This window comes from Mauremys mutica, chromosome 5, assembly GCF_020497125.1.
Source record: "Mauremys mutica isolate MM-2020 ecotype Southern chromosome 5, ASM2049712v1, whole genome shotgun sequence".
NCBI lineage: Eukaryota > Metazoa > Chordata > Testudines > Geoemydidae > Mauremys > Mauremys mutica.
The window spans coordinates 35,317,306-35,389,394 of record NC_059076.1 but is presented as its reverse complement, the minus strand read 5'-3'; positions in this window follow the sequence as shown (position 1 = coordinate 35,389,394).

Genomic DNA, 72,089 nt, shown 5'->3' with positions numbered 1-72,089 from the left:
TTATCCTTACAGTTCCTACATTTGTTTACCAATAAAATAGACAAGAAAAGTCACCTTAACAGCCTTAACTCTTACTGAGTGACTAAAATATATCAAGGCAATTTAAAATCTTATAAAGACATTTACCAAGCATTTCACATCCATCCTTTAACATATACATCACTAAGATACTCTACATATTAAAGGTATGTTACCAAACACCTTAGTGTTTGTTTATTTATTCTCCTTATACAACTACATTTTATATGAATTGCTGAACAACTATATTACATAAATTAGCATTTGGGACTACCTCATCTTTCAGATCAGATCAAGATAGTTTATTCTTGTGTGTGAATTCCACTTGCTTAAAATAAAACAAAACATATTCCATTACAAATATCAGTTCTGGCAAAGGATTAGAAGTGAAGGTGTTACATGAATGTGTAATGTGAATTTTCGTATCTCTATATTATTGGAAAGGATGTATGTGCTGTAATAGTAATAAAATATATCTGTAAATTACTGTCTCTGGTCAGTTCCATACTTTTTCAACTTTTAGTAACTTTATTTACTGTAGTAGCCTTAACTGTAAGTTGTTACAAAATGTGTGAAATATTCTTTTGAAAAAGGTAATATCAGGAGCCATGAAAAAGAAAACTGTTAGTGGCTGGAAAATTGTACATGGCAGAAACATACTTTCTTCCACACCATAGTTCCCAATGAAATGTTTCTGCATCAGGCACATACAATTTTCATTGTCTTAATGGATCCCAGTCAGTATCCCTTCTATCATGTCTGCTCCCATCATCCTCCAGGAAACCTTTGACCCTTGTTCTCTATGCTCCTCGGGCTATTGTGGCACAAACTGATCTGTTTCTACAGAGTACATTGTGAATACTTGTTGGCTTTTTAAGGCTACCAAAAAGGAGCACCACTACTCTACTCTGGGAGGTGCAGAGGAGAGGAGCTCAGCTTCCTAAGATCTTAGATGTGCAACTGTAAAGATGCCTGCATTGACTGTCAGGTGATTCTGGTTTTCCAGATGTTGCAGCTCCACTGAATCCCTTCTGTATGCCACCTCTCCCTGCTGCCTGCCAGAACCTTCCTGGCCATCATTAAAACCATAGCCTACTTCTCCTGTTTCTGCCTCACAAGATTAGAATGAAACCTCTCTGAGGTGTCTGTCACTAACTAGTCTAGTTATGGTTTCCATGTCTCAGTTCAAGTTGTCTTGGCAATTGTACAGAAATAGAGAGGGAGGGAAATCAAACAATAGAAGTAAAAAAAATAAATATGCCAAAATGAATACTACCAAAGGCATTGCTCCCTTGTCAATAACCCTTGATACAGAACATTGAAACATTACCTGTAGTATGACAGAAAAATTTGTTCTCTTCTTTCATAGCGTAAAGTAGTCTGTTTCAGCCTGTTAGTACACTATTCAGTCTCACATCCAGTGCCCATTTGTAACCAATAAAACTTCTTTATCCTGAAGCCCTTCTTGGCTTTGTAGTTTCACGTCAAGTCTCAATTAACATTTGGGATGACTTCATCTTTCAGATCAGACCAAGATACTTATTTTCTTTGTGTGAAATCCACTCAACAACAAAACAAAAGCACATTCCTTTTCAAACACCATTTCTGCCAAACCAATGGTTCTTCCTGTCGCCAAACATGCACTAATATTTAAGCAATATTCTCTTTAAGCACCCACTTCCAATAATGCCTTTTCAGATATATAATTGCTCATCAAAGTATGGTTAATTCTCTTCTCCTCTCTGTCTCATATACAAAGTCATCAGTCAGCCTTCATGATTCTTCAAATAACTTTTCTGAGGCAAACTTTTGTGACCACACACATTAATCATGGGTTCCCTGCCAGCTCAGTTTCCCGGGATAATAGTACAAAGTTATTTAATTGCAAATTTAGATAAGATAAATCACATAGGATTAAAACTGGAGTGATATCCAGTTAAAATTCACATATGACAATGTTGTATATCTCTTTCTCAGCAACACTTTGCCTAAGACACACAAAGAGATATTTTACTGAGTTAATAGGAGATTCTACTGTTGTTCCAAGTGGGATAATAAGTAGCATTCTTACCCCCTTGTCATATCCCTAAAAGATTTTTTAATCATGTACTTTCAGGATGCTTTATTCATTCAGAATTTAATGACCTCACAATCTGTAATTTCTTTTCCTGTTTTGAAATACTTTTTATGACCATAAAGAGTTTCTTTTTTGGGATTTTTGAATTCTTGATGTGTGTATTCTGGGTAGTATTTTGTTCCGGATAGTATAGAACATTCCTTTCACAGTGTGTGCAAATGTTATATCAAATCTAGCAAACCTTAAACTTACTTACCTAAATGTTTGTAGTCTTTTTGTAGGGTCAGTATATTATATAGTACATATAAGATATACTCAGTATAATATAGTTTAACTTCTGTGGTTTCTAAATGATATTTGGAAGCCCCACAAACTGTGTAGCCTTATGTCTCATATGTTAATTTACCTCTGTAATTCTCACTTTTATATACTCTGCATACATATTTATGAATATCTACATATGTGCACATATATAGATGATATGCAGCACGGTAAGTACAAATGTATACACTATGCATACATGTGCAAATAAATATTTCCACATAATAAGCATAGCTCCAGGGACACTATCAATTTGAAAACTAGTAATTTTTTTCATGGGTTAAAATTAGTTTCAGATACTATATCCATCCCAAGTCTGCAAGACAATTTACCTTGTTGTTGTACAATCAATCGGTTTCCTATTTTTAAAAATGTTTTTCTCTTACCTGCTAATGTATGAAAGACCTAAACCAACAACAAGGAAAACTGACTGACTACCAGTATACAGATCTATAGACAAAACTGTGAATCTGATTACATACAAAGAAGCTAGATTGCCCCTGGAATTACGCAGCCACAGAGGAGTTTAAGAGGTAGCTTCAATACTGCTTCATACTTCAGGGCTGTGGCAAAGCCAAGATCTAGCCCTTAGATTGCTACTGTAAAACTGTAGATAAAAAAATTCAGACAGAAGTGTGGTATTTAAGTTAACAGTAGCCCTTGAAACATGAGATATCAAAACAAGTTTCACAGATAAATGATTTAAGAAGTTTTTAAAATGTAGCATATGATACTCATATAATAGTTGGATAGTTTTAAGAATTAATATTATTTGTCAGAAACTGAACTAGTGCAGACCTTTGAAGAAATAGGTAGTTAGGGGAGTTTGGCATGCTATCCAAATGTTTAATGTATTTAAATGCATGTTAAAAGTTAGGAATGTTAATGGCAGGAAAAAAAGCAAAGTTCATATACTTATAGCAATCTGTAACTAATAAATAGCAGACTCATTAGACTTATGTTTATAACTAGAAAATAATATTGTAGAATTTTGCTTTGAAGTTCATTGTTCTTACAAGAGATATAGTGGAAACATAAGATGTAACTTAGTATTTTTATAAATTTTATATGGCTTTTATCTGCTATGTCCTTTCATTGTGCTTTAAATATTCCATTTATGGGGAAAGTCCTGTAGTATTCTATTGCCCACAAGGGGAAAGAATGACAAAATCTGTGCCAGAAAAGACATTTTCTACAAGTTGATCATTAAAGTACACTTCTCGCCACCATAAAAAGGATAATTTGAAATAAAAACTTATGGGAGAAAAAAATGTAAGAAAAAATTGTTGTCACCAGTTATGTTTGTGTTAATTTTAAATTGGACTGAAAATTGTAGTTAATCATCATTTTCCATTAAACTTGCATAAAATGGCTTTGAACTGAAGGCCCATTCATGTTTTCTGTTAATCATTTTAGTCTCCTTTTCCTCCTCTGCACACACAAAATCCATCTGCTGGCTGGGCTAACTAGCAAACACAGTTTTCAATAGGAACTGCTGGGTGCTCAGCACTTTAGAAAATTAGGCCATTTATTTAGGCCTTGATTCTGCAACGACTTATGTATATGCTTAACTTTAGGCACGAATTGTCCCATTGAAACTCTGTTGAAAACCTGGGCTGATACAGCTTTTATATGTTGATAGTATGTAATTATCTCAGAACACCCCCACAAAATAATTATCTGATATAGGTTAATTTGAGAGGAAGGGATCAGGGTGAAAAGAGAGAGAGAGAGAGGGATATCAGAAGACTTTTAAATACAAATGTATTATCAATTGCTACTCTGTCCTTCTCTTATATCTCCTTTCCTTATGTTTATGTTCTTATCTCATTTCAGGCATTTGTGGTTTTGAATGTTGATGAGAATTCATAAAACCAGTAGGTTTAACTGTATTGTTAATTGCCTGGGCTTAGGTTTTGCCTGTTTGATAACGAAATAGAAAAGGAACAACTGTATTTTTCCATTAATCTGATATGTTTTGTTATATGTTACAGTAAAAATGCTTTGAAAAGATTGATTTCATATGAATCAAGCTCTTTGCTTTCTTTTGTGCCGATATTACAGTGGATGGTTCATTGAAGTCAAGATGTATCCTGAATGCATCCACAAGCTTCAGCTGCAGTCAAGTAGATTTTAAAAAGGAGTACGATTTGGAACAAGTAAGGCTGACTTTTTACATCTGGTTAAGTCCCATGATGAAAACCTCTAACCCTGTAAATCACGAGGGACTTGACTTTTCTGGACCTTGGAAACAAAAAGTCTGTTCCTCTGAGTTTTCCAGACCTTACCCATTATCTTAACAGGGCCCTAGCAAAAAACTTTTTGAGGGAGATTTTTTTTGTTTTTTATTACAGGTTCACTAAAATAGCTTGACATAAACCCAATTGTACAGTATGAAAAAAGGAAAGAATCTCCTCTAATAGAAAATCAAATAATCATGGAGATTCAATTTTCTATTGTTTCATTCTATAGCGATTATATACTAATAAGATCTTTAACAGCAAAAACTATGCAGTCAATAGGGTGCAAGTGAAGAAAGAGAGAGAACAGGCATTCCCAGAGCATGACAAATTCCCTCTTAGTTTCCTTAATAAAGAATAGTATTGAGTTATATAAATGAAGATAAATGATTCGCCTCTCATTTACACCAATTTTACAGAAGCACAGCCCCACTGAGGTCGGTGGCATTACTCCCCAGTTCACACCAATAGACGAGTACTAAGGGCTGGTCTACACTGGGGGGGGGGAATTGAGCTAAGATACACAACTTCAGCTACGTGACTAGCGTAGCTGAAGTCGAAGTATCGTAGATCGAGTTACCTACCGTCCTCACGGTGCGGGATCGACATCCACGGCTCCCCATGTCAACTCCGCTACCGCCGTTCGCGTTGGTGGAGTTCCGGAGTCGACAGGAGCACGTTCGGGGATCGATATATCACGTCTAGATGAGACGCAATATATTGATCCCCGAGAAATCGATTGCTACCCGCTGATAGGGCCGATAGTGAAGACATTCCCTAAGTTTCTCCTGTTCAACTTTGAAAGCAAAACACTAATCTGAACACCCTGAGGCTTTGCAGCAGTTGGATCCAGGTCTGAATTACATGGCTTGATCGCCTCTCTATTTTCTACTGTTGCTTTTCAGTTCTATACTTTGACTTCCAAAACACTTTGTTGCACTGAGCACTTTTGCTAGTGCTCTTAAAAGCCGAGGGTGGCACAAGTGTTGAAAAAGACACAGAGTAACTGTTGAAACTGAGTACTGAGACCCATTTCTTGCGTAGAAAGAGTTATCACTATTCTTGACCTAGAAGAGCGAGTTGCATGTGTCTTACAATATCCTGGAGGGTTGTGAAGAGGAATCTCATCAGCTGATGTATTTCTAGAATAGGAAGAAACCTGTGTATCCACAAGCAGAAACCAAATGGATTAGTTACTGCTGACTCTGCAGAAGATAAGAGAAAGCATCCACCACTAACTCAAAAGGAAGAGTAGTTATAATATTTACATATATTTTTCACCAAAGCACTTTACAAAATTAAGTATAATTTTACAGATATGTGGTTTTGTGGTTAAGACACTATCTAAATAGCCAGGAGATCTAAGTTAACCTCCCAGTTCTGCTACAGACTTCCATTGTGATCAAGAGCAAATCGCTTAATCTTTCTGTGCCTCAGTTCCCCCTCTGTGAAATGGGGAAAATACTTCTTTTACGTCGCTTGTGTATTTAGATTGCAAGCCCTTCAGGGCAAGGATTGTTATTATGTGTTTGTATTATGCCTAGCAAGAATATAGATAGGGAAAATGAGGCCTGGTCTACACTGGGGGGGGGGTTGAACTAAGGTACGCAAGTTCAGCTATGCGAATAGCGTAGCTGAACTCGAAGTACCTTAGTTCGAAGTACTTACCCGTCCTCACGGCGCGGGATCGAAGTCCGCGGCTCCCCCGTCGACTCCGCCACCGCTGTTCATGGTGGTGGAGTTCCAGAGTCGACGGGAGCGCGTTCGGAGTTCGATATATCGCATCTAGATGAGACGCGATATATTGAACTCCGAGAAGTCGATCGCTACCTGCCAACCCGGGCGGGTAGTATGGACGTACCCTAAGGGTATAGGAAGATTAAGTGTCTTGCTCAAGAAGGCCATTGGCAGAAGTAGGACTAGAATCCAAATCTCATGGCTATTAGGCCTGTGCCCTAGTCATTGAACCTTGCTACATCCCAAAAGGACTTCAGGACATCCAAGATCAAGTAGATAGGAACACAGAGGTTAAAGAATGATTTCCAAGGAGGCACAGAAAACTTCAGTGTTTCATTGTATGGGCTTTTTAAGGTCTAGACCTAGTAGGCTTAAAAAAAACAGGACTCTCAGATACTTCTGATCATGGAAAAAGTCCTTCTTGATGATATAACAATAGTAATCAGACTTAACCAGGATCATTCAGCCTCTCTAAGGTCAAAAGAACACTAGCAGGAATGAGGCAGATACCAGCACGTCACACCAGGAGGCCCTCTAACCTCATTTTAATGGGATTACTCTTTATTTTTTGTATTCATAGCTTTCTCAAAACTACATACAAGTTTGCTCCATTAAACGATGGCAAGGGCTGAATATCAGTTTACGTGGGTTACAGGAAACAAATGTGCAGCGTTTAGTCATTGATACTGGCATTAGACTCCATTAACCAGGAGTTAATGGCTCCTTAGGACTCAGATCTCCCAGAAAGCCTTCTTTCCCATGCCACCCCTGCCCAGCCCATCCTTGGGGCACCCCTTTTGCTTTTGTTTTTGGGGATTGGTAGCCTTAATCCATCATCTCAGGGCAGGGATGAAAGTAGAATTAGGGACTTTCCGGTATGGGGCTGGGTTGGGGCTGGCTCTGGCCCCTGGAAGGGGTGGGGCCTCTGGTGGAAGGGGTGGGATGGGGGCAGTCAGAGCCAGCCCCGACCCACCCTGTGCCCTCTCTCTCCCCCGCTGGGGTAGCAGCGGCTGCCGGGGGCCCCAGCAGCAGTTTAAAGGGCCCAGGGCTCGGCCGCTGCTATGGCCCCGGCCCTTTAAACTGCTGCCAGAGCCCCCGGCTGCCGCTGCTACCCCAGGGCTCCAGGAGGCTCTGGGGGCTATTTAAAGGGCCTGGGGCTCCCCTGCTTCTACTGCCCCAGGCCCTTTAAATAGCCACCGGAGCCTGCTGGAGCCCTGGGGTAGCAGCGGCAGCCGGAGGCTCCGGCAGAGGTTTAAAGGGCCGGAGCCATAGAGGCAGCAGGAGCCCCAGGCCCTTTAAATAGCCCCCGGAGCCCTGCTGCTACTCCAGGGCTCTGGGGGCTATTTAAAGGGCCCAGGACTCCCCTGCTTCTACCGCCCCGTTCCTTTAAATAGCCCCCGGAGCCCTGGGGTAATGGCAGTGGGGTTCCAGTGGCTATTTAAAGGGCCCAGGGCAGTAGAGGCAGCGGGAGCCCCAGCCCTTTAAATAACCCCAGAGCCCTGCTGCCGCTACCCCAGGGTTCCAGCAGCAGGGCTCTGGTGGCAATTTAAAGGGTCCAGGGCTTCAGCCGCTGCTGAGAGCCCCAGGCCCTTTAAATTGCCACGTGGGGAAGCTGGGCTGTCCCGGGACAGTGCACCAGCTCTTGCCAGTACACTGAACCAAGGTGTACCGGCTTACTTTCACCTCTGTCTCAGGGTGACAAAGTTTCAGGGGCCAGTAAACAATGAGAAGGACAGGTTACTATTGCAGCATGATCTGAAGAATCTGATTAAATGGTGACAGTCCAACAAAATGTGTTTTAATACAGCCAAATGCAAGGTAATACATTTGGGTTCCCCTACCGGATGGGTGACTCATAGAGTGATTCATAGAGGGACTAAGGGCTCAGAGATAATCCCTTCAACAACAAAAAAGAAGAAATATATAACAAATGGAAGAAAGGAGAAGCTAATAGTAATGAATATAAATCAGAGGTAAGAATTGTAAAAAATAGATAGAAGCAAAAGACCCAAGGAGAAATATATGGCTAGCAGAGTTAAGGGCAATAAGGAGAATTTTTAAATATATTAGGAACAAAAAGATTCCTAACAAAGGTATTGTTCTATTATGATATGGAAATGGTAGTATTGTCAATAATAATGCAGAAAAAGCAGACACATCTAATTAAATATTATTGTTCTGCATTTTGGTAAAAGCCAGATGGGGTAGCTGTATTATATGATGAGCACTTTCCATTCCACTGGTACCTCACGATCATGTGAAATAGCAGCTACTTAAATTAGACATTTTAAAATCAGCACATCCAGATAACTTATAAAAGACCTGACCAAGGAGCTCACTGGACCATTAATGTTGATTTTCAATAACTCTTGCAACACTGGCTATGTTCCAGAAGACTGGAAGGAAAGTTAATGTTGTGCCAAAATATAAAAAGAGTAACTGATACAGACTCATCTGGATCTCTTGGTGACCTGGGGGAAAACAAACACAGTGACCTAGTCTGACCTCTGTGATAAACCCAGGCCAGTTGGGTACAGCAGAGTAGTAGAAGGCAGAAATACTGGCCACTGGATAAGCAGTTTTCTGTTCCCTGAGTGACCAGAGCAGGGGCTGCGCTAGAGCAATCAGGAACCTGCTAGAACCAATTAAGACAGGCAAGCTAATTAAGACATCTGGAGCCAATTAAGAACATACTAGAATCAACTATGGCAGGCAGACTAATCAGGACACCTGGTTTAAAAAGGACCTCCCATCAGTTAGTGGAGCACCTGCAAGGAGTGAGAAGGTGTGCTGCTGGAGGACTGAGGAGTACAAGTGTGATCAGGCTTCAGGTGGAAGATCCTGCAGTGAGGATAAAGAAGTTGCTGGGGGAAGGCCATGGAGAAGTAGCCCAGGGAGTTGTAGCTGTCACGCAGCTGATACAGGGGGCATTGTAGATAGCTGCTATTTACAGGGCCTGGGCTGGAATCCGGTGTAGAGGGCGGGCCCGGGTTCCCCCATCCACCCAACTCCTGATCGGACACAGGAGGAGTTGACCTGGTCTGTGAGCAACACCAGAAGGGAAGGTCTAATTTGGAAAGGGATCTGGCCTGTCCCCAACCCACTAGGTGGGACACAGAGACTGCGGGGATTGTTCTCTGTTCTCCCCATGCTGGCCAGTGATGAGGTTAGCTGAGTGAACTGCAGGTTTGAGGCTCTAGCAGAAGCAGCTACATTGTGGGCTGCCCTGAATCTCTAAGGCAAGCAAATCTGCCAAAAAGTGCAGAACCCATCAAGGCAGAAGAGGAACTTTGTCATACCTCCTGTATACCACAGATGATCTGAAGATACCAACTGACCACAAACTCTATGAAATCTATGCTATTTAATAAGGAAATGACCTCTCCTCAAGGTGGATTGCGGGTGCTAGGTCCTCCTAATTTCCTTCTTCAAGGAAGCTGGCACATTGGGCTGCTGCCCACTCAACCCATAGTGTTTATGGACTCTTTGCTAACCATCGTAGGAAGCACCAGCACCAAATAAACAACTTGAGGTGCTACCAGACAAAAGTAGGTAGAGCAGGAAGAAAAGGACAAGGCCACTAACCACTTAAAGAATACAAATAAAGTTTGGGGTATAAAGTGTGAAGTCAGCTTGGAATGTGGGCTATGTACATGCCAGCTGGGCTGAGTATTTGTGGCCCTAGCTGATTTGGTAGCTTTAGGGCTCCAGATGAACCTCTTGCACAGCCATAATGAAGCAAATCTTAATAGGAAACTGCCTGGATAAAAGACCAACTCAGATGCTTAATCTCTGTCGTCCTAGTTTCCCAAACTCTTTTCCAGTGGAACAAATAACTATAGTACCACTTTCTCAAATTAGAGCAAGAATCAGTCATTATACCATGAAACAGTGTAATGAAATTGCCTTGGAATTTAAATTGATGTGCAGGCTGAGTTTCAAAATGTTGCCTGGAGAATTCATTATCTAGAACATAGTGTCAGTTATTTAAAGGATTGCGGAGAGACCAAGCATCTAAACAAGAACCAAAACTTGACAAAACAATTGGAAAAGACTGGTGAGGCAAAGTATAGTCAGGCCCAATCATTTGAATTTTACTAGAATCCTTAAGGATTCTGATGGCTTGACAGCATAGACATTGTTCAGTCTCTTTATGGACTTGATTGGTAGGCAGGTGAATAGATCCAGGGCTGATCCCAATAACATAAGATCCATCAAGATCTATCACAATTCTGATGGACTTACAAATGTTTGATCCTTAGTTATGGAGTCATTTGGTTGAATAATGTTCATGATATTCTGTACACTGAACAAGCACACCACTCCTTTGCTACAGAAAACCTCCAAACCCTCTAAAAAAGGACCATCATCCTAGATTCTCATATGTACTTGGGAAATGCAAGAAAGAAAAAAAAAGCATAGAGAATGTCTTGAATGCTTACCGGTGAGGGTGATACATGTCTAGTACATCTCCTAAAAATACTTCCCTCTTCAGATTTACAGTCACTAACAACACAGAGCAGTTTTGATCAAAAGAAGCAGCAGCAGCTGCAAGGGAAAAGTGTCCGTTTCTGATTGCCTCATCTGGCCTGGAGGAGGGTAACAGCATAACTTTATTATACCAGATGCAGTGGAGGACTTTATTTCATTTATCTGGAGAGAAAAGGAATTTGTCACATAAAGAAGATGAAAATAATCTTTGCTTTTCTCACCACCATCCATGCATGATGGTTATTGGCTGCATCCACAGAAGAAGCTGGAGTTTACGATGAGTTATTTACTAACTTTTTCCTGCATGATTGTCCTCGGGGGGTTGGTATTTTGCTTAGCCCAAGAGACTTCTGTTGAGAAGTTATTTTTGTTTGGTATTTGCGGGAATGCATTCATTTAGAAAATGCATGCTTCTGGGACTTGCGGTAGACTTGAAATTTCAGTTGTGCATCAAAATATACTATGTATTACTTGGTAAGAAGGTTATATTTATTTTGAGATTTATTAACTTATTTTAAGAATCTGTGTGCTATAGTTGGTCTGAGCTATGAATGTATATTGTAGATATTTTGATAACAGAGAGGAGGCCGCAAATGGGATTTTTGGCAGCTATTGCCTTTCAGGGATGGTGTGGGGCTTGAGGGACATTTTCCAGTCCTACTTTCATTAAATTCACTGGCAGCCCTCACTGGGGCTATTTTATTTGTTTGGTTTGGATTTTTTGGTCTTTCATTCCTGAAGCATTTACTTTTTTGTAACATATGTTAATTCAATATTATAGCTCACATTGACACCTCTCTGTGGAGTATGAGCTGCCTTCAGAACCCTATTAAAAGTAAATGGGCCTTATTTACCATTGTCTGATGCTTCATATCTACACCTATGGTATGTAAATGTAAAATGCTGCCATTTAGACATGTTAATGTTTTATACCCACTTGGTACAGGTGTAAGTGACTAGATCAGTTGCAAGGGTGGTGAGAGCCCATTATCTACATATTTGTTTTTCCATTCTGAAGAAGAAGGTCTTGATATAGCAGCACTTTCTGGAGCATGGAAAGGCAGAAGACAATTACTCCTCTCCCCCTGCAAGGAGGGCTGGTAGGTTGTAGCTTCTTTTCCATGGGTAGGAGGAAATGGGGAAAGGATTTTTTTTTAGATATACCTATCTCATAGAGCTGGAAGGGACCCTGAAAGGTCACTGAGTCCAGCTCCCTGCCTTCATGAGCAGGACCAAGTACTGATTTTGCCCTAGATTCCTAATGGTCCCCTCAAGGATTGAACTCACAACCCTGTATTTAGCAGGCCAATGCTCAAACCACTGAGCTATCCCTCCCCACCAATTCATTGATGTGTGGTTTGACCCTTAATACTGACATGAGACAACCAGACCTCCTGTACTGGATTGTATCCATTTCAAATCCTCCTGTAATATTATAGGGCCAGATCTTCAGTTAGGCATGGAGGGTTAATTGTGTGTCCCTAGCATATGAATATCCATGCCAGACATCCAAGGGTAAATCAGGTTTTTGTGCATGTGCACAGCCAGCTGGACACCCCTCTCAAAATCTGGTGTTTAAGAAAATAAGTATAGTCCCTACTAGGGTTAGGAGACACAAATATAGTTATTAAGCTGTGGAGGAACATAGTTTAAGCAGCCAGGCAGTCAGCACAGCCTGGGACAATTGCTAGGTGTGAGGCCTGCTTCTCACTGCTCTTAATTTTCAGAATATATTCCCCATACGTTATGACTCCCCACTTCTGGTTCCCAACATTACAACCTTCAGGCAAGAAGCCAGAGTTTAGGAAGTTGCCCAGGAGGCTATAACCAGGGATCAGGGAATATACTCACCCTTTGTGACCTAAGGGCTAATGGGTACAGACAAAAATACTTGGGTTTATCTCAAACAAATGTAGTCTAAGAAGAATTCCTTTGAAGCATCTCCATTTATAACTGGGTTTACAGGGAACAGCCCATCCACTTTTACCATTAATTATCTCAGTGCTCAGTACAGGAGTCCATTTGTAATGATATTTAATAATAGGGGCTAGATCTTCATTTAAAGTGTGTTTGTAATACCTAGCGATAGGACTTTTCCAGTCTCAGTAGGCTTCATGGCCACAGGGGTAAAATATTATCCTGAAGGTCGTAAGAAACTGAATAGAATAGAATCCCCAGCAGAAGTTTCTTCTGGAATGTGGCAGCTGGTTTAATAAGGGTCTAGGACTCATTAAGAGTTTATTTCACCATTTTAAGTCATTTGCTCTATTTGAAAATTAGTGTAATTAATTTTTAGCAACTGTATTTGAGGTTTATTAAATGTTGATGTGTATATGCCACAAGGAGATCTTATTTCCCCTTCCAATGTTGTTATTGAAAGTAATAACAGAAATGACCTAAGGGGAGTAAAATTACCTTTCTATCTCTAGCTGTCATTGAATATTTTAAATAACTGTAAAATGTCTTTAGAAACACATACTAAAATATGGTGGAAGGAATTGCTAGGCACTGAGAGACAGTAAATATAAGCCCACAGAATAGGAAGTTCATGGAAGTGTACTTCTGCCAAGCTTCTGAAACCTGAACCATGACACATTATTCAGTGTATGTTCAATCATTACTAAAATCACCAGGTCCCATTAGTTAGGATATAGCCCTATTGGATTAAATTAACAAGCAAGAACTTCACTATTAACTGAAATTCTACTGTGCTTTCCTGTAACTGGCTTGAAATGCCTTCCCTACAACGTTTAAAAGAAGGTAACTGAGTTATAGTGTTGGCTTTTGGATAAAGGAAAAACTAGCCATTTCCACTCCCATGTGGAATAAGTACTTATAGACTCAGACTCATAGACTTTAAGGTCAGAAGGGACCATTATGATCATCTGCCATTAAACTTAATTTCATTAATTGTGATGGGTTGTTATGATAGATAGATAGATAGATAGATAGATAGATAGATAGATAGATAGATAGATAGACAGACACAAAATTGAGTAGTTAGGTCCCAAACCAGGAAAACATAACTATTCAAGATAGTACATAAGCCTTTAAGGACAGTATTTAAAGTGTTTTCCTGAATCAACACCTTTTAGGGAAATAAAGGGAGGGTATTGACTATTGTTCTACTCAGTTTCATTTATAGCTTCCGAGAAATAAAATATTAGGAACAAGTTCTATTTTTTATGAGTTGTGATCATCCTTGCTTTGAGCCACATGTGTTATAACTACTATATTCTTACCACCAAGGCAATAGTCTCTCAAGGATGCACTTTATACACAAACTTGAATTTAAAATCAATATTAGAGTTTGCATTTCAGGTTCTCAGGCGCCACCTGCTGGAACAAAGAGGCAATAAATATTTATTGAAGTAAAATGTCATGCCTTTCCAAAGTAGAGTTGTTCAGGATTTTGGAACACGTGCTTCCTTTGTGTATCTGAAGACAGTACAAAATAAATATACAAATAAAGCAACTACTGTTACTGTTCCAGTATTGTTCTTCTATGTTTCAATGATTCTAGAGCAACTGTCAAATTAAAATTGTATATGTGTGTGTGTGTGTGTTTCCTAGCCCACCACTTCTGCAAACCCACCTGGGATCCAACAGTCAAGCTATGTTCTCACTCTTGAACCATCACAAAAAATGAAGATTTCACACTTAGCAGACCATTCTTTTGATGATGCATGAGCTAGGAAAAGGTATAGATATCTGCCATACATTACTGCCCTACTAAACACCACTCTAAATAGACTCAAGGAACTTCCTGGATTTGAATCTCTGACAATTATGCCCCTTGGTATACAGTTTTATGAGAGAACACAACAACCTTGTGAAGATGAGAGGGCTCTTCTATTCATCTGAGGCATGAGAGCTATTCTAGACATAGGGCCCACAGTTCTCTCAAGGACCTGATGAATTGCTCCCAGCCTCCCACACAGAAGAAGTCCTGTAGCACTAGCAGCGGCGTAGGTCATTCATTATACATTCAGAAACTAAATGCCTCCAGAAGGTGTACAGTTACTAGCAGCAATTTGATATAGGCCTGGTTTAGGAGATACAGTGTACTGTAGCTTTCCCATTACTAGGCACCTCCCAACTGCAAGTGGGCAGTTAAGGACAGTTGAGCACATGTTAGAGACTACGGCTGGTGAGCATGTTTTCCTTGTAGAGGATGACAACGACCTACCAGAATCTGGAGAGGAGGGTTATTCTGTAGAAGCGTTACTCACTTTTTATATAGATAAATAGGAAGATGCCAACACAGGGCCCACGCATGGAGTATCACCAACCAGAAGGTAGTGACAAAGAAGAACAATAGGGTAAACTCCTTGCCTAGTAGTAGCCATGTAGAATCATAGAATATTAGGGTTGGAAGAGACCTCAGGAGATCATCTAGTCCAATCCCCTGCTCAAAGCAGGACCAACACCAAGTAAATCATCCCAGCCAGGGCTTTGTCAAGCCAGGTCTTAAAAACCTCTAAGGATGGAGATTCCACCACCTCCCTAGGTAACCCATTCCAGTGTTTCACCCACCCTCCTAGTGAAATAGTGTTTCCTAATATCCAACCTAGACCTCCCCTACTGCAACTTGAGACTATTGCTTCTTGTTCTGTCATCTGCCACCACTGAGAATAGCCTAGCTCCATCCTCTTTGGAACCCCCCTTCAGGTAGTTGAAGGCTGCTACCAAATCCCCCCTCACTCTTCTCTTCTGCAGATTAAATACCCCCAGTTCCCTCAGCCTCTCCTTGTAAGTTATGTGCCCCAACCCACAATCATTTTTGTTGCCCTCTGCTGGACTGTCTCCAATTTGTTCACATCCCTTCTGTAGTGGGGGGGCCAAAACTGGACAGAATACTCCAGGTGTGGCCTCCCCAGTGCCAAATAGAGAGCAATAATCACTTCCCTCAATCTGCTGGCAATGATCCTACTAATACAGCCCAATATGCTGTTGGCCTTTTTGACAACAAGGGCACACTGCTGACTCATATCCAGCTTCTCGTCCACTGTAATCCTCAGGTCCTTTTCTGCAGAACAGCTGCTTAGCCAGTCGGTCCTCAGCCTGTAGTGTTGCATGGGATTCTTCCTTCCTAAATGCAGGACTCTGCACTTGTCCTTGTTGAACCTCATCAGATTTCTTTTGGCCCAATATTCCAGTTTGTCTATGTCACTCTGGACCCTATCCCTACACTCCAGTGTCATCTGCAAACTTGCTGAGGGTGCAATTCATTCCATCATCCAGATCATTAATAAAGATGTTGCATAAAACCGGCCCCAGGACCGACCCCTGGGGCACTCCGCTTGATACAGGCTGCCAACTATACATCAAGCCGTTGATCACTACCCATTGAGCCTGACAATCTAGCCAGCTTTCTAGCCACCTTATAGTCCATTCATTCAATCCATACTTCTTTAATTTGCTGGCAAGAATACTGTGGGAGACCGTATCAAAAGCTTTGCTAAAGTCAAGATATATCACATCCACCACTTTCCCCATATCCACAGAACCAGTTATCTCATCATAGAAGGCAATCAGGTTGGTCAGGCATGACTTGCCCTTGATGAATCCATGTTGACTGTTCCTGATCACCTTCCTCTCCTCCAAGTGCTTCAAAAAGGATTCCTTGAGGATGTGCTCCATGATTTTGCCAGGGACTGAAGTGAGGCTGACCGGTCTGTAGTTCCCCGGGTTCTCTTTCTTCCCTTTTTTAAATAAGGGCACTATATTTGGCTTTTTCCAATCGTCCGGGACCTCCCCTAATCGCCACAAATTTTCAAAGATAATGGCCAATGTGTCTGCAATCACATCAGCCAACTCCCTCAGCACCCTTGGATGCATTAGATCTGGACCCATGGACTTGTGCACGTCCAGCTTTTCTAAATAGTACTTAACCTGTTCTTTCACCACTGAGGGCTGCTCACCTCCTCCCCATACTGTGTGCAGCAGTCTAGGAGCTGAACTTGTCTGTGAAGACTGAGGCAAAAAAAGCATTGAGTACTTTAGCTATCTCTTCATCATCTGTCATTATGTTGCCTCCCCCATTCAGTAAGGGTCCCACACTTTCCCTGACTACCTTCTTGTTGCTAACATACCTGTAGAAACCCTTCTTGTTACCCTTCACATCCCTTGCTAGCTGGAACTCTAATTGTGCCTTGGCCTTCCTGATTACACCCCTGCATGCTCTAGCAATATTTTATACTCCTCCCTAGTCATCTGTCCAAATTTCCACTTATTGTAAGCTTCCTTTTTGAGTTTAAGCTTACCGAAGATTTCACTGTTAAGCCAAGCTGGTCGCCTGCCTTATTTGCTATTCTTTCTGCACATCGAGATGGTTTGTTCCTGAGCCCTCAATAAGGCTTCTTTAAAATACAGCCAGCTCTCCTGGACTCCTTTCCCCTTCATATTAGCCTCCCAAGGGATCCTTCCCATCAGTTCCCTAAGGCCTGGTCCACATTGGGGGGCAGTGTCGAGGTAAGATACGCAACTTCAGCTACGGGAATACTGTAGCTGAAGTCGAAGTATCTTATCCCGACTTACCTCCCGTCCTCACTGCTCGGGATCGACGTCCACGGCTCCCCCGTCGACTCCACTACCGCCACTCGCTCTGGTGGAGTTCCGGAGTCGATGGGAGCGTGTTCGGGGATCGATATATCGCGTCTAGATGAGACGCGATATATCGATCCCCGCAAAATCGATCGCTACCCGCCGATTCGGCGGGTAGTCTAGACATACCCTAAGGGAGTCTAAGTCTGCTTTTCTGAAGTCCAGGGTCCATATTTTGCTACTCTCCTTTCTTCCTTTTGTCAGGATCCTGAACTCAACCATCTCATAGTCACTGCTGCCCAGGTTGCCACCCACTTCTACTTCAATTCAACAAGCAATTTTTCAGTAATAGTGTGGTGTGATACTTTTGTATTTTTATGTCTGATTTTGTAAGTAGTTTTTAAGTGAGGTGAAACTTGGGGTACGCAAGACAAATCAGACTCCTGAAAGGTGTACAGTAGTTTGGAAAGGTTGAGATACAGCAGGTGAGACAAGATCAGTGTATCACAGACAATCAACACCACCCAGCCACCAGGGCCGGCTTTAGGCCAATTCCACCAATTCCCCCGAATCGGGCCCCGCGCCTAAGAGGGCCCCGCGCCCAGTGAGAATCCTTTCCCTGGCTAGAGTCGCCTTTTTAATTTTTACTCACCTGGCGGCGCTCCGGGTCTTTGTCGGCACTTCGGCGCTGAGTCCTTCGCTTGCTCTGGGTCTTCGGCGGTGGGTCCTTCAGTGCCACTGAACACACCTGGAACGAGTGAAGGACCCGCCGCTGAAGTGCTGCCGAAGAGTCGGAGCGCTGCCCAGTGAGTACAAGCCCCATGTGGTTTTTTTACATTTTGTTTTTAATAGTCATCCCTGCCGAGGCCCCGTCGAAACTGTTCGAATTGGGCCCCACACTTCCTAAAGCCGGCCCTGCCAGCCACCACATACTAAACCCAAGAACCAGAAGTAGACCAAAGTATTACAACCACAGGAGACTAGACTTATGTGCTACAGAAATAATTTTTGGTGATACCATTTGAGTGGTTCATTAAGCCTATGAGAAAAAAGGTTATATTGTTTACATTAATATTGTCTTAATATTAGTATTGATTTACAGCAGTGTTTTGCTCACCTAAGCCTCAATCCTGCAAGGTGCTGAGCACTCTGCTCCCAATCCAGCAGGGCACTTAAGCATATGTTTAATTTTAAGCATTTGAGTAATCCAGTTGAAGTCAATTTAAAATTAAGCATGCACTAAAGCATCTTTTTAGACTGGGGTCTAAGTGCTCAGCACTTTCCATAATGAGCCCAAGCACTGCCTCATTTCTGCAACAAGTATGCATTGTATCTGACTGCTCTGTGCTGAGAAGCAATGAAAGGGATTATTAAAATAATCGCTATTATATAAAGGAATCAAGGGTTGCCACTAATGGCAATTCCTGGATTGCAGATCTGTAAGCCTTAGCACAGTCCTGAGAAAAAACTATTAAGAAAATCATTCAAGAGAGTTATAAAATACATAATGCCGATGACAAGTTAGTTTCTGAATGGATAGTATATTTTTCTAAAGGACAATGAATTACTCAGACAAACAACTGAAGTAGGAAAGAATAATGGACCCATAAAGGAACCAGACAAGTTCTTGGACAGAAATGGCAGGAGACAAATCCTCCACCTAGAGCCCAGCCCCAGTAGCCAGGCTGCGTGCTGGTTGAATGCATAGTGAATGTGGGAGAAGAATACAGTGCCTCAAGCCAGAGAGCTGCTGCAGAGCATGACCATTCCCTCCCTGCTCTGCCCTCCTGCTGCACAGAATTCCCTCGTGGATTCCCACTAAATCCTCCCTCATCACATCCCATGCAGTGGAACCACATGGAAGCTGCAGCCATCAAGTCAGATGCAGAATTTGCCCTATGAAGTAAAATTCAGCCCTGTGCATTGGGCCAGCACAGGGCCTGCGAACAACTTAAGACCTCAAAATAGGGCTTTAAATGAGATTTAAGTGGTACATACACCTTGTTCCAGTCCTCTGCACAGGGCTGAATTTCATCCTTAGTTAGCAGACAAATGAGTAAACCAGACAAAGTCCAGCAAGGTTTTCCTTGTGTCCTGTGCACGCACACAATTGTGGAAGCTGCATTCACAGCTGTTTGTCCTTCCCTTAGGCTACAAGGAAAATACCTATTTGGCTGACTACTTACTCCTGTGTCCATTGAGGTACATTAGTAATTCTCAGTGGGTCAACAGTAGTGACTCCAGCTAACAATAGCAGTGCTGAGGAGAAGCTGACTTACCTGCTGATGAGCTCATCCAACACGCTACTCAGGGCTCTTAACAGATGTTAGAATTTTAGCCACATTTCTTCTCCCATAACAGAAGCAAATTCACACACAGTTGACGTCTGAAAAAACCATGTGGCACCAATACAGTAAGAGTGCACAGGACATGGAGAAAGACATCCGCAGACCTGCTACTGTACTACTTACCCTCAGTCATACTAGCATTGTACACTAAGTGACTTTGCTACAGTGATATATTGCACAGCTGCATATTGAAGCAACAAGGAAGAGGAAAAAATATGTTTGCTGAATAACATGCTGTCTGCTTGTTTTTGGTTGATTTAACTAGGGAACTGAATCAGTTATTGCAGATGTTATTTAAACTTTATGAAAATATTTTAAATCTTTAGAATTTGAGTTTTTTGTGCCAATGAGCTGATTTTAAGATTCCCAGTACTTGAGTTACAAGAGTATCCTTAAAAGCCTCATACAGCATTGCAGAGGAGAAAGAAGCCTAACATCATTGATCCTTACTCCTAGATCTGGGAGAACACAGCTAAAAAGTTGCCACTAATGAATTTTTAAACAAAATTTATTTCAATTGGGCTCATGTTCCTGTTACATTCACTTTCCACAAATATTCTAGCAAATGAGTTTGATGAAATGGATGGTCACTGAAACAATGAATTCTAAGCAAAAAATGCAAAAAAAAATAAATGTGGAGACTGAATTTTGAATGTATAATGCCATAGATTCTAAAAACTGATTCTAAGAGTTATATTCTTCAAGGCCTGACCCAACTGAAGTCAAAGGGAGTCTTTCTATTGACTTCAATGGGCTTAGGAACATACCATGTGACTTACAGCATTAATTATTTTTATTATTACTATTTATTTGTATTGTGATAGTACCCAGTCATGGATCAGGACCCTATTGTGTTAGACACGATGTATTTTGAATACTCATGACAAATTACTTCTGAGCAAACTACAAGCCCATAACTTCTGCAGAATTTGGTGAATTCTGAATAATGAATAAATTCTAGAAAATTGCAAACAGAAAGACACAAAAGTCACAGAATAAATATAGTTATGAATTATTCCCCCATTTATACTCAATAGGTACTTCAGGGTCAACTTGCTTTTGATGAGGTTGCTTTATTTGGTTAATAAGTGTCTCTTCACATATTAAGGAACCAATAAAATAAAATAAAAGTCTCTCTAGTACAATAAAAACATTTTTACACCTAATAAGAAGCTAAAATTGGTAATTTTAGTGCTTCAAATACCAAAATGTTTTTAGTCATCATGTTTCCATAGCATATCTTTTAATAGAAGCAGTTCCATCTTCAAATTATTTTTTAAATAAAATGAGATAGATATCTAATGTGCAACAGCTGCAAAAAGAACAATTCATGTATTTCCCTAATACTGTAAGAGGTCAGTACCTTCAGGGCTTTAGTCATGATACAGAACATACTTACATCAGCTAAGCGTGATACAGAAGTTAAGCCATAAATCCAATGGAAAGGGATGCTTTAGTATTGAAGGGATTCCTAGCTGTATTGTCAAAGGTTCCAAAGCAAACCTCACCATTGTCATCTCAAAATTTTACAATTTCAAGCGCTCCTTTTAAAAATAAGGTAGGACATTACCGATCAACTAAACAGACACTGTCATTTTTAAACCAAAACATATTTAGGGGGAAAATTAAATGGAAACTAATTTACTACATATGTTTTATACATACAATACATAAGGGGGTTTCTACAACAACATATGGAAAGTATCTGAACTAGTAAGACAATGACCTTCATAAATCACTCTGGGCTCCAGCTCCAAATGATGTCTTGTTCCCCCACTCGTGGGATATTCACTGTATCACATACAAATTCATTGTGTGCGCTCAGTAATCCATTTCTACCTTTATGAGGAATGATGTCATAAAAACACTCCGAGGGTAAGTAAAGTGAAAATTAAACAGTTTTTACATGACTTCTAGCAGAAGGGCCCCCTCCCCCGCTACTCTATCACTTCCCTTCAGTTTATGGGGATTTCACAAACGCCCTCTTAGAAAGTTTTTTTTTCCTAGCTTTTATTTAGGCAATGGATGGCTGTATGCTGCGGTATCATGCTGTACAAAAATCTTGATTAACTAGATTAATCTAATTTCTATTAGAAATACAGTGTGTACCAGCAAGTTTAAAGGTGTACACTACAGAGGCATAACATACACACACACACACAAAGGATTAGGGCCCATCTAAAGCTAGAATGTGGCCCTGTATAAAGATACTGAAGATTTATGGGGCTGTGAACAAAGTGGATTGCAATTCATTTTAGGGAACTGCTGTGTGCTAAATTTACCAGCACAATTGCAATCTATACAGTTAGCCTTTTGTTTCTCAGCATTTACAGATACCCAAAAGCAGGGAGACTCTTCGTTTAAAAACCAATAAATATAATGTAACAGTGGGCATTCTGATCCTGTGTCATCCTTCTCTAGCACAGCCATTCCCATACCTTCCTACACTCTCAAATAATGACCTTAAACCAATATGACTTTGCCTAATGTCTTAAAGCTAATTACACTTTGAAAGTGAAAGCTCCTCTTGGTGCTTTTAAAGATTTCATTATGTACATTCTCCACATAGATGCTCTCCTCTTTATTGAAATCCCCTTGAATCTGAAATATTACCAATACCTTAAAAAAACTGAAGCAACAGAACCTTTTGTTTTAGGACTTATCTAATTTGCACTTACAGAAAAGACCTATATAATTAAAGAGATAATGATCATCTTTCTACAGTTGTTTTAAAATAAAAAAATAGAGAAAGAAAATATCATTCCCTATTAAATTTTGTAGGGTTTCAGAGTAATTTCTGTAGAACACTATTCAATATTTGCAGTGCTCTATTGGTTTAGTCCCTATTAAATTCCATAAGATTTTTCTATACGTGATTTTGATTGTTTTAATAAGTCACTAATGTTGCCTTTTACTGAAAGCACAAAGTCTTACTAAACAGCCAATCAGAAATTAGTCTCAGTTCAGCAAATACTAGACTCTAGGGGCCAAACTGGAGATGCAAGCTCTGTATTTTAATTAAGATATAACAGATAGTAGTATTCGTGGTAATAGTTTTTGCCACACCTGTTGGTATTTGCAAACCTGTCCAGTTTCCCTCCAGTTTAAAACTGCTTATTTCCAGTCAATAAACATAAACTCAAGCTAGTTTGTTTTTCCTTAGTGCTCTCTCCCTCTCTCTAAAGAGCTGTATGGAACTGACCATTCCTGTACCTAACACTAAAACTAGGGCTGTCAATGAATCGCAGTTAACTCACGCCATTAATTTTAAAAAATTAATCACAATTAATTGCACTGTTAAACAATAGAATACCAATGGAAGTTTATTAAATATTTTGGATGTTTTTCTACATTTTCAAATATATTGATTTCTGTTACATCACAGAATACAAAATGTACAGTGCTCACTTATTTTTTATTACAAATATTTGCACTGTAAAAGAGATAAACAAAAGAAATAGTATTTTTCAATTCACCTCATACAAGTACTGTAGTGTAATCTCTTTATTGTGAAAGTGTAACTTACAAATGTAGATTTTTTTTTGTTACATAACTGCATTCAAAAACAAAACAATTTAAAACTTCAGACCCTACAAGTCCACTCAGTCCTACATCTTGTTCAGCCAATCACTAAGACAAACAAGTTTGTTTACATTTACAGGAGATACTACTACCAGCTTCTTATTTACAGTGTCACCTGTAATTGAGAACAGGCATTCGCATGGCAGTTTTGTAGCCAGCGTTGCGAGATATTTATGTGCCAGATATGCTAAACATTCGTATGCCCCTTAATGCTTCGGCCACCATTCCAGAGGCTATGCTTCCATGCTGATGATGGTCATTAAAAAAATAATGCATTAATTAAATTTGTGACTGAACTCCTTGGTGGAGAATTGTAGTCTCTTATTCTGTTTTACCTGCATTCTGCCATATATTTCATGTTATAGCAGTCTTGGATGATGACCCAGCACATGTTCATTTTAAGAATACTTTCACAGCAGATTTGACAAACTGCAAAGAAGATATCAATGTGAGATTTCTAAAAATAGCTACAGCACTCGACCCAAGGTTTAAGAATCTGAAGTGCCATTCAAAATCTGAGAGGGACGATGTGTGGAGCATGCTTTCAGAAGTCTTAAAAAAGCAACACTCAGATGTGGAAACTACAGAACTCAAATCACCAAAAAAAAAAAAATCAATCTTCTGGTGGCATCTGATTCAGATGATGAAAATGAACATGCGTTGGTCTGTTCTGCTTTGGATCATTATCGAGCAGAACCCGTCATCAACATGGACTCATGTTCTCTGGAATGGTGATTGAAGCATGAAGGGACATATGAATCTTTAGCACATCTGGCATGTAAATATCTTCCAACACCGACAACAACAGTGCCATGAGAACAGTGCCGGTTCTCACTTTCAGGTAACATTGTAAACAAGAAGCTGGCAGCATTATCTCCTGCAAATGTAAACAAACTTGTTTGTCAGAGCAATTGGCTGAAGTAAGACTGAGTGGACTTGTAGGCTGTAAAGTTTTACATGGTTTTATTTTTGAATGTGGTTATTTTTTGTGCATAATTCCAGGGGTGAAGTAACTTAAGGAACTTCCCAATACGCAGGGCCAGGGTCCTAAGCAAGGGGGGGGTGGCCTCAGGTGGAAGGGGCAGGGCCTCAGGCAGAAGGGGCGGGGCCTTTAAATTCCTGGGCCCTTTAAATCGCTGCCGCTACCCCAGAGCACCTTCAGCGATTTAAAGGGTCCGGGGCTTCAGCTGCTGCAGGGAGCCCAGGGCCCTTTTAAATTGCTAGCCTGGGGAAGCTGCTCCCTGCCGGTACAGTCAGCTGTGTACCAGCTCTTGCTGTTCAATGAACCAGCGTACTTTCACCTCTGCATAATTCTACATTTGTAAATTCAACTTTCATGCTAAAGAGATGACACTACAGTACTTGTATTAGGTGAATTGAAAAATACTACACTGCTACCTCGATCTAACACCACCCAATATAACATGAATTCGGGTATAACGCGGTAAAGCGGTGCTCCACGGGGACGAGGCTGCGCACTCCGGTGGATCAAAGCAAGTTCAATATAACACGGTTTCACCTATAATGTGGTAAGATTTTTTGGCTCCCAAGGACAGCGTTATATCGAGGAGAGGTGCATTTCTTTTGTTTTTTACAGTGCAAATATTTGTAATAAAAAAATAAAGCGAGCACTGTACATTTTGTATTCTGTGTTGTAATTGAAATCAATTTAAAAATGTAGAAAACATCCAAAAATATTTAAATAAATGGTATTCTATTATTGTTTAACAGCATGATTAATCATGCGATTAATTTTTTTAATTGCTTGACAGCCCTAACTAAAACCATGACGGATATGCCTTTAAGAGAATAGAAGTAGTCCAGAAAAAAGGATGGAGAACTATAGAAAATTTAAGAAGACAAACTACTGAATTGTTATTTTTTCTATCCCAATAGCACCCACCAAGACATTATCCAAACATACATGAAGACAATGTGTGCATCTGAAAGACCTTCAAAGAAAATCTGTTTTAACCTTATTGGAGGATTTACCTATCAGTTCTTGAAGAGCCCAATCCAAAGTCAATGGGAGTCTTTTTGTTGACTTCAATGGGCTTTGGATCAGGCCTAAAATGCATCTACTCAGAAAAGTAATTATGTACAGATGGCACCTATGTATTCAACAGATCTGTTCCATATGTGGGTTCAAATCAGACCTACCTCCTGTAGTGGCAAATATAAATTTTCAGTATTCTGCTCCCGTTAGCTTTGCAGATCCAATACAGCTAAGAGAGTGAACTGAATTCTCTTTTGTTTCATGGATCATCAAGCGCCAATTACAATGTTCAATTTTGTACTCATGAACGCAAATGGTGCTGCAGATATAGTCGAGTTCAGAATTTTAAAGCAATGGTGATGAACATATGTAATTGAGGACAGTATCTGGCCTGCATGAACTACATTACTGATAGAGGTGAAAGAACATAATTTAATCAGAAGGGTGATTTTGTATGGCTCACAGTTCGAAAACTCATCTTTTTATTAGTAAATTGACCAAATTTGCTCTGGAATCCCCACAATACCATTTTAAAAATCATCTTTCAGAGCAGAATCACACCTGAAGCAGTGGAATTCATATAACCATCAATTCAGCTTGATTTAAGCACTCTCCTTAAATATAGAAGAGATGTACTCTTGTGTAGGTTGTTTGCAATGACTATTCAAAATAATAATTTCACTTTACAGTTCGCTAACACTGGTTGCTTAAACATTCAAAAATTACAAGGTTCAAAGTCTGCTTTAGACCTAGGCACCAGCGTCACTAATGGATCATATAAAGTGATTAGAATATGACCCCATGAGTTGCAGTTATAGATGGTGGCAGCTAGTGTGAAAACTCCCAACAAAATTCCTCCCAAAACTCACTATCATATCACAAAATGGCCTTTGAAGGATTTTTGTTTGATAGATAGGGCAATCAAGTCACTAAGTAATTTAAGTTTTTGTGAGACGTTAGTTTTTCATCTTTCAGTGGTCCAGTTTTGATTTCTGGTCTTAATTTAGAATAGTTAAAAAAATTGAAGAACTTATCCTAAATAATTATGGAGAATCGGGGATAATTATTGTTTCTCCTTTAATACCAAACGTTCTCATAAACTAACATATGCAACAACCAAATAACATTCCAGCCAAGTTTGAAAAACTGCATACAAATGCCAAACAAAATGCACCTACAAAGCAATCTAAAAGAGTCTGTGTAATACTTAACTCAATGTCGTATTATGGAATTACGTGTAATTTATGGAGCATATGTAATGTACAATTGAATAAAACCAAAGGAATTACCAACAAAAAATTATGTAGGCAATGCTGAAGAGCACATCAAACAAACATGAGTAAAACTGTTAGGGAACATGCAATAAATCAAACAGAGCTGTAACAGAATGCTCTACTCACCTCTAGGATGGCGCCTCCTCCTAGGGATTAGCTTTGTGAGGTCAGCGCTCCTTCACACAGTTGCACACTGTCTCTCCATCCTTTCCCTCACAGTCTGCAGCTTCTCATGCTCCACGAGCTGCCTCTTTATGACTCAGTCTTCCAGCCAGGTCACTATACCCATTTCCCCCTTCCAGGGTATCAAATTCTTTCTTCAACAATCTTAGGCAGTCTTCTCAGTCGCTGTCCCATGGTGCCATGTTCCCAGTGGCTGGCAAGGGAACACAGCCCCGTCCTTTACTCCAGGTTCTGGCTCAGGGACCCCAGCCAGCAGTCAGTCTGTTCCCTTCTAGACCTTACTGCAGTGGTCCCCAAACTTGTGAGGTCATCCCCCCCCAATCTCCATGCCCCCCACCCGAAGCAGGGTTGGGCACAGGGCCCTGGCTCAGGGGGAGTGGAAGACACCGACAGGGTAAGAGGCCCAAGGCTGGGACCGCAGCTAGGGGTGAGTCTGGGGCCGGTTGTGGGGCTGGGAGCACGGCCAGGGGCTGGGCAGAGCTGCAACAGGGCAGTGGTGAAGGCCGGCAGCCAGGCCCACAGCCAGGTGTAGCTCTGCTCCCAGCCCTGTCCCCAGTCTTGGCCCCCGGCTGCGAATGGAGCTGTGGCCAGCAGCCGAGGCTGGGAGCAGGGATGGGGTCAGTAGCAGAGCTGCACCAAGGTTGGGAACGGGGCCAGGCATGGGACCTGGGATATGGCTGGGGGTGGGACCGGAGCAGAGCAGAGCTGGAGGCAGGGAGGAGCTAGGTGGTGTTCCCTCCCCACCCACTGTGGGGGCTGGTCCAGGCCTCGCCACACCCCCCCAAACATTCATCTGTGCCCCTTAAGGGGGCATACCTCACAGTTTGGGGACCTCTGCCTTACTACCTTTCCCTGAGCCCTTTCTTATCATCTGGGTTTGCCAGCCTCCTAACTCCTTCCTGCCAGGGTGTGACTGCCGACTTTCACAGCCACCCCCTCGGCTGCCAATTTCCTGCTTTACAAATCCAGACCAGCTTTTTCCTCCTCAGTGGGATCCCTCAGTCAGTAGATTACCTAGCCACCTGATTCCCCTCAGCAGTGGCCTATCCGGTTAATTAGACCCCTTCTCACTTTACTTTAATTCCTGCCAGGCAAGTGTGGGGTGAACACCTCTCACAAGTGCCCACTTCTGCTGACCACACTCATGATAAATAGCATCTAGTCCTAATGACTTTATTCACCATGAGCTAGGATTGCAGAATCAGGTTTTAGGCAATATCCATGAGTTTTTCTGAGCTAATGAGAACAAATTTTAAGTGACAGATTTTCAGCTGTTACAGCAAGTATACACAAAAATTATGATGACACAAAAATTGGGTATTTGTACATGCAAACAACCAGTTAACCGTATGATGATCATTTGTGCATACAAATACTTGACTATGTATGCACATTTATGGTCTTTCCATTCACATCTTTGACATACAGGTCTCAGGTCACTCTCTGTAAATATATGGACAAATTCAGTCATATAGAGAGAGCAGAAATAGCTCCCATTGGTTTCAGTAAGATTGTACTGTGTATGCCTTATTTGAGAGACAAAATCTAACCCAGCTGAATTGAACTTTCCTATTTGTATTATCACTCAGTTAAATTAATTAATTGGTAGTTGGACTATATTAGTTGGGTTTACATTTCGAAAGGGCATATTGACATTTAAAATACATTTAAGGAAATGGAACTAAACCCCTCAGAATCATATCTGAGATTCATCATGGGTTATATCAAGCAGTTCTGGTTTTCTGGGGTCTGTTTCCCTTCAGTGAGATGAGTCATATGAACATTCCAAGGATGTCATAATTTTTGCAATGTCTCATTTGCATCCTTTGTGTTCTGCACATATGCCAGAATGACTAGATCAGGACTTTCCCCCACCAACTTCTATATTGCAGTCACCAGTTTTTATGAACTAGATCGTTCCCTCTGAAGAATTACAGAACAGAAAATTATTAAACTTCACATCCCTGGACCACACATTATTATGAAGTCATGATAATGATTCCATAATCAGAGCAGTGAAACGGTGCCCAATATATGGTGATCCTGAAACCATGTAATAAAGAAAAGAGGTTCCTTTCCACATAAAATGCCTCATGTCTAGACTATGCCCAGAGGACAATATTTAGTGTGAAGTAATCAGACAAGCCATTTTTGAAGTTGAATGAGACTTTTTCAAACAATAAAATACCACCACATTTTTCAATTTCTCATTATTGGTCACTTAACTCAAAAAGTGTCTTGAGGTAAAAGCAAACTTGCTACATGCACTAACTCAGTAAGCACCAATCAAGTTGGGGTGTGAGCGTTTGTGGTTTTTACAGGTGATTATCACAGGTGTTATAGCTTGCCTGACAGATCTGGTGAATGCTACAGGCTTTGCCCCACCTAATCAAAGCTTTCATTTTTTAAAATAAAACTTAATTTAGTCTCCAAAGCCATATTTAGGCACCTAAATAGAAGTGGTCTGATTTGTAGAGTTGATCACCAACCCCAGCTCCACCTGAGCATTTGGATGCTCAGTGCCTTTCGAAAAATCAGGGGACTTCTATTTGGGTACCTACACATGGGTTTAGTGCCTAACTTTGAGCCCCTGGATTTGTGAACTGTCTATTTTCTAGCCCTTTCTGTGATGGACATAATCCATCCTTCAGTTTGTAATTCTGTCACGGTGATTTTTTCTAGAACCACAGATTGTTTATAGTATATGGAATTTCTTTACTGTTTGAAGTCTAAGTCATCATCATCACTCCCATAACCACATTGGTTGTTGGGGCACCATCATTGATGAGCAATCAAACAATTGTCTCGACCCCTGACAATTGTGTGTCAGTGCTTGAGTCTCCGTGAAATCCATTCCTGTCCACTCTTTTAGTCAATCCATCTCTTCTTCTGTCTACCTCTTCTTCTCTTCCCCTGCACTGTCCCTTGGAAGATGATCTTGGATAGGCCAGATGATCTTGTTACATGGCCATACCACTTCAGCTTGTGCTTCTTCATGGTCGTCAGGAGGTCTTCATATGACCCAGTGCATTGGGTGATGATGTTGCAGACCTCTTCATGAGTGATGTCATCGAAATAGGAGATGCCCAGGATTTTACAGAAGCATCTCATCTCTACTATCTGTATTTTCCATTCAAGTTCTGCTGTAAGAGTCCATGTCTCGCACGCATACAGAAAAATGGAGATGCATGCAACAGTTTCAGTTTGGATTCCAGGAAGATGTTCTTATTCCTCCAAATTGGCTTTAGCTTTGCCACTGCTGCTGTTGTTTGCACAGTTCTTGCCCAAATTTCTGCCTTGGATCCTTCATCAGTGAGGATTGTCCCCAAATACTTGAACTGTTTCACTGTCTCCAGCTCTTGTCTAAGTAGCTAGTCTGAAATGAAAGTAGGCTGGAGAGGTGAAATGCATCTCCCAACCCGAGGCCCAGGCTCCGCCGGCTGAGGCAGAATGCCGCCCCCCCCATCCCCGCGGATGGGGGAGAGGCAAGCAACGCCCGCCGCAGCTGGGGCGATCCACAGGAAGGGCCCGGCTCGCGTCCAGAGTCACCGCCGCCCCCCGGGAGAGGGGCATTGTCTAAGACCTCCACAAATGCCCCCATCCAGGGCTGTGTGGGACCCCAGGCCTCCACGGGCGGGACTGGCTCCAGGCATCTGCGGGGGGGGGCTGTGTGGGGCCCCACCCCAGGCCTCTGCTGGGAGCAGTGGTGGGGGCTGACCCCAGGCCTTCATTGGAGGGAGCAGGGGAGGCTGCCCCAGGCCACCATGGGGGACAGGAGCTGGTCACTTCCTGCGGGAAGTGGAGTGACCCGGCCTCAGCCTGCTCTGCTCCCCTGGCTCCCAGATTGGGGGGAGAGGGGAACTGCCCCCGCCCCCAGCACTTGCAGGTGGCGCGGCTGGGAGCCAGTGGAGCGGAGCAGACTGGGGCCCGGTCGCTCTACTTACCAGTGAGTGCAAGCCTGACCGCTTCTGAAGTCCTCAGGGCAGTGGGGGCAGGGAAGAGGCAGGGCAGGGTGGAGCAGGGACCCTGGGGAAGAGCCGGAGCAGGAGCTAGGCACCAGGAAATTTGGTGCCCCAAATTTCCTGGTGCCCTATGAAGCTGCGTACTTTGCGTATGGGTAAGGACAGCCCTGATCCCATCCTCTACAAGTTCAAATGGTGGCTACAGCACTCTCCATGCTACAGTACTTGAATAATGTGTGTGGAGAGAGAGTTACTCAATCCATGTGAACACAGTCCCATGGCCTCTTCCCGTGATTAGCATCAGCCTTTAGCACCATCGACCTCCACACTGATCATACAGGGCTGGTGAGGAGAATGTTTTCCCAGAGCACAGGCGCGTGGGTGTGGGTGCTATTGCCTATAGAGTCCTGCTTCCATGCCCCCTCAGTGCAAAGTGACATGCAGGGCTCGGACAGACCCTCTATACCATGGATCAATTTCACCCCATGACTTTTCAGTAAAGAAAAATAATTGGTTTTCCCAACCTCCAAATGTAAGAGTATAGAAATGAACAATTACAGGAAAGGGAAGATTTAAATACTGTTGCAGTCCATGCAATCTCTCCAATAAACGTCAAAGTAAGATATCACATTGCGTATTCCAAAAATAATATCAACTCCACCCTGTATCTCTGCCCAGCCTCAAGCTATTGACCAGAAACACTCACAAGACACCGCTCACCAAAGCATCTGGCAATTTTAAAAGTTGTATAACAAAAAAAAAAGGGGTAGGGAGGAGGGCAGGGGTTGGGGTTGATCAATTTACTTGACACTTAAAAATAAATCCCAAATGGCCTGAGATAAGCCACAGAATTACTGAAGCCAAAAGAATATTTCTATTCAAACTTAGGAGCAAAGGACGAAAGTTAGATTTATAATGGATTCTTGGTTGGAATCTCAATTAGAGAGAGATTGCCATATCTTCATAATACAGTGTCTTGGGGAGCGAAGAATCAAAAGGGGCCTCTTCAGTGATTGTTTCTGAGGCTCTGGGGTTCTGAGCCACATGTAGTCTTTTTTTTTTTTAAAGCCATTTTAAACCCTGGGCTCTGCCAGAAAGTCATAAGCCTCATTAGTTAGGCATGAAATGTGAGCCTTGCAGCAGTTACAAGCATCACAGGCTGTGCCAGCAAAGCTTATAATTTCTGTGAGGCCTCCAATATTGTTCTGCTCATGATGGTTATCAATTTGTCTGAGAACTATATATGATGCTTCACGGGAATTCTAAATTCTGACAGGATAGCTTGCAGAGCTTGTAAGTCTCATGAGAATTACCAATAAAATACAGATCTCATTCCTGCTAGAAGCACAAGCCATTCAGTCATTTTTGTCACTTGAATAAAGCTCAGGTAATTTTCAAATAAAATGTTTAGTTAAAACACAGTTAAGGCTGAGAATATATTGAAACACTTTAACACCCAGTAAATGACAGTTTAAAATAAATAAATAAACAAACAAACTTAAATTCCTGAAACACAGGAAATTTGCACTTAAGGTTCCAAACCAACTTTAACTCTGCCCCTGTGTCCCAGGCCCCATTAGTCCATGTTTCTTTGTTATATGGGCAACAGACCACCATTATTCCCATTAGTATCCACTGTACACACTGGCAGGCAAATCTCCCACTCACTACATTCAGATTTTCCAGAAGGCAGATTACGTGCAGGTTATATTGTCGCACCTGGTGAGGATTGAGGAAATGGGGACAGAGTTAAGGTTAGTGTTGGAACCTTAACTATGAGTTTCCTAAAATGCCAGCCTAAAGTGAGGATTTAGAAGGCTCAGGAGTATAGGGTAGGAAAGGGGGAGAATAAAACTTCTCAAACTTCTTGTATGTATGGATCTAACAGGAGACTCCAGGGGGCCATAACAAAATACACAAAACGATGTTAAACTGAAACCAAAATAGACAAATTCTCTTTGTAGCTTTTTCATTTCTCTCATTGTTGAATACTGCCCTTTGGTAACACCTGCTTGGGTGCTGGTCCATCCAGCTCAAAATAAAATCTCTCACTGACCAGAGATCCTGTAAAAGACCCTTCTCTTCTGAGATCCCCTGCCCAGTTTGGAAGATCCAATAGGTCCAGCTCAGCATCAGCACTTTTTTTATGCTATCCCAACTAGACCAAAACTGAATGATTTTGAGATTCACCAGTGGAAGTGATACATATCATACAGTCTATAGTTATGGATAATGCAATAATGCAAAGTACAATATAGAGAATTCAGATGTGCTCACTTTAGTACTACGTATTTGGACAGCTTTGACAGATTGCCTGAACTTTGAATTACATCAAAATGCAGGTGGGCAGAAAGAAGTTTGACCTTTCTTTCTTTCATGGTCAGAAGCTCCCCTTCTGAGTGTTTTGTCTATCAAGACTTTGCAAGGATGACAACATCACCTTCTCACTCATCATACTCCCAACAGCTGAACCATGACTCATGTCACACTGTAACCAGCAGTTTTATAGAAACAAGGTGACCCCTTGGCCTAGGAGTAACACCCCATTTACCTTAGGTTTCTCAGCTATAAAAATTAAATGCCAGAGAACAACAGCAGTCTTTGTCCTCTATTACTTTCCTACAGTGTGAACAGTATTCTGGCTAACATATGGGTCTAGATATTGTACAGCTTAGGTGTGGAATGTTGCACATATAAACACAAGGTAAAAAGTAACGAGTAGACAGGAATTACAGGGCTTTCTCCTGCCTAGTAGCCAGAATATGGCATAAGAGGGGAATGCGTAGCTAAGATCCTCATCAGCATGATGACATGCCATTCTTCACCTACTACCCACTACATTTTTACCCTGTGCTCTTGAGAAGAATGCAACAGGAAGTCAAAAGAGCTGGAGAAGACTGCTCACTGTGAAAAACTGTGATTAGCACTTAACGTACTTATGCACAAAAATAGCCTCCCCTCACAAATCTATTTGCTGCAATCTTGCTGCATAATAAACAAAAGTTTTAAGGATCAACAACACAGTACACTGCTAAAAGCATACAGCTAGATCATGACTTTAAGACATAGAACATTCCTTCCATGAGTGCCCTCATCCACATAGGCAGTACGGTGTGCATCCTTTAGGATGGTGTGGTGTACATCCTTTAGAATGGTGCAGCCTGCACGTATGGTACACCTATTTCACAATGCAGGGCAGGACATTAGCTCTACTTCCTCCTCACAATTGGAGCAATCCCTGTGCTTGCCTGAGTGCAGCGACTGCAATTGTGACGGGCCTATATGTGGTTCACACAAGTGTGTATTGAGGAAAAATCCCTTGCAATCTTTCCCTCATTGAACATCCATGTAAGGACCAGCCACAATCTGAAGAAGACTTTCAGTAAAAAATATAGTTGCTTATAGCTATTTTTATGAATATTGTAGGGGGCATGGATCAGCATTCATGTTTCATTCCTCATCAGTACCCGGCCCAGGCCACGGAAGCTAATGATCCAACCAGTGGACCAAATTTGGTGATGAATCCTGGTCACATGCCATCTGAGGCACGTTGCACGTATGCTAAGATGACTATTGTGTTATATATAGAAAACAACGACCTGAAGATCTGAACCTATATTTCTTAAAAATCATTTGAGACACAGACTTACATATCTTCCTCCAATTTTCCTCCTCAAACTACTGTATAATTTAAGGTCTTACCAGTGTTGGATTTGCCATTCTTTGCAGTTCCTAAACCATTTGATAAAATTGACCATTGTTCCAGAGACAGTCTTCATCATAAAAAAAAAAATACACAAATGAAAATGGCTTTTTAAAAAGCCTTTATAAAAACAAAATAAGTGTTTTTTAATCATTTAAAGTGTTCATTGCTCAGAAATTGACATATTTTATGTGTTGGCATATTGGATCAGACATGAAGGCTTTTGTTAAAGAAGTAGAAACAGATTGTGTGAAAGAATGTCGTAACTGTAGATGTAGAGACGGACATTTCACTCTCACCTAAGTATGTAGCACTAAGCTGTTTGACTCTGGGGTGTTGCATGTACTGTAAAAGTGGACCTGGGGCAGCTGAGACTCTGGTTTAGAACCTGAGAAACTTAGGAAATGTTCATTGAACCGTTAAAAAAAAATAGACAACTAGCAAACTAAACCACCAGTGAAATGAATGCAACAACTTTTGTTATCCCAGACTAGCTTTATGCAAATCAGATGAAAACTCCTGTTAAAGACCATTTATGAATAAGTTTCATGTTAGCCTTAACCTAAATCTTCTGCAATATAAGGTGTGCATTTTCCTTTATGTGATGTGTGTATTATTGTGCAAAGCTTCCTACTAAGTGCTTTTGAGACAGGCAATCTCCAGAAACTTCGCTCTGTGAAAGCAAAATTCAATGATTACCTGGCTTGGTGCAGGTTCCTCAAATGAGGAATAAAAAGTAAACTTGCCCCCCCCGCCTTTCCCTCCCCACCAAAAAAAGAAGTGAAAGCATTACATTATCATCTCCTTGTAATGACTGGTGCACGGGTGGCCTTGCCTAACAGGGCAGGAGGCTAAATTAACAGTTGGAACAGAGGTAGCCAGGCCTACTGGTCAAGTCAGGAGCCGAGTAAGCCAGAGCTAAGAGCCAGAATCCAGGAGCCAACAGTCAGAACTGTGGTCAGAAGATAAAGTCCAAGTCCAAGAAGCAAGCTAGAGCTAGGAGCCGGGAGTCAGCGCCAGAATACCAGCCAGAACAGAGGCAGGAGCCAAGAGCAGGGACCCAGAACTCAAATCAGGGACAAGGAGCAGAAGCAGGGATCCAGAGCAAGGACTAGGAGCAATAAGGGAGCTGAGAGCAGGACCAGAAACACTACTGAGGTATGGAACACTATTGAGTGGCCAGAGACCTATGCCTGCTGCAGGGTTTAAGACTGTGCCTGGTGGATTCTTCAGCCAATCAGGAGGTCGGCTTCATTATCTGAGCCAGCTGAAGGCAATGAGCAAGGTCTCAGTTCAGCTGTGGGTCCCTGGCACTCCTGAACATGGTGGTGGGTGAGAAACTCCGGGAGATCTCTCTAAACTTTCATTCTCAAAACTGGTGCATCAATAGCACTGTTGTGGTTGTCATAAATTATTTTGCCTTGAACTGGCTTTAATAAAAATAGATCTCCTCCCATGTTTATTGTGGTTAGTGTGAAGAAAAAGCATCATTGTGCTACAAGATTTAGTAAGTTTTAATGAAGAAAATCAAACCTCAATGAAGTAGTTAAGATGCTTCACATATTTGTCAGACAAAGTTTTGTTACAAGGATGAAATATTGACATTCCAGTTTGGAACTGTTTTTTCCAGCAGCTCAAGAACACTGGAAAAATACTTATTTTTCATGTGTATCTTCCCTGACTTATTTTGCTGTAGCACTGAGGGTGGATCACCCCTGTATATTAACTTTCATTGCCTATAGGATCCAGAGAATGTTAAGTCATAAGTGTGATTTCATGGTACCAACAAACTACAGAAATGAAAACAGGAGATTAAGAAAAATGCAGAGTGCAGATGAATTTTTGGCCCTAATCCTGCTTGCTTTACTCACCTACAGTTGTGGGAGTAAAGTGGGCAGGATTTGGTTTCTAAAATATTGTGAACAATTCCACATATTCTCTGGTGAATCTCATTCTATGCTCACCAAAATAACAAAAATCAGGTTGCAGGTCCTGTGTTTGCTAGCTGAAATAGCCAATAATCCAATTTTGGGGTGCAGATCAAATTCACCCACCACTCTTTCACAGAAAGTGAATCCACCTCCTCTGGCACTAACTAATAATATTCTGCATCTGCTCTACAACAGGCTTCATGATAAAGCCAGAGCTTTTATTTTCACTCTTTCGCAGTTTCACATTCTTGGATATTATCCACAGTTGGGCTGGATTTAGGTGGATATCACCTGTTGCAAGCCCTTTGGTTCTTAATGGTAGTCTTGTCCTCGCCTTCATATTTCTGCACAACTCTGACCCGCCTACAGCTCTCATTTCCATCTACTTCTCACCTCAGCCTCTTACTACTTACACTCCACCCTGCCTCCTTTATGACCCCTTCACAGCTTTTCCCCATGCTCATCTTTGCACCTAATTTTGAGTTTATGCTTGTATTTCCATTTCTCCTTTTCTGTAACACATGAAGACACTCTCTTCATTGAAATCACTCCATAAAACAAGTGTCAGCAAAGCCTATCAATAAAAGTCCTAGAGCTGCATGGAAAAAGGTTTCCCCGTCCTGTGAAAAATCTTGAGATTTTAAAAATTATCTGGTTCCTCATTGGGGCAAAACCAAGACCTTCTGAAATTCACAAAAAGCAAACTAGACTAAGCTGTACTTTGGAACAGCCAATAGTTAAGACACTCACCTGGGATGTAGGAGACTCAAGTTCAAGTCCTTCTACTACCTGATTCAGAATTTGGCCCATAGCCTCTAGAGGTATGTCAAACTTGCCCCTGGAAACAGAACAAGAATGATCTTTTGGCATTTGAGTCTTTTTTGGATATTAGCTACTCTAGGTACTTAATTTAATATATTTTAAAATGTTACTTAAAAAAAAAGCTAGCAGCCAAGAAAGTAACAAATTACTTTACTGTTGTATTGAGAATAATTAAAACACTGTGTGCAGAGCAGTAACAGCAATGTCAGTGCCTGTTACTGAACGACCTCATTCTTAGTACAAAACAAGCCATAGTCATTTAATATAAATGCCTCAAGCAGACAGCTTCCAAACACACAAATGCCAGAAGAGAAGGGTCTCTTTGTTTTTACCTTTCAGTATCTGGGATCTGGTTCCTTTGCTGGGAGAATGACTGGCTCCTGCCTGTATGCTTGCCAGTATCTGTGCTGATTTCCTTTCGGCCCAAGGAGACAAAAGACATAGGCAACAACCTAGTAAGGTTTCCACTCTGTTGCTCTGAGATTTTCCCCTTCCGGGGCTTCCAAGCCAAATGCACATTGAATTCATAGGAGCTAGAAGAATGTTTGTGTTTCCATCAGTATAATATCCACCAAGGACATGATGCTAGTGGAATCATTTCTGAGAATATCCCACAGCACAGCCAGTTGCATAAAATGCTACCATCTTGCTTGTCTGTCAGGAGCACACAAATTGACTATATTGCACGTGCTTGTTGGAGAAACTAGGCTGCTGCTTCTTAATTCCTGTAATGGTAAATGCTTATAGGGAGAGAGACTACAACAAGAAAAAATAACAGCAGCTAACTGGACAATGCCAATTGAGAATGGAGGCTGTTCTATGAAGTGGGCAGCCTAGGGTCTCAAAGCCCTGATGCAGAAACGATGCAAATGGTGCCAGCTGCTAAAGTAGCATTAAAGCCTTTTTATGCATATGTATGTTAAAATGAACAGCAAAGGATCACTGGGAGGGGAGAACGGGCTGTAGAACTGGTGACAGATTAATTGAATTCAACTAAGTGACACAGCAATAGTTGAAATAGCTACACAGTGACCCAGGGTGGCTCAGCCAGAAACCCCGGCTAGAAGTGTGCCGGAGGCACTAGAGATTGCCTAGGTTCCACTACAGCCAACAACTTTGGTAAGCTCTACCTTGGCCTCATGTAAGTGCAAGGTCCAAAAGGTGGATATGTGACTCTTTGGAAAACCCAGTAGGTCTTCACCAGTTTCCCATATGCATTCTCTATTTTTCTTAGGTTTAATTTCCATCACATTATTTCTAGTTATACCCCTACGTCCCACTCTAAATAATTCCTACCTGTCCCTGGTGTTTACACTCTTCACATGCTTGTAAAAAGTTATTACACATCACATAGTCGCTGCTTAGCCATGCTACACAGATACAGATCTTTCAGTCTTTCCTCTGAAATCAAGAGTAGAAACACCCTTAACCTGATCATTTTTGTTTCTCTTCTCTGAGCTCTTTCTATATATTTATGTAATTCTTGCCTTGAGGTGCTTCAAATTGAACATAATCGTCCAGATGCCATCTTGTCATAATCATATACAGAGAGACAAGGGCTTGATCTTGTAGTCCCTATAGCCCAAAATGTCTGTCCATACACAATCCAAAATTAGTCTTTTTTAGCTGCCATATCAAATTGCAAATTCATGTCTAATTTGCTGCTCTCTAACACCCCTATGTACTGTTTTTTAGGTTTCTCCCTCCCTATGAATATTTATGTTTCAGCTTATTTTTCCCAAAGTTTACTAACCTACATTTTTGCAAGGTGAATCTGTTATTTCCGGCCTATAGTTTTCACCTCTGTAGGTCCCTATCTTTCTCTGTCCCTACTGATATACCCATCTCTTCCTAATTTAGTCCCATTTGCAAATTCTATTAATGTGATTAATTATTTACTCCTATCATCTAGGTCATTAGTAAATGCTATTGAAGCCACAACAAACTAACAACATTGATACCAGCTGCATCCCTTTCAATTTCTCCCCCAACTCAGTATACTGCCATTTAACATTCTTTATCCTTTCTTTGTAGTCAATGAGCCACTTTGTAGAGCACATGAAAGTGTTCCAATCCAAGCCAATATTGAATTAATTTAGCGAGAGAGATTTTCTGAGACCCAGTATGAAATGTTGTACTAAAATCCAGATATATTGCATCTGCAGTATTACATTCCCTTCATCCAATAAGCTTGTAAATCTTCCCCCACCCCCAAGCAATCAAGTTTGTCTGGCATGATTTGTATTTCATAAACCCATGCCACTTTCAGCTCTTGGTTCAGTAATCTTCTAGATGTTCACAAATCTGCCAAATTCAGTCCTGGGTAAATGAATGCAACTTCTATTGATTTCAATGGGACTTAAATCAGAGGTCACTTTTGTTCCTTTTCTCTAAATATTTGTTCCATTATTTTACTACAGAATTAAGTTGCAGACCTGCCAAACAATAAATGTCAAGATCACATTTATATTTCCCAGTAGTGGCCACACAGGCAAGTCACTCCCTTATTCAGAGCTGTCCAGATCAGAAGTATATATGACATCATGTATTCATGGCAGATCTGACAGATAACATGAGATGATTCTACATGATTAAAACAGAAAATAGTTTCACAAGAGACTTGGAACCCCTGATTTTGCTTGCTAGATCAAGCTGGGTGAGCAGCAAGCCCTAAGCACTGACCTTGTACAGATTTTGGCTGCCTGAATAAAAGAGTTGTAGTTATTTATCATCCACTCTGCTTTTTATTTTCAATAGAGGTTTTTTGACTGGAAGACATTTAAGGAGTTTTTCAAGTCCACATAGTGTAATTCATTTTCAGATTCTTCCCCATCTTTCACACATAGTTATATTTTTATTACTGTACTAACCTCTTCTTCATGGATTTTATATTGCATCTGGTGTGCTGCCTACATCCTATTAACATTCCAATCCAAGCAATTTCTCACCACTCAGAACCCCTTCTGGCCACTCTCAACTGACTGACAGAGTATTGAAGTTCAGAGGAAAAAGAAAATGGGGAGAATGGGGATAAAAAGGAGGGAGAGTATGGAAAAGTGAGGAATGGATTTAAGGGTTGTGTGGGGCAGAGGGAAAAGAGGGAGAGATTTGTAATGAGAAAGAAGAGAGAAAGTAAAGAGGGAGAGATTGGTGTGGATGAAATTGCACCCTCTCCCTTTTTCTTTTTTCCCCAATTAAAATGCTGCACACATCATTAAAATCCACTCACCATTTGTCCCCTTTCTCTCTCCTTTCTTCTCCTTCACTTTATCATAGGAAGGATGGTAAGTTTGAAAGAACAAAGAACAGAAGAGAGCACCCAAACCCACATTGATGGGGTGGTGAAAGAGCTGGGGGAGGGCTAGCTCAGTGATGGTTTGATCATTGGCCTGCTAAACCCAGGGTTGTGAACTCAATCCTTGAGAGGGCCACTTAGGGATCTGGAGCAAAAATCAGTACTTGAGCCTGCTAGTGAAGTCAGGGGGCTAGACTCAATGACCTTTCAGGGTCCCTTCCAATTCTAGGAGATAGGTATATCTCCTATTATTATAAACTCCTTTGTACCAGCAGGACCTTTCACACCACACCTTACCTCAAGCCAATGAGAGAGGAACTGGTATATACTTCCTGCGATGCGCCTTTGTCCATACACACCATGGGAAAGGGAGGTGGAAGCCTCCACATAATCATCAAATGTTTTAATACCAGAACTGCTTGCTGCACCAGTAATCCATCTTTTCCTACCTAACTAATTTCTGGCTAGGTATTAGTAATATACTCCCCAGCTTGGTATATGAGCACAAGCAATGCAAGATTTGTTCAGAAAGCTTTTCCACAGGAGTCATAAATGCTTGAATATGTGTCAGAGGGTTGAAAACAAGCTGATCCTGAGGCAGTCTGACGCTTCTGATCCATTGCCCTAATAATAAATAAATAAATAAATAAAGAAGGAGAAGAAGAAGAAGAAGAAAAGAAAGCACATGATGCTGTAGACAGAATTGGGTGCTGTTGTTCCAGTGTAGTGACTCCCAAATTCCACTTGCTGGAAGATTAACCACTGCTCATATCAGGGATTACAGCTGCCTAATTACTATGAAGAAAGTGGCAAAGGACCATCTTGGCCATGCCAGGAGCCACACAGAGAATTCCCAATCTATCTGAGATGAATACTTTTGATTATGTGATCTCTAGTCTGTTAGAAAACATGCCACCTCTTGTAGTATATCCTTTGGATGGTGGTGAAGGGTACATAGCTAATCACCATGTAGATCTATGTTCTGTGATAGGCCATATGCTTGTTAGCACTGTTGTGGAACTTGTGCTATACTGCACCTTCTGTTACATCTGTGTTTGTATGTTCTGGATGTACATTGTATTTGAGGTAAAGGCCTGTCTGCTAATATATTTTGGTACCATTTTGCAAGAGGCCTCTGATATGTTTATAATTTTCTGATTAGCTGTACGTATTTTTTGCCTATTATCTTATGTTCCCCTTTTACTATTAAGTTAAGGCCTTCTGAACCCAAGAATCGATGTGGTGAAGACTTAACTATATCACAACTAGTACATATGGACTGCATTTACACCATGATCAAATATTGTCCCTCTTCTATTCCTTGGATTGTGCCTTTGTTAAGGCTGGGGATGCTGGTGTTCTGAAGGTAGCAAGGAAACATCCAAATCTGATTAGTTTAAATTAGACTTGATCTTGTATAAAGGAGATAGTCTTAGGGTATGTCTATATACTGCAATCAGAGGTGTGATTGCAGCTCATGTAGTCAGCTAGCAGTGAAGACATGGTGGCATAGGTTTCAATGCTGCCTATACAAGCTCATCCGGGGATGCTGGATATGTACTTACGTTGCTAGCCCACACTGAAGCCCAAGCTGCCATATTTTCACTGCTATTTTTAGCATGCTAGCTGTATTAGAACTAGCATAGGTATGTTAATATGAGCTGAAAATCACACCTTTAATTGCAGCATAGACCATTCGAATTTTTACCCTATCTACCCACCTTACTTACACCTTGGTTAAAATTCCAACAACCATTACCATTCCTTGTGTACTATATTTCTATTCCTTCTTCTCACAGACCTAAATCCTTTCCAGTGTGCTCTGCCTTTTCTCTCACACAATCATTTATAAAAATTAAATAACATGGCCCTAAAGTGACAGAACATACACCAGTCATAAACACTGAATTATCCAAACATATCTTTTGCATTAATGACTAATTTTGTCTCATTCATACTGTAAATCTTCCCACCATCAGCAAAAGATTATTCATGAAAACTTATAGCTTGAACTGGGACCAATCAAAATACAATAAAGATGTAGTATTTCATGTAAACACCGCCCACAAATGCTTTGGTGTTACAGTAAATAATAAACTGAGAACTGAATAAAGTTATAAAATAGTGGAACAAGAGAAAAAATACAGGCGAGGAAGGAAAAAACAAAATATCTTCAGTTGAGATTTGAAAATAGAGGACTATGAAGATGGAGGGAAATTATAGATTATAATTTTCTAACTCAAAAGGTATTGTACCCAACATGAGATAACCGTATTTTGGACATTATGATGGATAAAGATGAATTGATTACTGGACTGGAAGATGGGTTGTTTCCTAGAAACCAGTGATCATGACCTGATACAATCAAGATGGACAAACAGATGACAGACTGGAGTAATATTGTGCCGATATTCAAAAAGAGCAAGCAGGATGACTCCTGTAACAACAGTCCAGCTAGCTAGACATCGATTCAGGCAAAATAACGGAAAAACTGATATAGGAGTCAGTTAATAAAGAGTAAAGTATAAAAATATAATTAATGCCAGCCAAAAAGATTTTATAGAAAATAGGTCTTGTCAAACAAACATGCTTCCTTTCTTTGACGAGGTAACAAGATTGGTTGATATAGATAACTATATGGATGTAATAAATTTGTGTAAGGCATTTGGGACATAGTATTACACCTCATTTCTGATTAAAATTTAGCACTATATAATATTAATAAAGCACAGGTTACATAGATTAGGAACTGGTTAACTGACAGATCTCAAAAAGTAGTCATCATTGGAAAATTGAATGGGGGTGTTTCTAACAGGGTTCTGCAAAGGTCGGTACAAGGTCTGACACTATTCAATATTTTCATCAATGGTTTGGAAGTAAATAAAAAAAACGCTATTGATAAAATTTACAAACAACAGAAAGATTGGCAGAATGGTAAATAATGTTAAGGACTGGACATTTCTGTAGAGCAATCTGGATAACATGGTAAGCTGGGCCCATTCAAAATGAGTTTTAATGCAGCCAAATGCAACGTTATACATGTAGGAACAAAGAATGCAGGCCATACTTACAGCATGGAGAACTGTATCCTGGAAAGCAGGGCTCTGAAAAGGATTTTGGAGTCATAATGAATAAGCAACTCAACATGAGCTCCCAGTGCAATGCTCTGGCAATAAGGGCTAGCATGATCCTTAGATGGATACATAGGGAATAGTGAGTAGGAGCAGAATGGTGATTTTTACTTTTGGATATGGCATTGGTGAGAGCAATACTGGAGTACTGCATACGATTCTGTTGTCCGCTCTTTAAAAAGGATGTTGAAAAATTGAAGAGGGTATGGAAAAGATCCACAAAAGTAATTTGAGGGCTGGAGAAGATGCATTTCAATTAAAGACATAAAGATCTCCATCTGTTCAGTTTATTAGAAAGATGATCATGAGGTGATGATTACATTGTTCAAAAAAGTTCACATGGAGACAATACAGGATACTGCAGGGCTCTTGCATGTGATTAAACATCGGAACAAGCTATCAAGAAAAATAGTAGATTCTCCATCTCTTGGTGTCTTCATATCAAGACTGAATGCCTTTTGGGAAGATATGCTTAAGTCAAACACAAGTCATTGGGCTCCACACAAGGGTAACTAGGTGAAATGTAATGGCCTGTGATATACAAGATGTTAGACTAGATCAGTGATTCTCAAACTTTTGTACTGGTGACCCCTTTCACATAACAGGCCTCTGAGTGCGACCCCCCTTATAAATTAAAAACACTTTTTATATATTTAACACCATTATAAATGCTGAAGGCAAAGCAGGATTTGGAGTGGAGGCTGATAGCTTGCGCCCCCCATGTAACAACCTCGCAACCCCCTGAGGTGTCCCGACCCCCAGTTTGAGAACCCCTGGACTAGATGATCTAATGGTTCCTTCTGTCCTTTAACTCAGTGAATCTCTGAAGAGAAGCAAAGATACATGAAGGCTGTTCCAAGAGGTGGGAGTTACAGAAAAGAAGGTGGTTGTACCAACAGTGGTGAGATAATGTGGAGAAACAATGAAGAGGTCTAGCCCTAGACTAGCAGAGGGGAATAGGAATGGGAGGAGAGGCCTACGGGCTCAAAAATACTGAAGGCTGCCATAAGCCATTGGAGGATTTTTTTAAAATATGACATTTTTTTAAATTGAATACTGAAATGAATGTGGATCTGGTAGAGTTTAAGGTTTAGCAAAGATGTGGTCACATTTAGCATGTAATCAAACTGAATTCTTCCATGCATGGGGAAGGAAAATGAGTTTGACAAATAAAGAAAAAGTCAGCTCTGTCGAAATGCTAAGCTCCCAAATAGCCACCATTAACTCAATGTCCACCTCACTGTCGTATTTTTCCTATAGGAGTTCACCATTACACATCTGTTTGATAAATAAAGTAGCATCTTGCACAAATTTAACAGCATTGATCTTTTTACAGCAAACAAAATTGTCACCAGGTGACTGCCTATAATCTAGCACATTTAGGTCCCAATTCAGCAAAGCACTTCAGTGTGTACATTACTTTAAACATGTGCTTAAGTCATGAGAGTTTCAACTAGGCTTCAGTAGACCTTTCCTGGCAGGCTTCAAGTATTTTTATCACCTTAGCTCTTGACTCTCGAAACAGTTCCTCTATCAGCTCCACTTCTTGAAGTCCCCCCCTCCCATTCATCTCAATACTTCAAACATCAGCTCCCATGGAATCAAGTTATATGCTTTCTCAGGATCAATAAATACTACATAGAAGTTATACTTTCCATTTATCATTCTTATGGAGTTCTGTCTCGCTGCAAATATTGTGTCTATAGTACTCATTCCCTTCCTAAAACCATGTTGCCCCTCTCCTCTATTTTCCTCCACCTTGTACATCAACTTTGCTTCCAAAACTCTCTCAAGACTCTGAGAGGCTGACTTAACAGGCTAATGCCTTGATAGGTATTTGGATCATTTGCATCACCCTTACCCCTCCAAAGAGGCACAATTAATTCCACACTTCAGTCATTTGGTATCCTTTCCTGATCCCCACAAACACATAGTAACACCACTGGCCAGTTATACTAGCGCACTGCATTGCTACCACAAGTGGAGCAGGAATGGAGCTAGTCACATAGCGTGAGAGTTTCACAAAAACCTGTGTAGACACAAGGCTTAGTTTCAGTGTGAACTGTAATACCTGAGACGGTGCAGTGATGGCTGCATGGACACCAAGCCAGTCTGAGCTTCCCCTTGACACAGCTTTGGTCTTTATGAGTGCTTTTCAGGATGGAGGCTGGCACAACTGATTAAAAGAGCTTTAAACTAGGAATTGGGGGGAGATGGTTGGGAGATGTCAAGGTAATCTCCATGCCAGATTTTAACATTGAGAGGGAAGAAAACAAAGCAAGAAAGGATACTTTGCCTCAGTCTTTAATGAGGCTAATGAGAAGCTTAGGGATAATGGTAGGATGACAAATAGGAATGAGGATATGAGGTAGATATTACCACATCCAAGGTAGAAGCCAAACTCGAACAGCTTAATGGGACGAAATAAGGAGGCCCAGATAATCTTCATCCAAGAATATTAAAGGAACTGGCACATGAAATTGCAAGTCCATTAGCAAGAATTTTTAATGAATCTGTAAACTCAGGGGTTGTACCGTATGACTGGAGAATTGCTAACATAGTTCCTATCTTTAAGAAAGGGAAAAAAGGTGATCCGGGCAACTACAGGCCTCTCAGTTTGACATCTGTAGTATGCAAGGTCTTGGAAAAAATTTTGAAGGAAAAAGTAGTCAAGGACATTGAGGTCAATGGTAATTGGGACAAAATACAACATGGTTTTACAAAAGGTAGCTCATGCCAAACCAACCTGATCTCCTTCTCTGATATGGTAACGGATCTTTTAGACAAAGGAAATGCAGTGGATCTAATTTACCTCGATTTCAGTAAGGCATTTGCTATGATTCCACATGGGGAATTATTAGCTAAATTGGAAAAGATGGGGATCAATATGAAAATTGAAAGGTGGATAAGGAACTGGTTAAAGGGGAGACTACAAAGGGTCGTACTGAAAGGTGAACTGTCAGCCTGGAGGGAGGTTACTAGTGGAGTTCCTCAGGGATCGGTTTTGGGACCAATCTCATTTAATCTTTTTATTACTGACCTTGGCACAAAAAGTGGGAATGTGCTAATAAAGTTTGCGGATGACACAAAGCTGGGAGGTATTGCCAATACAGAGATGGACTGGGATATCATACAGGAAGATCTGGATGACCTTGTAAACTGGAGTAATAGTAACAGGATGAAATTTAATAGTGAAAAGTGCAAGGTCATGCATTTAGGGATTAATAAACAGAACTATTGTTATAAGCTGGGGAGGCATCAGTTGGAAGTAACAGAGGAGAAGAACCTCGGAGTATTGGTTGATCACAGGATGACTATGAGCCGCCAATGTGATATGGCTGTGAAAAAAGCTAATGCGGTCTCCCATGTTAAAGAAGGATGAATTCAAACTGGAACAGGTACAGAGAAGGGCTACTAGGATGATCCAAGGAATGGAAAACCTGTCTTATGAAAGGAGACTCAAAGAGCTTGGCTTGTTTAGCCTAACCAAAAGAAGGCTGAGGGGAGATATGATTGCTCTCTATAAATATATCAGAGGAATAAATACCAGGGAGGGAGAGGAAATATTTAAGCTCAGTACCAATGTGGACACAAGAACAAATGGATATAAACTGGCTATCAGGAAGTTTAGACTTGAAATTAGACGAAGGTATCTAACCATCAGAGGAGTGAAGTTCTGGAACAGCCTTCCAAGAGGAGTAGTGGGGGCAAAAGACATATCTGGCTTCAAGACTAAGCTTGATAAGTTTATGGAGGGGATGGTATGATGGGATAGCCTAATTTTGGCAATTAATTCATCTTTGACTACTAACGGTAAATATGCCCAATGGCTTGTGATGGGATGTTAGATGGGGTGGGATCAAAGTTACTACAGAGAATTCTTTCCTGGGTGTCTGGCTGGTGAGTCTTGCTCACATGCTCAGGGTTTAGCTGATCACCATATTTGGGGTCGGGAAGCAGGGCTGGCTCTAGGTTTTTTGCCACCCCAAGCAAAAAAAAAAATTTGGCTGCCCTCCCCCCCACTTTTTTTTGGCTTTTACACATGTAGGCAGCACCAGAAAGTTGTTTTCGTTTTTGTCCCCACATTTTAGCCCTATAACCACTGGCACCGATGCGACACGGAAATTGGCATGAATGGCACTGATAGGGCGGCACAGTACACACAAGTAATCATTAACACATCTACACACATTCATGAATGACCGTGTCACGCAACGTGACACAATATTTTTCACGTCATGCTCCTATCACTCCTATCGCACTACTGTACTTGGCCGTAGGTAAGGCGCTAGTCATTGGGGCGAGAGAGCTCCCCACAAGCTGGGACACACACTGGACCCAGCCCTGCCTGGCGTTTTCCTAGAGCTGAGGCCACACAGCTGGGAGCCCGAGGGGTATGTAATGGAGAGAGCTCCAGGGCTGGCCTTCGGCCAAGGAAGAGGCTGGCTAGATGGATGCTGCCCCTCTCTGCCTGGTCGCTTGCCCCCTGCAGAGGGGAGGCAGGACGACACCCCAGGCACCGGAGCGCTGTGCGGGGCTGTAGAGAGACGCGGCAGCCTCTGGGGCTCCAGCAGGCAGAAGCTCCCCAGATGTCCGGGGACCGTCCCGCCCGGCCTGGCTCTTACCTTGCTGCGGATCTGGCCCGAGGACTCGTCTCCCGCCGCTCCCACCACCGGGGCTTTGGGCTGCTGCTGGATCCCAGCCCCGGTCATCCTTGCCTTGTCCCTGGCACGAGTTCAACTCAGCCCAGGCTGCCGCTCCCCTTCCCTCCCCAGGCAGGAGGCAGTGCAGCAGGGAGGAGGCGGCAGCGGGGCCAAGCTGAGGAGAAGCCCGCAGCCAGCGCTGGAGGAGCAGCCCGCCCAGCCACCATGTTCCGCCGCCACCCTCTGCACTCCGCGGCTGGGGAAGGGCTGTCCTACCAGCTCCCGCCTGAGCAGGGGTGGCCTCTGCCCATGGGAGAGCGGCGGGGATACACTCCCCACTGAGCCGGCTCCCCCTGCTCCGCCGTACAGCCCCAGCGGCACCCAGTCACAGCAATGGGCGGTCGGGGGGGTCAGGATCCAGCCCAGGATGCTGCCTCAGTTTGGAGCTGGGGCCCCAGCATTATGCTGCCCCTGGTAATCTGCTGCCCCAAGCACCTGCTTGTTTTGCTGGTGCCTAGAGCCACCCCTGTTAGGAAGGAATTTTCTTCCAGGGCAGATTGGCAGAAGCCCTGGGGGGGGTTCGCCTTCCTTTGCAGTGTGGGGCACTTGCTGGAAGGTTCTCTGCACCTTGAAGTCTTTAAACCATGATTTGAGGACTTCAATGGCTCAGACACAGGTTTCATACAGGAGTGGGCAGGTCAGATTCTGTGGCCTCCATTGTGCAGGAGGTCAGACTAGATCATAATGGTCCCTTATGACCTTAAAGTCTATGATTTTATGATTCTAAGACACTTTACACCAGTATCTCCTTGGGCTTTGATCATATCAAGACTTATCTCATCTTCACCGGCTGCTTTACCATTCTTCATCTTATTCAGTGCTGCTTCTACTTCCTCTAAAGAAATCAATACTTTTTGAGGTTTCCCCATAATTGTTAGTGATGCTTGCACTCACAACTCTCTCTTCTTATTTAACAGCTTTTTCCATACCTTTATCACTTCTTTAGGGTTAGTCAGCACCGTTTCCATCCTTCATACACAAAGATTTCCTACCATCATCATTCAGCAAATTTCTGTATAATTCCTCTTAGCTCCCATTCTTGTCTTAACAAATTCCTTTTTAGCCTTTCTCCCCCCCGCTTTTTTGTATGCATTTTTGATTGTCTCATTGTCATGACCTGCTTCCTCAAACTCTCTGTGATAAGGTGTCTACACTACACATGCCTCGAGAGGGTTAATGTGGGCCAGAAGCAGCTAATTACCCTTATATGCCACATCTGGAGGGAAGCCACGGGTTGATAAGCATTAACTGCACAGGAAGCCCAGCTTGGGGAGGAGTATAAAGCTAGGAAGTACAAGTAGGAAGGTGTGCAGGGAAGGGGCCTGCAGTCACTCTCTTAAAAGAAAGAGAATTGGTAAGGGACAATGAGAAGGTCCAGTGAGAGAGTAAGCCCTGGGACCTTTTCTGGGCTAGAAAATCCAGCTAGCGGCCAAGAAGGGTGAAGTAGCCATGAGGAGAAGAGGAAGCTCCAGTGATAAATCCAGAGATAGGCAAAGAGATAGAGAGGTAGGGTAGGAAAGAGCCCAGATAAACAGCAGCAGGGTCTGAGACTGAGCAGACCTAGGTTACTAGTCATAGAGTCCCTGAGCTGGAACCTGGAGTAGTGGGTAGTCCTGGATTCCCCTACCAACCACTAGCAAAGTGGTATGGGACCTGGAGTCAGAGCAGAAGACTGCCTGAGATGGCATATAGACAGCTTGTCTGGTAGAACTTTGTTACCCTGCAGGCGGGGGGGACTATAGAGTGACCTGGCAGAAGGCTGAGTCACAGAAAGGGAGAGCCACCACAGTATAAACAACTGATGGAAGGGGCCACTAGATGGGGCAAAGGCTAATTATTAGACTCAGCCACAAGGGGGCACATCTGTGGTGAATGGACCCCACACTCTCTCTAAATAATTCTTTCTTTCTAACCTCTCTTGTGTATCAGACTTCCACCACCAGCTTGTTCTCTGAAAACACCCCATCTTACTACTTGTTCTGCCACATGTTGCCTCCAATGCCTTAATGAAACATTCTTTAAATTTCCTCCATTCTTCCTCCACTGACTTCATTGTTGTTGGCAAAGCATGAAAGCCCTCCTTTGCTTTTTGGCAGAACTCTTCCATTCTTTTCCCCCTACATAACCACCACTGCAATTTCTTTCTCTATTTCATCTTCTTTCCTGTTTTCTCAGGTTGCAGTTGGATTTTTACTATTAATACCTCATGTTGTTCTGCCACAAATTCACTCAACATAACCTTTACATCTTTCACCATTTTCATATGTTCTCTTCTTATCAAAATACAGTCTACCTGGGCTTTACTTTTTCTACTGTAGGATGTCATTGTGTGGGATTCTCTTCCCCCCCCCCTTCCCCAAACCACGTATTCACCTCTGAAAACCCATTGAACAACCACACTCAACCTATCTCTCTCCTTCTGCATTTCTTTTACCAAAGCCAAATTTACTCACCACTCCTTCTACAGGGCTCCCTTCACCGACATGGCAGTTTAAATACCACTAACAAGGTATTACTCTCAACCATAACCATCAACTCTGCCAACTCATTTCTAAAGCTCTCCTTCTCTTCCATAAGTCTACCCTGTTGCAGAGCATATGCTGCCATCACACATATAAACCTACTCTCTATCATCAGCCATACTACTGTCAGTCAGTCTCCTTTCTACACTCCTGACACCCTCAGCACTCTCTTGGCTCATGATGACAGCTACCCAATTCATATTCTTTCTTGCTCCAGACCAAAACATTTTAAATCCATCTTTCAAGATTTTTCCTTTTGCCGCTATACCACCTAGTTTCCTCCAGATATAATATATGGATTTTCCTTTTAGCCATTGCCTCACCATCTCTCTTGATCTACCTGTAAGTGAACCTACATTCCAGGCTGCAACGCCCAGGTCTTTGCCAATTTTTTTTGCTGTTGTCTGGAAGACAGCACGTCAGTTACTCTGGAAGAAGAACCATGTTTTAAATTACTCAAACATCAATACTGTATGGTACATGAAGAACCTAGGAGACAAGTAGCCCACTGGTGCTGCCCACTTTGTGACCCTGCAGCAGTTTTCATTTGTAATTTATCCAGATCAATTGCTATCCACACCTTCTGAGCCTGATCCACACAAATTTGAGCCATTTCCTGCTCTCAGAGCAGAGGCTGCCCTACCCAAAATGCTCCTCTGCCCAGTTAGTTGTTGGCATTTTTTAAGGCTGATTGCTTATACCAATGAATGCTCAGTCCCCAGAGCTGAACTTGTCATTCAATTAATGTTACCATGCTCTACCACATGGTTAGGATTTTCCCTTTGTGGGAGCTGAAGCCATAGTGGCATTACTGAAAGTCTTCCAGTACTTTCAGGGAGACTAACTGTCTGCAACATTTTGAGAACAAAATGGCCACTCTGTCTATAAACAGGTATAAACTAAAACGGTAAAGGTGTGTACACAGAAAACAGAGTGAGAACAGTTACATCGTTACAGGTCCTTGACCTTAGGTAATGGAGTTAGATTATCTAAGAATTTTACGTCAGAACATCCTCAGCACAATTAATATGTTTTGTTTCCTGTAGCTTTCTTCACTTCTGACTTCTTCAGTGCAGGCTAACCACAAGTTAAGCAATCACAGGTTAGTCAACATGTGGTAGCCTAATGCACTAGAGTGCAACTATAGTGTCTGTTATCCCCAGTGTCTGCACTGGCACTGTATCTGGTCATGACAGACAATACAGATATCTGGTATCTACAGGACAGATATCTGGGTATCTACAGGACAGGCACAACAAGGAAAACAACAGGAAACCACGGGGCATCACGTACAGCCACCAGCTAAAACCTCTCCAACACATCATCAACGATCTACAACCTATCCTGGAAAACAATCCCTTACTCTCACAGATCTTGGAAGGTAGGTCAGTCCTCACTTACAGACACCCCCACCCCAACCTGAAGCAAATACTCACCAACAACTGCATACCACACCACAAAACACTAACCCAGGAACCAATCCCTGTAACAAACCCCATTGCCTACTTTGTCCCCATATCTACTCTAGTGACACCATCAGAGGACCCAACCACAGCAGCCACACCGGCAGGGGCTCATTCACCTGTACATCTACTAATGTGATATATGCCATCATGTGACAGCAATGCCCCTCTGCCATGTACAATGGCCAAACTGGACAGTCTCTACATAAAAGAATAAATGGACACAAATCAGACATCAGGAATGGTAAGATAGAAAAGCCAGTAGGAGAACACTTCAGTCTCCCTGGACATTCAATAACAGATTTAAAAGTAGCCATCCTTCAACAACAAAAAAAATTTGGGCTTGAATAGGGACTGGGAGTGTCTGGCTCACTACAAAAGCAATTTTCCTTCTATTGGTATTGACACCTTATCATCAATTATTGGGAGTAGACCACACCCACCCTGACTGAATTGGCCTTGTCAACACTGGTACTCCACTTGTAAGGTAACTCCCTTCTCTTCATGTGCCAGTATATTTATGCCTGTATCTGTAATTTTCACTCCATGCATCTGAAGAAGTGGAAGGGTTTACCCACAAAACCTTATGCCCAAATAAATCTTTAAATTAATCTTAGACTTTAAGGTGCCACCAGACCCCTCATTGGTTTTGTAGATACAGACTAACACGGCTACCCCTCTGATACCTGGGTTTGTATCCTATTGCTCATAGAACCACAATGCTATGTGCCACTCTCAGGGTATTGTAGAACAGCTTGTCTGATCACTCTGGGCATTGTGGGACGAAATGGCCTGGGCCTAGGGCTGTCGCCTCCAAGATGTAGAGAAACTGGCCATTGGCCACCACCACCAACAAAAACTGGCCACTCCTATTACCCCTCACCCACCACAAAAAAGAGGGTCTTGTGCCAACTATAACTAATTATTACTAAAATGTTTTAGAGAACTATTTTATACACACACACCACCCAATATGTATTTTTATGTTATTTTATCATTTTTCTTATCTTTCCCTAACATGGTGCCGTAGCCTGGACTACAGGGGCGTATACTGTAGAGTGCTTTAATGTGTCCCAAGTGGGGAGAGGGGGAGAAACTGGCACACTAAATCTTTTAAATGGCAAAAGCAATAAAAAAAACCCGGCCAAGCCAGTTAAAAACCCTTTCCAAACCCAGGATATTCATTTTCTGGCAGGACCCAAGCTGGTGTGGCAGTGTGCTAGTGCTGAGGGTATGGATCCTACTCATCCTAATAACAGGGGCCAACAGCTGCTATTTCTTTGGTTTGTCTCAGCAGAAGCTGCTGCCAAGAGATGGTCACAGGCTTTTCATAGATGCCCAGACAGGAAGTAGGCATCAGCTTGCAGTTACCAGCAGAAGCCACCAACAGCACAGGGCCGTGTGAACATGGAGGCATGGATCAAGCAAATGCTGTATTTCATATGATAAAAGTATCAACTTTTATCTTTAAAAAAATGCCATTTCCTTTGCTGATCTTCTAGCCAAGCAACCCGCTGGCTGGTCTAAAGCTTTGTAAAGGACTGTTTCCAGTAAAATAAATGCTGAGTTAATTTTACCTTCCAACTCTCCAAGACACTTCTTTTGGGGGGGGATGGGATGGATTGGGGGTAGTGGGGAGGAAGACTTTCCAGGCTGCTGCAGATCCCAGAGTGGAAGAAAGAGTAGTTATTCCAGGTCTTGGGGAGGAGACCATCCAGCTATGCAATAAAAATCTTTCTGCATCTTGTGACAGATGAAGTGATAAATGATGAAAATGGCTTGCCAGTTATAATGGGGGCAGTGGGAGGCCTTTCCATACCAAGAAATCAGAGACCACCTGGAGCGTTTACTGAAGGGAAAATTCTATTTTGTTACAATCCAAGAATGAAGCAAAATAAGATCAGCAATAAACCACTTGTGGAGTGGGGCCTTAACAGGCTGAACTGTTTTGCTAGTAGTGCCTTCAAGGACTGTGTTATGGCAAGCCACATTTTGCTTTTAACGTCTAAGTCTTTAACATCCACAGAATACTTTTCCAATAATTAAAATGCTACTATGGGGGACAGATAGCTCAGTGGTTTGTGCATTAGCCTGCTAAACCCAGGATTGTGAGTTCAATCAATCCTTCAGGGGGCCACTTAGAGATCTAGGGCAAAAATCAGTACTTGATCCTGCTAGTGAAGGCAGGGGGTTGGACTCGATGACTTTTTGAGGTCCCTTCCAGTTCTAGGAGATAGGTATATCTCCAATATTAAAATATACTGGCACTAGAAAAGGGCAACTAAAATGATTAGGGGTTTGGAGAAGGCCCCATATGAGGAAAAATTAAAGAGGCTAGGACTCTTCAGCTTGGAAAAGAGGAGACTAAGGGGGGGATATGATAGAGGTATATAAAATCATGAGTGATGTGGAGAAAGTGGATAAGGAAAAGTTATTTACTTATTCCCATAATACAAGAACTAGGGGTCACCAAATGAAATTAATAGGCAGCAGGTTTAAAACAAATAAAAGGAAGTTCTTCTTCATGCAGCGCACTGTCAACTTGTGAAACTCCTTACCTGAGGAGGTTGTGAAGGCTAGGACTATAACAGCGTTTAAAAGGGAACTGGATAAATTAATGGTGGTTAAGTCCATAAATGGCTATTAGCCAGGATGGGTAAGGAATGGTGTCTCTAGCCTCTGTTTGTCAGAGGATGGAGATGGATGGCAGGAGAGAGATCACTTGATCATTGCCTGTTAGGTTTCACTCCCTCTGGGGCACCTGGCATTGGCCACTGTTGGTAGACAGATACTGGGCTAGATGGACCTTTGGTCTGACCCGGTACGGCTGTTCTTATGTACTGTAAGCTGCTGGTTTTCAGTGTTTTCTTCTCCACTTGTCTGCCATTTTGCACAGCATGATTAAGAGAGAGGGAGGAGGGTTTTGGGAACAAGGGGGAAAAGCATAATGGTGCTTCATCCATCCACAACTAAATGTTAGCTGGGATTACAAGATAAATATTTCTTAATCATAGAATCATAGAACTTAAGATCAGAAGGGACCATTATGATCATCTAGTCTGACCTCCCGCAAGATGCAGGCCACAAAAGCTGACCCACCCACTCCTGAAATAATTCTCTCCCTTGACTCAGATGTTGAAGTCCCCAAATCCTGATTTAAAGACTTCAAGTAGCAGATAATCCTCCAGCAAGCGACCCCTGCCCCATGCTGCGGAGGAAGGCGAAAAACCTCCAGGGCCACTGCCAATCTACCCTGGAGGAAAATTCCTTCCAGACCCCAAATATGGTGATCAGCTGAACCCCGAGCATGTGGGCAAGACTCTCGAGCCAGACACTCAGGAAAAAGACTTTCAATATCCCAACATTGACCCTCGGTACTAATTACCAGTGGTGGCACGTTATTGACCTATTGACTAAATCAAACCATTAATGTCCTTTTTAATAACAACAAAGATGCCTGCACCCATCTTTCCTCACTAAGATGCTGTGTCCTCCCCTAGTTCTGCAAACCAGGTGACTGCACACTGATTCATGGGCTTCTTACCAGGCTTTCTTCTTGCTACCATACTGCTGACCAGAGATAACTAAAGCAGGAGAAACTGCAAGCAGCAAGGGACCAAGGACACTAAGCAGTGGGATATGAAGGTAGGCCTCTTCCAGTCAGGGATCAGAGCACAGACAGATGGCAAGATACTACACAGGATTGGGTGCCCACGGAGCTTGAGAGACAAAATTGACAGCTGTGATTGGCTGTGCATTTTCACTGCTATTACGCTGGATTAGCAGTAAGCTAACTCAGGGTCTGCAATATACCTGAGGATGTGGCAGCTGCCTCACCACATGGCATGACTATGGCATAGCTGAGGCATGTTGGTGTGTGAATGTGGAGCATGTTATGGAGAAAATTCATGATTGAACCTAAGCTAAATCTCCAATGAAGATAAACCCATAGTATCTTAGTGCCCTGCATTACCACAAGTGAGAAACAGGTGTCAAGAACTACCAGAGAGAGCACTTGGGAACAACATTTTTATATCTCCAGAAGCGGGCAAAGTTTAGGTGAGTTATGGTTGCACTAGCATCCTGTCACCACGAGGCATTGAGTACAGCCTCAGAAGAGACCATCTGTCCTTTGAACTGTAATATAACTTTTCATACACAGCTGTTGAAATGTGGATTGTGGTGGGATAACTTCTAAGATGAAAGAAAGACAGTCCTACAGAAGGTCCAGTGTGGAAACCCCCTCAATCTCACTAGAATCCTAAGTTAGTGAATCACTGCTTCCTGGAGGTGAGATCCTCTTGATATACAACCCTGGTTGAGAGGGTAAGAAAGAGCCAAACTCATGCATGTTCTGATGCCTTGGGCACTGTGACACTTAGAACATTTTAGAAGACCCCGCCCCTAAACCCTAGCATCTGGTTTTGCTCTCAAAGTTGGTCAGGAATTCCAGAAACTGAAATAAGAAAGTAATTCAAAATGCTTGGTTTTCATCTGACTTACTGAGCTTTACAACATATGTCAAAAGCATGTGGCGAGACCTCACCTCCCACCCACCAAGCAAAGGACTATTTCAGACAGTTAAAGAAGAAAAAAAAGTCACATTATTCTCCAAAGGCAAACAAGGAATAATAAATACATACAGCAGTACAGTATATGATCTCATTTGCTCTACTTTATAGAATATATGTCCAGGGAGTGTATTATAAGGATATATGGGGCAGGTTGGTAATTTGGCATCTTATCAGCAAAAGCCAAACATGGGTGCACCCGCACATACCAACCCAGCTACCCACAATAATAATAAGCATTTCTACCAGTGATTTAAAATGTAATATTTTCTTCAGGCTCACAAGAGGCCAGAGCCTGCCACAGGACTTGCTTTTTGCTTGTACTTCTCCAAAAAGGACTGACTTCAAATAAGAACATAAAAGAATAATGAAAATAGAAACATAGGTGCTAAGCAAACCTATTAAGAAACATTTACTTGTTTTGGTTTCAGCACAGAGTTTTCTCTCTTCTAGGCTCATTTTAGCCTGGAGGGAGCATGTTAATTGTTCAAATGAAAAAAGGTTGGGGGTAATTGGCAGCTAGCAGATGGGATGTATTGGCTGTAATAGTTTCTTTGTCCTGTGGCATGGGTATATGACCTTTGGCAAGCATATTAATTAAACAATAGTTCAAAAGGTTCTTGCCTTTTTCCTGAACTTTGCTGATATTCCTCCCAGACCACCATGTTTTTGTTTTGTTTTTAATTTCCTAAATAGCATCAGAGAAAGATATGAAAAGCAGAGATCTTATTGGTGGTCCTATGGAGAATGCATATTGCAGTATATAGAGTATAGAACAAATATTTATTTGAGAATTTTCTACAGAAATTATCAGACTGTTTTATCAATAAAGGAAAACTAAGAGAATGTGGTACTTGTTTTTCCTTTCTGGACTCAAAAAGGGGAACCAATAGTTACTCGCAGTCTTGCTCTTGGGTTCTGTTTTATTTGGCAGTTCAACTCCTGGTGTATAAAGCAGGTTGTTAATCATTACAATCTCCACCTGAAATATCAAGGATACTGTACCCTATTTAAATAATGCAATATATGTAGTTATTAATATAAAATGGTGCTATAAGATAGAATTTAATCTACCAGGTCCACATCAGATCATTTAAGTAGAGATGGACCCACACAATAAAGTTCAGATCTGGATCTTGATCGAAACTTTTCCAAAGTTCAGATCTCAGGTTTTAGTTTGGGTCCATCTGTTACTTTATAGAAAGTGACCTCAACTGAGTAACAATGCTATACCTTTTCCATACAGATGACTTTTTTTTTTGTAAAGAATCCATAGAAAATGGAACTACAAAGTCTCCTGGTTTGTGAAATATATCTGGGTAGCATGAAAGCAGGAAAAATGGTGAGCAGGCCGAGAAAAATGGTACTGTAGAAATTTACTAATAAAACTATTTCATTGATCTATACCTGCCTTCCTCATATGGTTTAGATTCAGTGCTTAAAGTGTAGCTCTGAGTGGAAAAATTTCTCTAAAAATGTTGTGTTATTGCAGTTGGTGTCTTATCACTATTATCTGCAATTACTGACATAATCAGAGCCACTGTGCCATTAGCAGCAAAGAAGAGCAAACTCCATTCCATCTTCTGTCCTAATTGACAACTAAGTCTGATTCCAGAATTTTTATTCTTGCTCATACTGAATAAAAGAGACATAGCTTGATGTATTGTCAACTGATCGGTGGAACAGATCTTACTCCCACAAATGACTATAGTTATTTATCTGTTTACTTCAGTGGGACTCTGGTTGGGTTCTGATTTTGTAATGTTGGCAGTTATTCTAATTTTAGGACCAATTCTTAGATTTGTTGAAGAAACTGAGGACCAAATTTTCAAACTTGGGCATGACTGTAAGTGTTGCAGTCAATGGATACTGACTTCTGCCCTGTGAGGTCCTTGGTACGTTAGGAGAAAAAAGGGAATTCTAAGCATAAGTGGTCTTGAGATTTCTTGAAAAATGTAACTTCTGTTGTAAATCAGAAGCAGGGACAAATAGGCTGAAAGAGATATGTAAGCATAGCTATTGTAAAAATCAGGTAACAGAATAACTGGGAAAACTTGAATGCACAGAAATCAGGATATCCAGATGAGATACATCCAAGGTTGCTAAAGAAATAAGCTATTTTATTAAACCATTAACATTTTTTCTAAAAAGTCATGGAGAACTGGAGAAGTACCAGAGGATACAGAAAAGCTAATGTGGAACTGATATATTTTAAAAAGAATGATCCTGGCAATTACTTTCAACAGCAAAAAATCCTAAGCATCTAGGGTGAACTTAATCCCAGTGCAGAGGGACAGACCAAGGTCCTGTACATCACTTCAGTCCTATTTTAACTTTTAACATGGGGCTAACATAGGACTTAAGAGGCGTATGTATAAGGCTTTATGATAGTCCTCCGAACAGGAATGAATTTCATCTTTAGACAATGACAAAATCATGACAACTAACCAGCACTGGTTTATAAAGAGTAAATCTTATTGGATAACTTGATTATTTTTATACAAGTTATGAAATTAGCAGAGGAAGAAAATGCATTAGAAATAATATATTTGGAATTTTGTATTTGAGTTTTAGTGAAACATGTTATAATTGGCTTGGATTTGAACATTATCACATAGATTGAAAACTTATTGAAGGAACCTAAACAAAAGGTAATAATAATGCATCATATTGAGAGAGGAGTTTAGTGTGGTGTTGAAAAGACAGGTTTTAGGTCTGAACTTATTTATTATTTTCATTAATTAACTAAACAGTTAAGAAAAAGTTAATGACATTTGTAGATTATAGCAACCTGGGATATGTTGTGAACTCCAATAAGGACCCGGAGAGGTTGCGAATAGGAGTATAAATGAGATTCTTCCTGGGAAGATGGAAGTCAATACAATATATCCAGGGAAAATTAATTGAAAAGAGAGATATTCAATTAGAGCAAGAAACTTGAAAAGTAGTAATGTCAAGAGATATGTTAATGTTATTTATTTTTATTGTATTACCTAAAAGCCCCACTCAAAATCAGAATTCCACTCTGTTAGGCACTATGCAAACAGAAGTATATCAGGTCCCTTCCCTGAAGAGTTTATAATCTAAGAAAAGGTAAATTAACAAATCAGGTAAGTGTGATTTAAGGCTATACGTGCAGGAGCATCACATCACAGACTAGACAGCTAATAATTCTTTTCTATTGTTTATTAGATGGCTAGATCACAACTGCTAACAATGCCTTCAGTTCTGTGGCCATCACAGATTACATTATTCAAAAAATATTTTAAAATTGGAGGTAAACTCAGAGAAAAGAAACAAAAAATGCTTAGGAGACTGCTGAGCCTGATTTATTCAGGAAAAAAAGTAAAAGAACTAAATATTGGAGGTGGCAGCTGAATCAAAAATTGGACCAGTCACTTCTAAAGTTTGGAATCTTTGGAATCTGACCCCAACCCAAATACTGTAACATAGCTGTAAAAATGAAAACAAGTGATGTGTTATTAACATGAGCATAATGATCTGCCTCATATGCAAGTCCATATGATATATATTTACCCTAAATTAATAATATTAAATATTTTTCATATTAAGCTACATATACAATGGACTACAAGCTGTCAGGAAGAGTATCCTTGATGAGGCCATGGCACACCTGGTGGCTGAGCTTTTTGACTTTGTCCTCACCCACAACCATTTCAGATTTGGGGACAACTGCTATGGGTACCCGCATGGCCCCACAGTATGCCAACATTTTTATGGCTGACTTAGAACAATGATTCCTCAGCTCTCGTTGCCTAGCGCCCCTCCTCTACTTGTGCTACATTGATGACATCTTCATCATATGGACCCATGGGAAGGAGGCTCTTGAAGAATTCCACCTGGATTTCAACAATTTCCACCCCATCATCAACCTCAGCCTGGACCAGTCCACACAATAGATCCACTTCCTGGACACTACAGTGCAAATAAGTGATGGTCACATAAACATCACCCTATACCGGAAACCTACTGACCATTATACTTACCTACATGCCTCCAGCCAGGACACATCACACAATCCATTGTCTACAGCCAAGCCCTAAGATACAACCGCATTTGCTCCAATCCCTCAGACAGAGGCAAACACCTACAAGATCTTTATCAAGCATTCTTAAAACTACAATACCTACCTGGGGAAGTGAGGAAACAGATTGACAGAGCGAGAGAGATACCCAGAAGTCACCTACTACAGGACAGGCCCAACAAGGAAAATAGCAGAATACCACAGGGCATCATGTAAAGCCCCCAGCTAAAACCTCTCCAGCACATTATCGACGATCTACAACCTATCCTGGAAAACGATCCCTCACTCTCGCAGATCTTGGAAGGTAGGTCAGTCCTCACTTACAGACACCCCCACCCCAACCTGAAGCAAATACTCACCAACAACTACATACCACACCACAAAACACTAACCCAGGAACCAATCCCTGTAAAAACCCCATTGCCTACTCTGTCCCCATATCTACTCTAGTGACACCATCAGAGGACCCAACCACATCAGCCACACCGGCAAGGGCTCATTCACCTGCACATCTACTAATGTGATATGTGCCATCATGTGACAGCAATGCCCCTCTGCCATGTACAATGGCCAAACTGGACAGTCTCTACATAAAAGAATAAATGGACACAAATCAGACATCAGGAATGGTAAGATAGAAAAGCCAGTAGGAGAACACTTCAGTCTCCCTGGACATTCAATAACAGATTTAAAAGTAGCCATCCTTCAACAACAAAAAATTCAAAAACAGACTTCAAAGAGAAACTGCAGAGCTACAATTCATGTGCAAACTTAACACCATTAATTTGGGCTTGAATAGGAACTGGGAGTGTCTGGCTCACTACAAAAGCAATTTTCCTTCTATTGGTATTGACACCTCATCATCAATTATTCGGAGTAGACTGTTGTGTATTTGGTTGCCATGGTTTTTGTTCCTATGGCAACTGAGTTAGACTATTAGGGGATAGCCTAGCCAGCTTCAGGTCAGCTGGTCAGGTGAGCTCCGTGTTTGTAAATAAATGGTAGCTTTGTTAGCTGTCTGCTTTCTGGCCTCAAGTGATTTCTTCCTAAACCGGCTGCCCCAAGGATGTAACAAGTGGCGACAGGGGTGGGATACCGGTGCTGCCCCAGCAACAGAAGGCAGTAGAAGTCAAGGTAAAGAACAAAGAAACAAACAAAGAAACAAACAAAAACTGCTTGTTTGCACTGACTGTGAAAGTGAAACTAAAATCATGGCTACTCTGATCGGGCCACTGGAACCTTTTGATGAGACTATAATGCAATGGCATGTGTATACTGAGTGTTTTGAGCTTTTTGTTATTGCAAATGACATTACAGAAGTGAAGAAGGTGCCAATATTCTTAAGTGTTGTAGGGGCTAAAACCTACTCCCTGCTATGCAGCTTACTACACCCTGTTAAGCCTGAGACTAAATCTTACAGTGACGTTGTGGAAATCCTGGGGTCCCATTTTTCCCCAAAACCACTGGTAATTGCTGAAAGATATAGGTTCCACAAAAGAGACCAAAAAGAAGATGAAACAGTTGTACAATTTGTAGCAATTTTTAAAAAGCTAGCAGAACACTGTGAATTTAAGGAGATGTTAAATGATGCCCTGCGTGACGGGTTAGTGTGTGGCCTGTACAGTGAAGCTATGCGAAAGCGCCGGCTCAGCTTACCTTACAGAAGGCTGTTGATATTGCAGTCTCCATGGAACTGGCTACAAGGGAGGCGCAATATATCGGTGCATCCCCTAGGGTGCAAAAAGTGTCACAAGAACCTACCCACAAAACTGTGCAGAGTCAGGAATGTTACCGCTGTGGTAAGCTGGGTCACCAGGCATCAGAATGCTGGTGTAAGGACCTGGTGTGTTGACATTGTGGCAAAAAGGGACACATTGAGTGTGCCTGTAAACAAAAGAAAAAGAGGCCTGTGGTCTGGCCAACAAAAAGGGGAACCCTGCATACCCTAGAGCAGACCCAGGATGATCAAGGTGACACCTCATCGCAAGAGGAAGTGCCACTGCATGTTTTGTCTTTGGCAGTGGGCTCACATGAATACTGGGTAACCCCGTTGTTGGACGGCAAACCTATACGCATGGAACTAGACACCGGTGCAGCCGTCTTGCTGGTCTCCGAGACTGTGTATAAAGAAAAGCTACAGCATCTTCCACTTAAGGAAACAAAAACTGTTCTGAAGACATATACGGGAGAAGCTGTGCCCATGTTGGGCACTATTGATGTTAAGGTGGAGCTCAATGGACAGGCTGCTAAATTGCCACTGTTTGTGGTGAGAGGTAATTACCCAGCCTTAATGGGTAGGTCTTGGCTTGGGAAGATTCAGCTGAACTGGGCAGAAGTGCACCGAATGACTAAAGAAGAAACCAAGAGGTAGAGAATACACCCATCACTGCTACTCAGATAAAGAAGGCAACTCGCATTGACCTAGTATTGTCCCAAGTTATGGACCTGGTGATGCATGGAAAATCTCGACGAACCTCTCTGGTCTCACCCGACCTTGTTACTTACATGTCCAGGAGGACAGAGTTATCAGTCCAATCTGGTTGTTTGTGGTGGGGGAGACGTGTTATTATTCCACCACCACTGAGATCACTGATGTTAGAACAGCTACATTCCGGTCACTGTGGAATTGTGCGCATGAAGGAAATTGCACAAAGCTATTTTTGGTGGCCTGGATCGGACGGTGCTATTGAAGAGAAGGCAAAAGCTTGTATGTCATGTCAGGGTGTGAGGAATGCACCCCAGTGGGCACCCCTACAACCATGGGACTGGCCTGAAAACCCATGGCAACATATTCACGTTGACTTCGCTGGCCCCCTTGAAGGAAGCATGTTCTTGGTGGCAGTAGATGCCCATTCTAAATGGCCAGAAGTCTCTATAATGCAGTCCACTACTGCAGAGAGTACTATCCAAAAACTACGGGGACTCTTTAGTCGTTTCGGTCTGCCAGAACAACTTGTGAGCGACAACGGACCACAGTTCGTCTCTCAGGAGTTTCAAAATTTTATGAAGGCAAATGGGATACACCACATCACTTCAGCACCATATCATCCATCCACCAATGGATTAGCTGAAAGATTTGTGCAGACAATGAAACACGCTTTGAAATCAGCAAGGGGACAACACTCCATTCAAAAGTGTCTGGATATCTTCTTACTTTCCTACAGAAACACACCTCATGCTACGACCAAGGCGTCCTCGGCCTTTCTAATGATGGGACGACAGCTGCGCACTTGCTTTGATCTGATGAAACCTTCTGAACCCTGACAAATTGTGCAACGTCAGCACCAATATCAAGTCATCAGATGGGCACCCAGTGCAAAAGACCGAACCTTTAGCTCGGGACAGCCAGTTTTGGCTCGGAATTATACTTCCGGCGCTAAATAGGTCCCTGCCACGATCATCACTCAAACAGGACCTGTTTCCTGCACAGTCCGGACTGCAGAGAATCTTACCTGGCGGCGACATGTAGATCAGCTGTTGCCAGGTCATGCCAATCCTCAGGACACATCTGCAGTTGAGTGGTCTAACTTCCAGTCTTCTGGTGATACACTGAATCAAGAATCACCTGTTCCTGACTGTTCTCCTCCATTACTGCCGGCGGCTGAGATACCCCTTTGCCCAGCACGAGCTGATACCACCTCCTCACCTGTTCGTGCTTCGGACCCTGAGCCCATTGTCAGGCCTGAGCCCATGGTATTTTCAGGTGCAACAACACCAGAAGTTCGCCGTAATCCACATAGAGACAGAAGGCCTCCTCATCGGCTGGATCTTTAGCTAGGGCGAACCCACGGTTATGGGGCAAAATAATCCCCAGGGTTTAGCCGGGAATGGAGGCAGTGTACCCTCCTTTTCTAGTCTAGTGTGTGTTTTATTTAGGGGATGTTCTTATTGGGGGGGAGGAATATGTTGTGTATTTGGTTGCCATGGTTTTTGTTCCTATGGCAACTGGGTTAGATTATTAGGGGATAGCCCAGCCAGCTTCAGGTCAGCTGGTCAGGTGAGCTCCGTGTTTGTAAATAAATGGTAGCTTTGTTAGCTGTCTGCTCTCTGGCCTCAAGTGATTTCTTCCTAAACCAGCTGCCCCCAAGGATATAACATAGACCACATCCACCATGTCTGAAATTGGCCTTGTCAACACTGGTTCTCCACTTGTAAGGTAACTCCATTCTCTTCATGTGCCAATATATTCATGCCTGTATCTGTAATTTTCACTCCATGCATCTGTAATTTTTTTTACTCACAAAAGCTTATGCCCAAATAAATCTGTTAGTCTTTAAGGTGCCACCGGACTCCTCGTTGTTTTTGTAAATAGGTCACTTAGTAACCTTAACTTGCTTTCTAAATAAAGATTTTTAGTTTTAAAATTTTGCCGAGCCTAGATTCACTAAGTGGTTTCAGAAGGATGCTTTCTATGAATTTTATTGCAGTATTTTCTCTTCTTTTTAATCTGGGCCCCATTTGCTCCATCAAACAGTATGGCTACCTGCTAACTAGCAGAAACTGTATCATCACTATTGACTTCCAAAATGGCTATGGCAAATACACACTGGAGGGTAATTAAACTGACAAGATTCCATTGAGTGGAAAACTTGCTTATCTTGTACTTGTCAGCATGTACATGCACAGCTTTCTTCTCTGCCAGGAGCCCCTAAAGCGCTGCAAAATTGGAACCTCCTGTTTTATCTGGCAAATTGTTCTCATGCTACAGTTAAGCAGGATTTTTCGGGCTGAAGATTTTTTTAAAAAAATTTTTATGTTAATCTTTTAGAAAAGTACAGTTCTGTTACATTATTAGCTAGTTAAGGGCCTTAATTCAGTGCCCATTGCACTCAGTGAAGAGATTGCCATTGACTTCAGCAGGTTTTGGATCAGGGCCTAAATGAATACTGAAAACATTAGATATAAATAGAAATCCATATAATGTTTCAAAACAAAAGTTCCAGTCACTATTTCAATAATCTCCATAACTGTGAATGTTCCTGTTGTCTCTCAGTAGGAGCTGCCATTTTACTGAATGAAATTAACTCTGTTAACTGGGCCTGACTCTACTCCCTACCCAGGAGGTTCCATTGAAATTAGTGACAAAGGCTAGAGATTCAGTTATTTTAAAATAAATCCTATTATTTACTAGAAATACTTGCATAGAAAACGTAGAAAGAATTGAAGTCCTTAATCAGGTGAAATTCTCATGGATTCCAATGGCAGCTTTACTTGAGAAAAGATGCTAGGATTTGGCCTGTTGTTGTTAGCCACTGACACATCAAGGTCATGCTGGCAGGGACAGAGCACTGGGCTGTGCAAAATTGTCCTGCCCGATGATACCAGACAAAATCACTCCCAGTGCCAGGTAGGGACAAACCTTTCCAAAACAGGACTTTCCAGTTTACAACTGAACAAATGGCCAGCCTAATTATTGTTTGTATTGAATTAACATGTTAATTTAACAAGTGATGAGCATCATCTCCTTTATCTCGAACAGAGGACACAATTATGCACCATTCTAGAGAAGCAAGATCATTAAGACTGCACATAAACACCATGGTGGCTTTTTGACTTCTTTAGTAACTTTTTATTTAATTTAGTGTAACAATCTTATGTCAGTGATGACTTTAAAGCGATGGATTTGGAGTCAAGAGACCTAGGTTCTATTCCTCACTCTGCCATTGAGCTGCTCTGTGATTTTGGGCAAGACACTTTGCCTTTTTCCTCTACTATCCTTTGTCTAGCTCATTGACTCAAATTGTAAGCTGTTTGGGTTAGGAATCATCTCTTGCTAAGTGTTTGTACAGTGGCTAGTATAATGAGGCCTTTGTCTGGATCTCTGTGTGTCATACAAATTCTGTTGATTTTTGTTTACATTTTTTGCAACTAAATGTTGCGATTCATTAAGTTTTCAAATAAATTGCACTTTTTACTTCCAATTGTGTGAAAAGTGAGGCAAATTCAATGGTGACAAACTTATGGCTAACATAAAACCTTACACCATTACTTAAACCACCACTGAATTTGGCTATTGATATCCATGGAAGTTGTATTTGCTTAAACTAAGTCTAAATGTGACTCCAGTGTGTGTATTATAGTATGATACTAAGGGACCTATATAGGTTTAGGATGGTTCTAAGCCTCTGCATTTAGGAATTTACATTTAATTGCAGACTGATATTTTTCAGGGGATTCTCCGGATATTTACACATGTGAGTATCTGAAGCATTACAAACACTGAAATATACAGAACTGAGTTTGACCACAATTCCTATGAATGACAATATTCTAATAAATGCACACAGTGAAATGTAATGCAAATATTGTAATGCTCAGTAATTACAATAACAAGGTATGAAAGTAGATGGGGACAGTGAACAATGAGAAATATGAAGGATCAAGTTTTTTGAAATGTGGTGAAATAGCAGCATGCTACAGTCTTGGGTTTAGTGGGTACTGTGTTGCTAAGTAAGTAATGGACAATGATCCTGATCATCCAGCTCCCGCTGGAGTTGGTGGGAATCTTTCCATACACTGAATATGCATACATTGTTCAAACCCAATAAGCTGTATGCCTGCTGAATTCTGACCTCTAAGAATTAATTATCCATTCAAGAATCAGAAATAACATGGTTATTTCTACCTAAATCAACTTAGCCAAACATGTCTTTCAATTTCACTACAGCAGATGGTTATTTGTAATACAGCAACTCATAAATGTTCCAAGAGATTGGGACCCCATTATAGTAGGCACTGTTTGTATTCATGGTAGCCCTGAAGAGGCTACAGTCTAAATACACTAGACAAAGGAGAGGAGAAAGGAAGGTTTATTAACCCCATTTCACAGATGGGAAACTGAGACACAGAGCAATTAAGTGACTTGCCCAAAGTCACACAGGAAGGCTGTGACAGAGCTGAGAACTAAACATGGATTTCCAGAGTCCCAGACCCATTCTTAACTGCAAGACCATCCTTCCCCTCTGCTGTGAATTTAATTATGTTCAAAATAAGAACAATAATAAAATAATCAAGATAGAACAATGAGGCAGTTCAATGAAACTCCACTTCATTCTTAGATGAGTCTATCTGACTCCAGCTGCAATGGCCTCCAGATGCATAGGCTCTTTTTATTTTTATGTTTTTAACTATGCATGTTCCTAGTCCCAGTCCCCACACTGCCTAAATGCTCTATATGCCACAAATATTACATGACTTATGTGATCAGTGATCAACACAGATCAGATAACTAATCCATTGACTAAACTTGAATAAAGACTAAATGTTTGAGACTCACAATCTGTTCCTGGCCATTACGTGGGCAGAAAAAGAGGCTGTGTTTGTCCAGTGCAGGTATTTGCTACACATTATCCACTCAGGTCTAGTGTCCTTCAATAGGACAATGGTATTAAGAAAGTGATTTACATTGACCAACAATATCTGAGATCACTGAAATATCGAACTATTACTTTGAAAATAACATGCTGCACAGCACAGCCTATTATCCTTTTGGTGCAGACTGACTGCCACGGTGTTGTCATTATTGTCAGGTAGCTTCTACCACATTAAGCCATTTGGAAATCAACTGTGCTGTTGTGGTACTACTTAGGGCTTGTCTACACTTAAAGCGCTACAGTGCCATAGCTGCAGTGCCACAGCTGCACCACTGTAGCATTTCAGTGTAGACACTACCTATGCTGACAGGAGAGGTTCTTAGGTTGGCATTGGTAATCCACCTCCCTGAGAGATATTAGCTAGGTTAATGGAAGAATATGTCCATTGACCTAGTGCTGTCTACACCAGGGATTATGTCAGCATAGCTAAATCTCTCCAGGGTGTGGAGTTTTCACACCCTTGAGAAAGACATAACCATGATGATATAAGCTCCCAGTGTAGACCAGCCCTTACTCTGAGTAAGCGTAGCAGAGTCTTTCGCTAAGTGAGCAGCTAATCTATAGAAGTCTTTCCATTGACTTCGGTGGTTTTTAAATGAGGCCATAACCTCCACTGTAAAAAAAAAAAAAAAAAAAAAAAGAGCTATGTTTCACCCCCACCTTTCTCGAGTTCATCATGGAGTAGAGCGGGTGTTTCTATTTACCAGACTCTGCCTGAAGTCCTTATTAACTTCATTTCATGACCTTTTCATTTGGAATTATTTATTGTCTCTGACTCAAACAGCTTGTTGACATCAATCTGTTCCTTACCTCTCAGGAAATTATTTATTTCTTTAACTTCCCCTTCTCTCCCAGACTTCTTTCCTTTAAGCTATATTGGAAAGTTTATCAGCATAACTCATATGTTTAAAACCTCTTGCCTCCTGTCCCCAGAAAATCATTTTGGTTGCCACCTGCTGCACATTTTCAGTATCTGTAATTTCCTCTCAATAAAATGGTGACTAGAATTGCTTGCAACAATATTCCAAATGTGTCCTCATTGGTGCTTTATTTAATGCCACAATAACTGATAACTGATGTGCTATATTCTCAGTATCTACATAGGGAGAGAACCTTGCTTTGCCTTGTTTTTCTGTTCCCAAATCCTGTGCAGATGGTTTCAGAGCATCTACAATCTGCCCGGAGTCTCTCTCCCTAATCAGTTGTCTACATGATGCCCTCTCAAGATTAGTGTTCCCATGATATTTCTTGGTGCTTTCCTATATTGATCTGCTTGAGCTGCTTATTTATGGCCTGATCTAAGGGCCACCTCAACATGCATTAGATCTGGCCCTGAGCCTCCAATATTCCAATCTTTGTGAAACTGTTTGTTTAGTTCCATGGAATTTACCAGCCCACCACATTCATATCATCAGCAACATTAGCTCATTTTACTGTTAACTGATTGCTAGTTTGTTTTCAAGTGGATACTTTGGTTATCTCAATATTTACAATATTTTCAAATATTCCCTACATTAAGGAAATATTGATCTTGCCAAAGCTGACAAGTTTTTAAGAGAAACATCAGCACATATATTAACAAGTAAGCCCAATAACAGCCCTCAGGCACCCCATTGGTTTTATGTCATCAATTACTATGATTCTCTTTCTTTGCACATCCTCCACTTCTGGTCAAGTTATGATCTGTTTCAATGGCTCTCCTCTGCCACATACTAATTTTAGACTTAGAGTGAAATCCAGGCATCAGTGGAGTCAATGGGAGTTTTCCCATCATATCAGTGGATCCAGAATTTCACCCCCAATCTAGAAGAAAACTGCCTTCTGGTCATGCAGACCTTGTGTTTTCACAAGTGCCATCTTGAGTGTCAATTTGCTACACAAATGCAGAAGACCCCTCCAAATCCCCCAAACAGACTAACTCCACACCAAGGAGTGGTAGAAATATTCAGAAAAATAAAGATAATTCTTAGCTGCTAGTTTAAATTCTCAGTGTTGTATAAGGAGAAAGTTCAAATTCCAGCAGATGGACACAGAAAAATCAAAGCTTCCTAGACTAGAAACAGGCCCTCAATTCCACAGTGACAACCCACACCATCACAATATAAACCCTGTAATATGCAGAAGATGTAGAAGTATGTCAAATAATTGCTTGTTAAAAAAACCCTTTTCCCTCTAAAACTCAAGAGTCAAGCTGATTGATATAGAAGACCAGAATTCTCATGTTGAGCAGGTAAAAGTTAATGCCAAGGTACTGCTAGAAAGGAAGCCAAAGAAAGTGATCTAGAGATTGGCTCCCAGAGCTGCAGAGTCTACCTGGAACTCTGGAGATGTCCTTGTATTTGGCCTTGCAATTTTCTGAGGTACTTCAGCAGGTACTCTATCATGTGCCTAACTTTAAGTATATGAACATTCCACAGTGACTCATATGCTTAAAGTTAGTCACATAATGAAATACTTAGTGAACTTGGGCTGTAAAGACTTTGCTTGTCAGAGGAAAAGTGTTTACCAAGACAATCCCCCAGGAAGGAGAGAGACCATCCACTCTGTGGGCTGTTGGATCCTGGATTATGAAAAAGAAAAAGACCACATCCCTGTTTGAATGGGGGGCCAGCAGGTCCACTCAGGGAAACCTTTTTCTATAGCAATACAGCAGAGATGATGAATGTTCCATTCCCATTTCCTAAAATGAATCTGTTTCCAGCTCCGTTGGTCACTTGTGGAGTTCAGATTCTTAACAATATGAATATTTTAAAGAGAGAAAATTCCTAACAAGAATTCATCTGAATTCTCACTGCCTTCCCTCAACCCCTGAGTGAAGTGGTGGATGCTGTGTGAAAAAGTCCTTTGTTTTAGCCTATTCATTGGAAGATCCCTACCTATTTAGGCCACCACTGCAGACTAAAATCCCTCCCAACCAAACCAGATGTGCATTTGTCATGACAATCATCAAAATCAGTGGTTCTACAGAGAATCACTATTGAGTGGTTTTGTTCTGCAACCAGCAGGTGAGGGAAGACTTCTGATCCCAAAGTAGGTAAAAGCAAACTAGACAGAGATAGGAATGAGGAGATCAGAGGCTGAGGAACCAGAGTTGGAGGGGATACATATTAAATTGGACTCATAGAGGCTGGACCAGATGGGTAATTGTGATAAGATCAACACATGTAGAGTAATGATGTGAGCCCTTAGTTTAACAATTCTTAGCTCCAGAAAAAACATTTCTCAAATAGTATCTCAAATACCATTAGGATAAACTTATAGAAATGAAATGGCTCTGAGCTATTTCTGTGACCTGGTAATGAAATTATTGTTCATGCTGAGCATCTATCCACATTTTTAGGCTCTGTTTCTATATTCTCTGATGAATTAAGATTCATTATTTATCCATTTCCTGAACAATCATCATTGAAGTGGTCCTGGGTTTATTTCTACTATTTGGAATGATTGAATGGACAGTATGAAGTTGTTTGCTTTCTTTTGATCTTTACCCATGCCTACCTGATGGTATATTTGTGTGATATATTCCTTGAGCCAAGGATTAAATTATTTTATTTATTGCACAGAAGAAAATAGATATTAAGGTAAGATGATGAGTAGTACTGTACATTTTCTGTACATGACCAACATGTGAATTTTATTATTTTGATGCTAAGATTATTACAATGAATTTCAAAGGAATTAATAAAAGTTCATAATTTTAGTCTTAATTCAGTAATGACCCAACCTGCACAGTACTCAAAAAAGAGCAGGTTTCA